Below are 72,089 nucleotides of genomic sequence, written 5' to 3'. Positions count from 1 at the left end.
AGAGTTGGACTCAGGTTTCAAGGGCAGCTTCCATACAATGACAATGCACGGATACAGGGCTATCGCCAAGGCCTTCGAGGAGCGTACACATAAGGTCCATGAGGTGAAGCAACTGCAAAACAAGTACGCGTCACTGAAAAAGGATTGGCAGTCGTGGTCACGCTTGATGGACAGCAGGCATGGGCCAACCGGCATAAGTTACAATGAAGCAACTGGTTTGATACAAGCATCCGACGACTGGTGGGCCCATTATGAAAAGGTAATAATTCCATCATCTTCTTTGTAATATCCAACGTGCAAAATTAAATATATGTTACAATATATTTATCAAAATTCTGCAAACATATTTTAATGTGACCAAAAACAAGAACTAAACTTGGTTAAACTTTTCACCCCAACAACCGTTGTTATACTTGCCAAGTGGCCTATCAGTCTCTCTATCTCCCTTCCTATGTATGACTGTTTTGTGAAATTTGTTTAACTGCTTTGTGAGTTTCTGTGGCCAACTACTTGACTGACTTCACCTCATTAGCTAATGTCAGTACTTCACTAGCTAATGGATTCATTCGTACGTAAGCATGGGCAAACAATCTTAACATTCAATTTGTATTTCCCTTATTGGTGCCACCTCTACTTTTCCAAAATTGTGTACATGTCTTCTTTTCTATAAGGCTCTTTGCTGCGTTTAATTGATAGGAAATGAAAGAAATACGAATATGAAAACTATTTTCCTTTTCTGCATATGAAAACGTGGGTTCCACCATTGTCATTTTGTTGAAGAAAGTATTTTTTGCTTAAATCATTTCCTATACATAAAAATTGAGATTATGCAGCTGTGGAAGAGTTATAAAAATTCCTGACTGTCAGGAAAAGTAATCTGTCCCGCTGACTGTCATAAAACAAGCCGGAGTTAATTTCTTATCATATATTACATTATCTAAAATGGCTCTGAAATAGCTTTGAAATTCAAGGGCTTATCAGTAAACATACATTTTGGGGTTTCTCTGAAGCTGAGAACTTGTTTTTATTCTCTTTTAACATTCCTGAATTGGATGTACCTAACATCCATGGTCGTGCTATATCTGCTTTCAAGGCCACTGGATAGAAGTAATGTTGGTTTTTATATTTTTTGTTTTTTAGAAGTTCTGTTTCTGATTCACAGCAAACTGCTTCATACCAATAAATTGCAAAGTTTCATTATTGATTGGGGGTTATTTATTTCAAGCTTCATTCTATGATATACTTTTCGAAAATATGTCTTACCTTGCATTTCCCCCTTTTTTTTTTTTGCTTCAGATCCACTGCAGAATTTCAATTCATGACTATTGAAGAATTTTTAGTGACTTCATCTCTGACTTCTACAATTTGATCTTATCTTGCACTGCTTTCACAATTGGGTTCTTCATTTAGCAATCAACTATACTTTATAATCCATACTTATAAACAATGAACATAATCTGGCAATCAGTCTGTAAACATCACTGCAAGAATTCATGCAATCTGGTAACAACTTCTTTTTTACTAAACCTGTAACATAAACAGAATCTTCCATGGCTGTTGTTGTGTTTATCCTCCTTCCTTGATTCACTTCATTATGTTTACGTGTTTGGGTTTTCCCCAGATTGACAAGAATGCACTGAAGTTCAAAACGAAAACGTTGGAGCATATGGAGCTAATGCGAAGGGTGTACGAAGGTGCAACTGTAACCGGGAAATTCGCATGGACACCAGGGGCAGCGTTCGAACCTGTGGCCACGGAGGACAATCCGTTGCTGGTAGACGAAGAAGACTGCGAAGACAGCAGTGGTTTGCCCCCTTTCCAGCCATCCGTGCAGCATGGACAAACTGTCCACCACAGTTCTGCGCAAGAGGAGGACATCCCGGTCAGTGTACATGCTGCGGCATCGCCAAATCACGCTGATGACACACCTACGAGTGGCCACAGCAAACGCAAATTCAGTCACACAACACACTCGCAGCGGAAAAAAGGGCAGAGTGTCGGCGCATCGCTCTTGGTGAGTAGCATGGAAAACCTTACGTCTTCAGTTAAATTACAACAACGAGAAGTCCGCGTGCATCATGAATATGGAGATTCGGCCTCGGACTGCATTCGTAATTGTATGGCAAGGTTGTACTCCCTACAAGGCTTGGACCGGCAAGACCCACTAATCCTTTACGGTATGTCGCTAATGGACAATCCGGCAAATCAGGCAATACTGTTGCAGCTTCCGACGGACGCAGACGTCATTACTTGGCTGCGAATCAAGAAGTCCCACAGTATGGCTGGCCCATCAGCGCCAACTCACGGCCCCTGGTTTTGACGGCCTCAGTCACCGGAAATGGCTCATGTTTCATTAATACCCTGCATTTGTTCTTTTAATTGTTGCTACCTCCTATGTTTGTTTTATGTTTATTATTTCCCCTATGTTTGAGAGTGGCTGTCGGATTTTTTTAAAATTATGGAATCGGTGTGTGATGTGTTGGATGTTTAATTCGGACTTTGTATGCAGCAGGCATGTTATTTATAAATGTGTTGGATGTTTTCTTTTCTTTTTACCCACCTTTTATAAATGTGTTTCGATTCTTACGTTTTAAGGGATGCTAACAAAGCAGCTTACTGAATAGTGATGACCCACCTTTTATGAGTGTGTTGTATATCTGTGGTCTATGGCTATTCAGACCATTCATAGTGATGACCCACCTTTTATTAATAGTGATGACCCACCATTCATGAGCATAGCAGCTGAACGAAATGGCTATTCAGAGCTGTAAATGAGGATTCTAACTTCATGTTTACGAGATGTCATTTGCCCCAACTCGTCAAGACTAGTGGTCTTACAAAACTTTACAGATTGACAACACAGAGCATTGGGGAAATTTTCCGGTGGTGCTCTCAGAAGGAAAAAGTGTTAAATTAATTGAAACATTTCAATTCAACTTAAAGGCAGATGTGTTAATTCGAACTGTTAATGGATAGAGGTTGAATGGAATTAAATCCTTTGTAGTCTGTAAAAAATTAAATGACAATCAGAAATGAAAGAAATATTTGTAAAAACGTGATTTTTAAAAAATTAAAATATTCACACACAACAAAGAAAAATGTACTAGTCATTTTGGTTTTTTTTTTTTTTTTTTGTATTAGTATTAGTTAATTTTTTCTAGCAAAATTGACAAATATTATATTTTCAAAGTGTATATTAGCTGTGTTCACAAATAATTAAAAAAATTGTAACAAAGATGATAATAATGGATGTAAAGTTTTTAAAATATACATACATTTTCGGACAATAATGGAACTGACAGAGGGAGCCGTAGGCAGATGGACTGGTGCTATGGTTTGTACCTAAATATTTGCCCAAAGATTGTTGTGAACTTCCTTCAATATTGTCCATTTGTGAGTCTTGATAGATGCTACAATTGTAGACCATAGGTTTTGCATGGCAGGTTGTCTTTTGTGAGTCTTGATAGATGCTACAATTGTAGACCATAGGTTTTTCATGGCAGGTTGTCTTTTTTTTTTTGGGTAATGGATGTCACGTGAACACTGTTGCGCTCATGGGAATCTTGACGTATAAAAATTACATTTTCAGTCAATATGTGCGTACCCTGTATGTGATGGATAGCTTTTGTTATTTTACATTATGAAAATGTCCAGTTTATTATCATGGCAGAAATTAATATGAAAACTACGTTTTTTTTTTTAATTTTATTAGACAAGTAGTCTAATAAATTAGCATGGCTGCACAAAATATTATTTTGTGGACATTATTAAAATGTTTTATGGTTCTCACAAAAAAGTAAATCAAACGTGATGGCACCCTTGACAACAATATCATGGACCTACATACAAAAGCTACGCATTTGTGTAAACATGGCCCCCACAACCTTGGCCATTATATTCTTCCCCTCTTGTCTATTTTATTTTTTCAAGAGTTCACAGTGTGGTTTTCTCTCTGTCCCTCTCTCACCATCAACTTGAATTATTTTATTTGCTTGGAAGTGTTTGAAGTTGTTCACATTTTTCGCCAAACTCAAAGAACAAATGGCAAATGACGCAGGTCCGAGTCACCGCGTTGCACTTTCCATTCCCGCCCGGGAAGCTATCGATGAAATTGCGAGGGAAATGGTGGTTGAAACTGATCACAACTTGGTAGAAGCCTATAATAGTGTGGCAAGATATTATTACAACAATTATTACAGAGTCCCTCGAAATACGTCAATACTTTCGGGACGTTTATGGATGTTTGAGTTGTTTAACGGCCACCAGGGCCGGTTTGAAGATAATGTCAGTATGTCACAACCAGTGTTCTTGTTGTTATGCGATGCGCTTCACAGTTTCGGATTGACGTTGCCGGAGCGCGAGCATGGCGTTTCGCTGGAAGAGAAGGTAGCCATTTTTATTTGTGCGTTGCAGGGTCTATCTTGGAAACATTTGCAAGAACGGTTCCAACACTCAAAGGAGACATTGTCACGCAATTTTCATGAGGTAATTCAAGTTATGATACCGTTTACATCGGTTCATAGTAGGAGTCTTACGCCTGAACAAGTACAACAAGGGGGCCATCCACATTTACGGTCACAGCAGCGGTACTGGCCATTCAAGGTGACAATTTCCATAAACGTGCAAAATTTTTTAACGCTTACAAAAAAACCAGGATGAGGCCAAAATAAAATAGGCTATCAATCACCATCAGCCCAATGGGTGGTATGTGTGTCAAACAAAATTAAAAAACAAGTACTAAAATTGTAACATGAATAAAGTATAAACAGTAGCAAAATAATTTATTCAAAAAGAATTGAAGTCAGCCTGTATAGTTGATTTTAAGATAAATTATATTCACATCTGTAAAATAATGAACAAAAATGACCGTTAAACGTGTCAATTCTAAATATATTTTTTTTTCTTCACAGTAGTTGTAATTTTGATGATATTAATAGATGATGAAATTATTATATTATGGTTACATATTTTACATTTCAAAGTTTGTTTAACAATAGTTATAAATTAGGTAAATTGTAAATATACCTGATGGAATCTTCTTAAAAAACAAATTGTTTGCTGTGATTTGAAAAATCAGAACTACTCCTTCATTTAAAAAATTTATTTTTAACAGAATTAACTTCTCACAATAAAATTTATAATTGCTCTCCTATACATTCTATAAAATAACCTAAATTTATGAAACAAATTTTTAACATTATTAAAACTGTTAATTATAAATGATGATTTATTAATAAACTGTTTGACTAACAGATGTGCAATGGTATTATCAACTAACTAACTTTTTTATTTTAAAAACAGAACATTATAATTTTATAAAGTTGAAAGATTAATAATTGTAATTTTTGTTATTGTTTTTCCTTTTTCTCAAGTCAAAAACCAAGTACAGAATAATGTTGGGCTTCTATGGACTAATCATAAACAACTTACATTGATTGTGCAAACTATTTGATATATAGCGCTTGTTGAGTACTTATGTTAATATGTTAATTGATTGGTGCGTTGCGTAGGACTGCATCGGTGCATTGGACGGGACGCACGTGATGGCTCGTGTCTCACAGGAGTACGCCACATCATACTATGGCCGGAAAGGCGTGCCAACACAGAATATAATTGCTGTATGTGACTTTAATTTGTGCTTCACATTTGTCTCTGCCGGTTGGGATGGGAGCATGCACGACAGCCGGGTTTTGCACTACGTGACAACCGAAGAGAAACATCGCTTCCCGCACCCCGCAGCAGGTAGAAAATATTAAACCGAAATATGAATACGTAGAAACTATAAATATTAAAAATTTCCCAAAATGTAGTTTATTTCCCAAAATTAAAAATTTTGGAAAACAACTTAAAAAACATGAAACAAATGAAAATGAAAATTTTTCAAAAACAATGAAGTGGTATATAAGAATGTGAAAATGAAAATGAGATGTTATAATTTATTGTTTACAATTTTTTGCAAAAGTACTCTTTTATAGAAATGTTGTTAATGAATTAGAAAGTAATTAGAAAAATGTTTGCGTAATTAGAATTATAATTGTTCACAACAAAAGAACTTCACAATGAAATTATAATTGAAAACAAAATTGGGACAAGAACAATTTTTATTAATGAAAATGTAATTGTCCAAAAAAAACAAATTATTATAATTCACAAACAATGCTGTAATTGGGAATATAATTTTTGAGAACAAAAGGAATTGGGAAAAGGAGTAATTGAACACAAAATTGAGAAAAAATTAATTTAGAAATGGAGAAATTATTGAACAAAAGAATTAATTATTAAAAAAAAAAAACATTACGAACCAATGCAAGTTAATTGAAGAATAATTTAAGTGGTACAGAATACAGTCAAATCGAAAATGAAATGAAACAAATTTTGTAGGAAAATACTATTTGGTGGATAGCGGTTACAGCAACAAGACAGGGTACCTAGCCCCCTACAAGGGGTATAGGTATCACCAAAATGCCCATCGCAATCGAACACCGCAGAATCAGTTCGAAATGTTCAACAAGGCACATTCGTCACTACGTAGTTGTATTGAGCGGACATTCGGTGCCTGGAAGTCTAGGTGGGGGGCATTGCGGAATATGCAGAAGTTAAGTTTTTCTAATCAAGTTACGTTTGTATATGCATCGATGGCGTTACATAACTTCATACGCCGACATAGCGAACTTGATGAGGTCATGATGGGTATCCCAGACCGTGACGATTACGTGGCCCCCCAAATGCCCGACCACGACGAATACACACGGGTTGCTGATGTGATGGAGGAAGAGGACTTGGACCCTGCAATGGCCGCTGTAAGGGTGAACATTACTAACGCACTGGTACGGCAAGCACACCGGTAGAGGCGAATTGGAAATACAAGAATATTGGTTGAATTTCTTTTGCAGTATCTTTTATAATAATTTGTTCTCAACCTGCCTATGCCAAAAAAAAATTTCTAGCCATTTCTCAGAAAAAAAACAAAACATAAAAAAAAGAAAAGGAAATTTGCATGACTGGGCATGTACGTGGTTTATCTTTTTTTATTCACATGTTATGATATGAATTCCCGAAAATACAGAGCAGACCTGTTCCACTCGTTTCCAATTTTCGGACAATAATGGAACAATTGCAACCTCTGCTTGAATAAAAAAATTTAATAATGAATACAAAGAGGAAAACAACGAAAAAAGAAAAATTTCACAACAAATGAAAAGAATATCAAAAAATGACAAAAAAAGGAAAACAATAAACCAAAATGTTGAAAGGAAAATAAAAAAAGGAAAAGAATAATGCTAAAAGAGTAAAAATTAAAATGAAAATGTTGAAAGGAAAATAAAAAAAGGAAAAGAATAAAAAAAATTATTGACTAAAAAAGGAAAATAAAAAAACCAAAATTAAAATGAACAGAATGAAAAAAAAAATGAATAAAACAACGAAAAGAAAAAAAAATTAATAATGTTCAAAGGAAAAGAATTAAAATTTTAATAATGTTAAAAGGAAAAGAATAAAAAAATAATAATGTTAAAATGAGAAGAATACTGACAGAAATCCAAAAAAAATTATGTTAAAAGGAAAAGAATGGAAACAAAAAAAAAATAATACAAAAAATAATAAAAATCTTTAAAAAAGGAAAACATATTTGTTTTCGTGCTTGTGAAAACAAATAATAATGGTATTAAAAAAATAAATTCTTTCAAAAAGAAAAATAAAAAAAACAAAAATGTTACAAGGAAAAAAAAATGACTATAAAAGAAAAAAAAAATTAAAAGGAAAAGAATGAACAAAAGAAAACAAGGCATGCAAACCGTTGCACAGTACTTGTTTTTGCTGAATAAAAAAATTTGAATTGAAAGTACCATTGCACTTTGGTTGACAGCCACGAATACGCTTCCACGTGTTTCTGTTTATGTGTCAGTTGGGAAGGGTAAAAGAGTCATTTTACCATGTGTAATAATATTATATTGCACATATTTTCATGAAAAGTCAAAAAGTTAACCCAAACCTCCATATTTTTTTTCTCACTTTTTTAGTCTAAAAAGACAAAAAGTGCACTTTTTTAGGACACCCCAAACCAGCCCTTAAAGTATTTCACTTGTGATTTGGTTTTGTGAGAATTTTGAGTGTTTGATTTGGTGCTCAAAAAATTAGATTTTTTTATTCCATCTGTTTTTATTTTTTATTTTCATTTCCTTTTGGTAAATGCTTCGAAACATAAGTAGATCTTTTGAAACAAAAACAAAATATCATGGTCGCACATCAAAGGGGTCAATTTTTTGGCATGTATAATCTTATTTAATCCACCATTTGGGTAGGTAGAAAATAACTTTTGACGAAAAATATTATTTTTTAAAATTAATGTATTAATAAAAATGTGGAGAAGTGGTTTGGAAATACTCTTCTGATCCTAGGGGACGCTCGTGATCCGCTGATAGTCATTTAAAAAGGAATAAACACTCCGGTCAGGGGTGCTGGAATTAGCACTCCGACGGACAAGTCAGTCTCAGCACTCAAGATTACTTATATTCTAAATTAAGCACAACAATTCTCACGTACCTTTCTTAGTCTGTTGTTCCTTTATTTATACTCGTTTCCTGGGCCTCGGGGCCAGGTCCACTTTTTACTCATTATCCTTTTACTTACTCGGCTCCATAGTTCGGTATCTACTCGGCTTATCTATTTTATTCGGCTTCCTGATTGTGCAGGAAAAAGTCGAGTAATATCTGTCTTTTAGAGTACGCTTCTGATTCTTCTAATTATCCGGCCCCCACAATTGCCCGCCAAACACCCCTACTAGCACCAGTTAGTCGGCGTGTTTGGTTTCTAGTCTGGGAAGTGAAAAATTCGGTGGTTAATCCTCTCCCCGACGCGTGTCAAAATGCGTACATGCCTTTTGGTCATTGTAACGCTTTCCCGCCTCATTCGTGTTTCTCTCGCATTTATCACAATTTGAAACGTCAGTCCCTTCGAATGCACGCTTTTTGAATATTTGAGCTTCCTGGATTGCCAGTCGGTATCTCTTCTCTGACTCGCGTTTTCTGCAACTCCTCTCCATCTCTTCTTGTCTCCTTTGCTTTTCGTAAGTTTTCTTCTCTTTTCTTTGTAATCCTATTTTCCGTATTTATTTTTAATTTAGAATATCCTTGGGTCCTTACGAGAATGGCTAAACATTTGAAAGACCTCCTTTCCAAGGGTCGAATTTCTGGGTTCCGATGACATTTCTCTATCCCTGACGATGTCCATTTATCTCTAGTAACGGACAATACCCTTGATATGGAGAGAGAAGACCAAAATACCATCATTTTTCCTCTCCTTTCCATTGCGGAGGGTGGGGTTCGTTTTCCCCTTCTCCATTTCTTAGGGCCATTCTCCGCCATTGGGGTATGATTCCTTCCCAACCTAATGTGAACTTCTTTCGAATCATAATGGGAATCGTAGCGTTGAACCGGCGCCTAAGGATCAACCTTGGCATTTTAGCGATTCGGCACTATTACGCCTTAGCCAAATCCTTCAGTCGGCTCGGGCGCTATTTTCTCAGGGCCAAGGACACCGACCATCACTTGGTTACCATGCTTGCCAGCTCTAGCAAACGAGTTGACGATGTAATGGTCAATGTCCATGGCAACTGGGAATTTGGCGAGGGCGAAGATCGCCTAGACCCTATTCCCAAGTTGCCGTGTAACCCCTTGTGTCTGTTGATCTTTCTTTTATTCGGCTTTTTCTTCAAGTCTAATTCTTTGTTTTTGCAGGCAGTAAGTTGAAGAGGATTTTGACCCCGGCTGACGATGCAGTCCTTGCGGAAATTAGGACTGCACTAAAGTATTTTGGCCGTCCAAGTGTACAGAATCAAGGGAGATTCGCCCATATACTCTTGCGGTACGAGCCTACTTATACTACGTTCTCGGCTGCGGACAACATTCCGATCCCGACCGACGAACATCACCTTACGGCTCTAATCTTCCCCAGCTTCAAGACCCTTAGGCAAATTGGTCTCGAAGCTTCCGATTCGGAACAAGATGTAACACCAGTAGTCGAGGTAGTTGCCGTACCAATGAGAGAGTTTGCTACAGAGGCCGAAGAGGTCGACGAAGCTCTAAACTCAGCGTTCGATGTAGCCGATCTTAACCAACCTAACTCACCGTCCACTTCGGGTCGGGCAGAATTTTCCTTCGGAGATATTTTATAAATTTGGAAGACCTACCCGGTTCTTTTTCTGAAGGTATGGCTGGAGAAAATCTTACGTAGATGGCACGAAAGAGAAATGCCGAACGAATGGCAGCCCGAAAGAAAGCCGAGGTCGCCCGTTCTGAACCTGCCTCGATTAAGTCTTCGCAAACCGTTATTGGAGGAGAGACGGCTCAAGTTATTGTGGTCGAGACAGAGAAGGAAGTCGACCAGCAGTTTACAAAAGAACGGCTGATTCTAGAAAGGCGGGGTGAAAAACGTACCGCCGAGGAAGAAGTCAGCTCGGAGGATAGCCCTACTGGCAAACGGCCTCGAGTAAAGGAAGTGGACGTGGTTCCTTTCGTTGTTCAGCCAAAGATCAAAAACACGCCGATCTCCTCTGACGCATCCTCCATGAAGGATCCAGCCGTAGCATTGAGCTTGGTCGCCTCAGTTTCGTTGCCAGTTGACAAGGCCACCTTTCGAGATGAGCCAGATTTGGTAGCTATAGCGTTAGTTACCCAGTCGGCCCTGCTGGTATGTGTCTTTTTCTTGTTTGTTTGGTTTTCGTACGATATTTCTTGGTATGTGCTGATCCCAACTCCTTGTTTTGCAGACGGTTGGAAGGATAGCCAAACTAGGCCGCCGGCATCATGATGCCATTGAAAGAATTGGCAGCTTGAAGTCTGAAGTTGAAGGTGAGAGGAGTAGGGCCGAGTTCGGGGTGATGAGGGCCGCAATGGAAAGGGCTCGAATTGCTAACCAACTCAGATCCGAAGCCGAAGGTAGAGCGAACGCGAGTGAGGAATCGCTTAAGTTAGTCAAGGAGGCCAAGGAAAGAGCTGACTCTGAGGCTTCTGCAGCGTTCGAGGCTGGAAAGAGCGCCACCTTTAAAGATTATGTAGAAGAAGTTCCCAAATTCGAGAATCAGGGATTCAAACATGGGTGGCTCAAGGCTCTTGCTATTGGTGGAGTTACATTGGCCTTGCCAATTCCATATGAACAAGTGGATGTTGAGCCACTTGAGTCTGATCCCAAGGATTGATCTGGGAGATACTCTAGTTTTATTAATTATTTTCAATTTCAATGTATGTTTTTGTTTAGTGGATTTCTGTTAGTACAAGGTAATTTTCATGTATAAATTAGTTATTTCTGCGCTCAATTTATTAATGAAAATTTCCTTTCCATTTCACTATTACTTGTACGCAGTTTTTGATATTAATGAAGAGCTTTGCCTTTCACTACTGTGGCGCCGAATAAGATTAGTTCATGGGCATTCTATTAGTAAATTGACTCATGGGACGGCTGGGGAACTCAAGCCGAATAGATTAATGAATCTGTCCTTGCCCCAGCTGGTTCATGAACAGTAAACGCCGAATAACACGAGCTTATGAATATTGAGTCGCTTCATGAGGTGGCTGGGGCACTCAAGCCGAATAGATTGATGAATCTGCCCTTGCCCCCGTCAGACGGCGAACTTAAAAACCAATTTCAATTTATGGATCTGATCTACTTAAAATGAATTCATGAGGTGCCGAATATTGTATTGATGAATCGATTCGTGGAACGGCTGGGGCACTCAAGCCGAATAGATTAATGAATCTGTCCTTGCCCCAGTTGGTTCATGAACATCAAACGCCGATTAACATGAGCTTATGAATATTGAGATGCGTCATGAGGCGGCTGGGGCACTCAGGCCGAATAGATTGATGAATTTGCCCTTGCAGACGTTAAGACTGCCGAATAACAATGTTTGATGGGGGCACATGGCTCGGTTGGTGCCAGGTTGTTGAGGTTTTCAATACTAATGAGATCGCCTTGGAGGTGCTGTCCTCGTGGGGAATAAATGAATGGACGTCCTATTTATGTGCTCAGTGAACAACTTAGTCCATCTCTTTAAGGAAAATTAAACAAGTGCGAATGTCGAATAAAGTCTTTTTTAACAGCAAAGGGGAAGCGAGAAAACTAGCTGAGCTGGGAGGAGATATGGATCGAAGCGGCGAACCTTCGCACGCGGGAGGTAGGATTTCGAGGGATCGGGAGAGAAGTCAATCTCCTCGTCGTCGAAGTAGGTCGCCTAGGAGGGACAAGGAGCCACATGGCAAATCCCCGCAACCTCGTTCTAGAAGGGAGCCCAACGCAAAACCACGCCTATTGAGTTTTGCAGTCTTTGTGGGGAATAGACCCATGACAGAGGCAGAATCGATCATTCGAGATCCAAATGTGGCAGTCGAGTTTGCTCGACAGATTTTTCCACCTGAGGTCCAGCAATCGATGGTAGGTCGGCAGGACTTCGAAATGTTTCGTGAAGGCATTCACGGTGTGATGAAGGGGCTCTACACCGCCTACAAAATCGGCATGCGTCTCTGTGCTGCCCGCCGAGAAATAGAGAAGAAGGATGAACGCATTTGAAGCTTGGAGTCTCGCGCGGAAGCGGCCGAGCGTGAGCTAAGGAAGGTCAAGGCCGTTCAAACATAACCCACCGGACAGGCTAACCAAATCGTGGACGAAAGGGTTACCCAGCGGCTCATTAGTACCGCGTTTGCCGACCGCGATACGGTGAGCATGTTCGCAATTGAGTCCGCGAAGGGGAGGGCCTATGAAAAAGGCTTTCATGAAGGCCGGAAAGTAGGGATACAGAAAACCAAGGAAAAGCTTACCAAGGAAGTTTGCCGATGTGAAAATCGTGGATTTAAGCACGGTTGGATCAAGGCGCTTCAGGCCGAGGAAGCTCTCCGAGCAACGGGCGTCGATTCGGCATTGCCACTCTACCAACGTAACCATTTTCCATTTTTCGCCTTTGAAGTCGAGCAGAGTAAGAATGAGGGCGGCGTTGTATAAAAACACATTGTTCGAACGTAGAGCGCGTTCAAAACTGTGTAATTATTGCCTGATTGAATAAAATGTTTTATTGTAATTTTCATTCAGCACTCCCATGTTTGTTTGTTTTGTGTTTCATTGCATAAATTTTTGAATAAATGTATAAACATTGAATATTTATTCGGCATACACGTATTTTGTGTTTCATTGTATAAGCATTTCATTTGCCGGCTTGTCATGAGTTTTTTCATCAAATATGGTTCCAAATTCGGGGCATTTTATCAATTCAAAGTCGTAATGCGTCGACGAGGATCCGTATAGGGAGACCTTATCAAAAAATCGTGATATCCACAAAGGGCGCTCCGAATCCGGATGCTTAATCGGCCAATCGTGATATCCATGAAGGGCGCTCCGAATCTAGAGGCTTAATCGGCCAATCGTGATATCCACGAAGGGCGCTCCGAATCCGGAGGCTTTGTCGGCCCAAAGACATCGTGCGCCAATGGGGCTCCGAATTCGGAGACTTGCATCGGCTAATCGTGATATCCACGAAGGCTGCTCCGAATCCGGAGGCTTAATCGGCCAATCGTGATATCCACGAAGGGCACTTCGAATTCGGAGGCTTTGTCGGCCCAAAGACGTCGTACGCCAATGGGGCTCCGAATCTGGAGACTTGCGTCGGCCAATCGTGATATCCACGAAGGGCGCTTTGAATCTGAAGGCTTTATTGGCCAATCGTGATATCCACGAAGGGCGCTCTGAATTCGGAGACTTGCATTGGCCAATCGTGATATCCATGAAGGGCGCTCCAAATCCGGAGGCTTAATCGGCCAATCGTGATATCCACGAAGGGTGCTCCGAATCCGGAGGCTTAATCGGCCAATCATGATATCCACGAAGGGCGCTCCGAATTCGGAGGCTTTATCGACCTGAAAAGCTCGTGAACTGAATCGCGTGATTAAGAAATAAGAAATTTCGCATTGCAGAAGTAAAATTTGTACAAATATCAAATCCCACAAGTCAGGTCAATGATAGAATTTACGTAAATACATTGAATTCCAGGGACGTAGGAGATTCCTTCCTGACATATCTTTCAGCTAGTACGCCCCCGCTCCCGCAATAGAATCAATCTAGTAAAGGCCATCCCAGTTTGGACCCAGTTTTCCATCGGCCGATTTCCTGTCGGCTGGAAGCACCTTCTTCAGGACCAACTCTCCTGGCATGTAGCGGCGCAGTTGAATGCGTTGATTATACGACTTTGCCAACTGCTGCTGGTACCGTGCTATGGACGCAAGGGCTTGGTCTCTTCGTTCTTCGATTAGATTCAAATCCAAAGCCAACATCATGTCGTTTCGGCCCGTATCAAAAACTTGCAACTTGAGGGTTGGGTGGCCGATCTCCAGGGGTAAGATCATCTGGGTTCCAAAGCATAGGCCAAACGGCGTTTCTCCGATTGATCTTCTCGGCGTAGTTCGATGGGCCCACAATACACTCGGCAATTCTTCGACCCATTTGCCTTTGGCTTTCTCCAGCCTCTTCTTGATGCCATCCAAGATGGATTTGTTAGAGGCTTCAGCTTGACCATTGCTTTGGGGGTAAGTCGGCGTAGAAAAGTAAGGCCGGATACCATACTTGCTGCACAGCTCTCGGTACACGCCACAATCAAACTGGGTGCCGTTGTCTGAGATAAGAGCTCTTGGAATGCCGAATTGTGTTATGATGTTCCTCCACACAAAGCGCTTAACATCAGCATCCCGAATGTGTGTTAATGCCTCCGCTTCGACCCATTTCATGAAGTAATCTGTTGCGACGATCAGGTATCGCTTGTTCCCTGGGGCCCTCGGCAATGGTCCTACGATATCAAGCCCCCACTGGGCCAACGGCCAAGGACTGGTGATAGAGTTCAACTCTTCAGCAGGCAAATGGTTTAACGGGTTGAACTTCTAGCACTGTTCACACTTTTTTGCGTAACATTCGGCGTCCGCTCTCATTGTCGGCTAATAATACCCCTGCGTTATAGCTCGATGGGCCAAAGAGCGTTCGCCAGAATGGGCACCACAACTGCCTTCGTGTATCTCAGTCAGAAGCTCCTCGACTTTGTCCGGGTGCACACATTCCAAATATGGGCCAGAGAGGGATTTTTTATAAAGCTTTCCTTGCAGATCGAAGTAGTATCGCATGGCTTTGTTTTACAACTTGTACGCTTCTTTCTTGTCCTCTGGGAGTTGTTCAGAAGATAGGAATGCAACAATGGGATCCATCTAACTTGGTGTAGATTCTATAACATTGATCTGGACTTCCTCCGAAGGGCCTACGCTTGGCTCCGAGATGAAACCTACTTCGATGGTCTGTTTAATCTCTGAGTTAATTGCGGAGGCTAGGCAAGCCAAGGCATCTGCATGGGTGTTCTGATCACGTGTTATTTGGTTCAACTCATGATGGTTAAATTTTGCCAACAAGGAATTGGCCGTTTTCATGTAGGCCGCCATATGGTCGTTTCTTGCCGTGTACTCCCCCTTTAGCTAATTGATCACCAGTTTTGAGTTGCAAAACACAATCAAACGCCGAGCACCCAAGATATGCGCATTCCGCAAACCGGCTAGAAGGGCTTCGTATTCGGCTTCGTTATTTGATGCTTCAAAGTTGAGCTTGACGACCTGCTCAATTATTGCACCGTCAGGGGCCATGATTACAACTCCGGCTCCATTGCCCCGTTGGTTGGACGATCCATCATAATACAACTGCCAAATGTCCCTAACATAAATCCTTCAGTTCGGCTTCGGTCGAATTTCATCAGACTTGAAGTCGGCAAGGCCTCCAGTGAATTCGATGACAAAGTCGGCAAGCATCTGTCCCTTGATTGAGGTTCTGGGTAGAAACTAAATATCGTACTGGCCAAGTTCCAGAGCCCACTTTGAAACACGTCCAGATGCTTCCGCACTGCGTAGTACTGATCGAAAGGGATAATCTGTTAGCACCCCAATGCTATGCCCCTGGAAGTAATGCATCAGCTTCCTTGCCACCATAACTAGGGCTAAGATGAGCTTTTCTAGGGGAAGGTAGCGTGTTTCGGCATCAACCATTGCCTTGCTCACATAATACACTGCCCGCTGCTCCCCCAGCTCTTCCTTTATCAGTACGGCGCTGGTGGCTCGGTCAGAAACTGCCAGATACAAAATGAGCAGGTCGTCGGCAGAGGGTGTTGTCAGGAGTGGTACTGAGCGGAGGTAGGTCTTCAGGCCGTTGAAAGTGGCTTCACATTCGGCAGACCATTCAAAAGCCTTGCCCTGCCGTAGTGTATGAAAGAATTACCGGCAGCGATCTGTGGATCGGCTGATGAACCTGTTGAGTGCGGCGGCCATCCCCATCAACTTTTGAACCTCTTTTACTGAACAAGGGGAGCCGAGCTCCAGGATTGCTGTGATTTGCCTTGGGTTGGCTTCGATTCCTCTATGGTTGACAATGTAACCCAAGAATTTGCCAGAGCCGATACCAAACGCATATTTGGAAGCGTTCAACTTCATTCCATATTTGTGTAGGATGCCGAATGTGTCTTCCAGATCGGCTATATGATTTTGCTCTTCCTTGGACTTGACCACCATATCGTCAATGTACACTTCCATAGTGTTGCCGAGTTGCTCTTTGAACATGGCGGTAACCAGTCTCTGGTAGGTTGCCCCTACATTCTTCATCCCAAAAGGCATAACCTTATAGCAATAGCTACCTCTTGGGGTGAGGAATGCAGTTTTCTCTTGGTCCTTCGGATGCATAACAATTTGATGATAACCTCTGTAGGCATCAAGGAAGCTCATACGGTGATGACGCGTCGTAGCATCTACAAGTTGGTCTATTCTGGGAAGAGGAAAACAGTCTTTGGGGCAGGCTTTGTTTAGATCCCTAAAATCGACGCAGACTCACCAAGTCTCATTCTTCTTCTTCACAACCACAGTATTAGAGAGCCATGTGGGGTAAGTCACTTCCCTGATTGCTCTGGCATCAAGCAACCGGTCTACCTCTTCAACGACGGCGGTAGTGTGCTCTGCGGCTGATCGTCGGCTTTTCTGAATGATCGGCTTGTACTTAGGGTCAACATTCAAACGATGCTCTGAAACAGATAGGCCTATGCCCGGCATTTCATATGGAGTCCACGCGAATACATCAAGATTGCCGAGCAGGAAGGATACTAGCTGCTGTCGGTCGGCTTGACTCAGGGAGGTACCGACCATGAAGAACCTCTCTAGATTGCCATCAATCTTAACTCTTTCTAGGTCTTCCGTGGCTTTCTCATTTGGGAGTCACCCGACATCGTCGAGGCTGTCTCGATCCGGCACCTCAATGGAATTAACTTGTAACTCCTTTGGCGTCTTTCCAAAAAGGAGATAACATGCCTGTGCCAATTACTGGGAACCAAGGATTTGCTCAATGTCGTGTTTTGTAGGGAAGCGCAGCAGTTGATGATAGGTGCTTGGAACGGCACACATTGTATGCAACCAAGTTCGCTTCATGATGAGATTATACAGTGAAGGAAGCTTGACGACCAAGAATTCCACACCCACTGTTCGGGAGCTCGCTCGAACGGGTGGTGTGATTTTCCCCAACAGATACTCTGGGTTTACGTTGAAGCCGAATAGTGGATAAGGAGCCGGGGACAGGTCTGATTTGTTGAAGTCGAGTTTGATGAAGATCTTGTAGTACATAACCTCCGAAGTACTCCCCTGGTCTATGAGAACGCGCTCAACGGTAAATCAGTTTACGCGTAGTTCAATGACCAGTGGATGTGGGGACTGTTATGTCGATAAGATCAGAATCGTTGAAGGTAATACTCGGAGCTTCACGTGGCCTTTTTGCTGGCGTTAGTTGCTTTTGGAGTACTGGGTGTGACTGAATTACATGCACGGTTGGAGGCATTGGCAAGCTGTATATCATATGAATGACGCCGGGTGTGGGCGAATCCTACCGTAGTGCAACTGTTTTGGTTGCACTCTTTCAGACATGTTGCTGGAGCCGACCATCTTGCATCAACTTCTCAAGATGGTCTTTCAAAGCATAGCAACTGTCGGTGTCTTGACCGTGATCTTTTTGATATTCACACCGCTTATCCTGTCTTCCCATATTGGGAGGTCCCACCACTTTGGATGGCCATTTGAAGGACGGAAGGTGTTGAACTTTGGACATGACTGAGCTGATTGGTTCGCCCCTCTTTCTAGGCTCCGGGGATAATGAGTCAGAGTCGCTATCAGCGTCTTGTTGCCGGGCTCGAGGTCATCGACCACCTGCTTTCAGAGGTCGTTCTGGATCTTGGCATACGGCTTGTTTGGACTTTGCCACTTCCAAGGCCAAATCCTGACGGAGACGCTCGTTCCCAGTGATTATGTTCTCCAACCTTTGCTCGTTTTGCTTTGCCTGTTCCATGATCGCTTGCATTGCCTCATGCTCTGGAGTCGAAGGTGAGGCGAAGTGCAAAGCGTGTCTTGCTGTGATAATTTCTGGTCCATGCATGTTTTTTGGAGTGAAATCGTCTATCTGCGTGGTTTCATCAATGACTATTGGAAGGTTCTCCGTCACGCCCGCCATGGATATGCTTGAGTATTCCCACAGACGGCGCCAATTGTGGAGAAGTGGTTTGGAAATACTCTTCTGATCCTAGGAGACGCTCGTGATCCACTGATAGTAACCTGAAAAGAAATAAACACTCTGGTCGGGGGTGTCGGAATTAGCACTCCGACGGACAAGTCAGTCTCAGCACTCAAGATTACTTATGTTCTAAATTAAGTACAACAATTCGCACATACCTTTCTTAGTCTGTTATTCCTTTATTTATACTTGTTTCCTGGGCCTCGGGGCCAGGTCCACTTTTCACTCATTATCCTTTTACTTACTCGGCTCCATAGTTCGGTATCTACTCGGCTTATCTGTTTTATTCGGCTTCCTGATCGTGTAAGAAAAAGCCAAGTAATATCTGTCTTCTAGAGTACGCTTCTGATTCTTCAATTATCCGGCCCCCATGAAAAATAATAAAAATATGGTAACATTCATGTGAAAAAAATATTTTCTATCTTAATAAATTGTTAGAATCTGATTATTACTGGGAAAAATAGTCTAAAGTTCCTCTCCCATTTTTAGTAATGAGAGAGATCCACAATATGATTTTGTGATGGTTAAGGTCCCTCACCTATCACATATGTCTCACATATTCTTATTCTCTCTCTCACTCTCTCTCTCTCTCTCTTATCTCTGTTGCTGTCTCTCTTTCTTTTTCTCCTCTGTCTTTCATCTCTGCATTCTTATCTTCGTCGCTACTTTTCTCTCATTTTCTCTTCCCTTCCTCATCGCTACCGATACTTTTTTCGCCATTGCCACCTCTCTATTACCGCCTCCGACGAACCTCTTTTTTGAAAGATCGTATCGATGAACCTCTTGTTTGAGCTCAGTGACTTGGAGCTCATCGTGTTCGTTTATGAACCGGAGTTTTCTCTTTCTCTCTCTACTCTTCCTCTCTCTCTATCGATTTGTCTTGCTGACATCCAGCTCTCACCTGTGATGGGCTTGACAGGCGTGGAAGGTCGGTGTTCGATCATGAGGCAAGAATGGACGAAGCACAGCGTATGAATGGATAAAGCACAATGTATGAAGGAAGAAAAGTTACCCAGTCGCATCAGATCTATGAGAGATAGGTTGTCTATGTACTCTATTTTCCATCAACCAAATAGTGCTGTGGTTTCTTCTAATTGGGTATTCATTTGTTGTTGGTTATGTTTATATATATATATATATATATATATATATATATATATATATCAACTCGATTGTTTTTCAGATTTGTATATTCCATCTTGTCAAATAAATTAACAATGAGATTTGTATATTTCCAATCTGTTTGATTATGCACTGAAGGTGTTTGTTGTTATGCTTGTGAGAAGTGGTCAGTAAAATTTCTTTGGTCATATTTGCAGAGAAATTTTGTAAACACATAAAATTTGGTCAAAACACAAAGAAAATTTGAAAACCCAAAGAAATTTCAATTCTCTGTGAACAAAGCCAGAGAAAATTTCAATTTTCTCTAAATTTCTTTGGTTTGAACCTAGAGAAATTCTTCTTTCAGTCAGTCTCTCTCTCTCTTTCTCTCTCTCTCTCTCTATACATATATATATATATATATATATTGGTTGTTCTTGTTGTTTATTTAGGTGATCAATTTTGTGTATTGCACATCGTGACTGAGAAGACAGAAATTTTTTTTGATTTAAACGCAGAGAAATTCTTGCAAAAACTAGAGAAAATCCCTAGACTGGAATTTAGAGAAATTCTCTAGCCTTCTCAGAATTTGTCCAGAGAGAAATTCTCTAGGAAAAAGTTTTCTAGGAAGTCCAGAGAAATTTTTTAGATCGAATTTTCTCTGAATCAATGTTGAGGGACTTTAGACATTATAAAAATATTAGATGCCCTTTATGTTATAAAATCTTAATATCAGTGCCCTAAAAACACCCCCCGATTATTACTATAAAAAAAAAGGATTATTTTTTGCAAGATCTTTTTAAAATGTTCTCTACAAAAAAGAGTTATCAACATGGATTTTGTCAGCCAGTTGGGCTCCTTATTAGGGTTTTGGCCTATGAAATTGATATCTGATTGATTTAATTTTTTATAAAATAAATCTTTTGGGTATGTTCAAAATAAATTGTTTGGATCTTTTTCATAAGCTCGAAGTGAATCCTTGTACAAAACTCACCCTTATGAATGACAAGGGGTAGGATATAGGTTAGGGCCCCCTACTCCACTCCTATTTTTGCCGCTTGCCTCTATTCCTGATCTTACCCTTATAATACTCTCCTTCACCCTACCCAAATCCGCAAATGTAACCCAACCTGATCCTACCCGATCCATAACACAATAAAAAATTTAACAATAATATTAAAACTCAATAATTAAAACTAAAAAATAATATTTATAATTAAAAATATATATAATATATTGTACATTTATTAAAATTATATTATAACATAATAGAAACTCAATAATTCATTATATAGATATTATATATATTCTATAAAATCAACAATATATTGTACACATATCACATATATATGTAATATTATTATTTATTTATTTATCATTATATTTGTAGGCCGGGTAGTATTTGGATTAAAAAAAAAATACTCTCCCTTTACCCTTAATTCAATTGAATTTTTCAAAAATTTCTCTAAATTCGACCCTACTTTATTTAACTTCTTCCGAATCTATCCTATTAAGATTGAGAGGAGTCAAGACTCGAGGAATAGAGTATTTTGCCATCCCTACTCACTCAGCCCAAACCCTATCAAAATTGGGTTAGCTAAGTGACCTAACAAACCAAGTAGGCTTAGAGAATGATTTTATTTTATTTTTATTTTTTTTCTTTGTTTGTTCAAAAAAAAAAGGAAAAAACCCTAGCTGTGCATTAAATACCGTTAGAGCATCTTCATCAAACTCGATAAAATCATTTTTTAGCTCATAAATATCAAAAAATCAAGTTCATCAAACTCGTTTGCAGCTCGCCAAAATATATGTTTGCTACAGTATCTCGCTACAACAAGCGAGGTACTATTCATCGCTAGATTAGTGTTACCGGGACGTCCAGCTGGTCAACCGGTCAATGGAAATTTTTTTATTTTTTATTTATTTTTGCATTTTTTAAGAATTATTTAGCTGATAACTTATCAATTTAATAAAAAAAGAAAGATTAACAAACATAATAAGAAAATAATATGTTAATAAGATTAAGTTAGAATAGAGTGTTTGATGCAGTAGGTACTAAGAGGTGACTAACTAAAATAGTAAAATAGCTTTAATTTGACTAAAAATTTAAGGAGGTTGGTGTAGATGCTTTTAGAATGTGGAAAAGGCCCAAAGTATTAAAGAATTTGTGGTAAAAATATGAAAAAATAAAATAAGTTATTTTAAGGGGTTTTTTTTTTAAGGTCTCTGGTATTATGATTTTATAGCATAAAGGACACCAAATATTTTCATAATGTCTAAGGTCTCTCAACAATATTTTCATAATGTCTAAGGTCCCTCAACCTTGATCCAGAGAAATTTCAGTCCAAAGAAATTTCAGTGTAGAGAAAATTGGTCAGAGAAATTCTGGCCCAGAGAAATTTCTCTGGACCAAATTTCTCTGGATGAGTTTCTCTACTTTTCTTCTCATTCACATCCAAATCATTGTGATTCATTAGGTAAGCAACATTGTTCAACTGAATTCAACAGGAAAAATTCCACATTGTAATATGTAAGCAACATTAGAATGGGATAACAATGGCAACTTACCAGAACCAGAGAAATTCTGGAAAAATCTGAGTATTTCTCTGGTTTGTTATTGAAATATCAATTGAGAATTTGTTTGGTTTATTAAAAATAACAATTAAGAATTTCTCTGGTTTGTAATATCTGGAAAAATTTCTACAACTTACCCAAATCTGTTCTTCGCTTTTTTCCAGTTGAATTTTTCAATCGAAAGTGTTTCTCTGTTGAACAATGTTCAACTGAATTCAACTGGAAAAATTCCACATTGTAATATGTAGGCAACATTAGAAGGGATAACAATGGCAACTTACCAGAACCAGAGAAATTCTGGAAAAATCTGAGAATTTCTCTGGTTTGTTATTGAAATATCAATTGAGAATTTCTCTGGTTTATTAAAAATAACAATTGAGAATTTTTCTGGTTTATTAAAAATAACAATTGAGAATTTCTCTGGTTTGTAATATCTGAAAAAATTTCTGCAACTTACCCAAATCTATTCTTCGCTTTTTTCTAATTGAATTTTTCAATCGAAAGTGTTTCTCTGTTGAACAATGTTCAACTGAATTCAACTGAAAAAATTCCACATTGTAATATGTAAGCAACATTAGAAGGGATAACAATGGCAACTTACCAGAACCAGAGAAATTCTGGAAAAATCTGAGAATTTCTCTGGCTTGTTATTGAAATATCAATTGAGAATTTCTCTGGTTTATTAAAAATAACAATTGAGAATTTCTCTGGTTTGAGAATTCACCAGGTTGGTTCCTTTCATTTACAAAAACATTCTGTGAAGACCAATCAAACATTAGCCAAAAAACATTAGCCAAAAAATTCTATTTTCTGTCACCATTCGAATCCGACCACTTAGCTTACTTGATCTTCTCAAGCTGAACTTGAGTATCCTTGGACAGCTGCATTCTCTCAACATTCAAATGTCAACCACGGCAGCTTCATTTTTTGAGCTTTACATTGCACACACATAGCTTCAACCCATGCACATACACAACCTATGCACACAGTTACACACATACACGGCACACACACACACCACAACACACAGATAACTAGCTATATCAACATTACCTCTCCAGAGAAATTTTGGATCAATCCAGAGAAATTTTAGCGGCTTGGTTCTTCTCTGATCTATCACTTATATACTCTATTACCTCCAGCTGCTGATCCATCTGAACAGCATTCTAGGTGAATCTGATTTTGCTTTGGAATTAGGTTTTGTTGGGAAAGATTTCAACAGGAGCCCAAAACGACGTGGAGAAGGTGACCAAGATGACCTATGCTCAAGTGGCGATCTATGATTTCAACAATAAAGTAGGTCTTCTCTCATTTCCTCAAAGAGAGGACACATTTGAGATGACGAAGTCGTACAGCAGCAAGATCGCTGCAATCATCGACAACGAAGTAAGAGAATGGGTGGCAAAGGCATACGATCGCACGTTACAGTTGATAGAGCAGCACAAAGAGCACGTAGCTCAAATCGCAGAGTCGATCGATGTGTCCCTGGCAGAGGAGCTGAGTGCAGGAATGAGAGCAACTGATCAAGGGTTGGGGATTTGGAGCCGGCGGTGATCACAGGACAACGTGGATGGAGAGGGGATGGGGTGAGGGACTTTAGACTACAAAAGAACAGATTGTGGACCTAATCCATTACTAAAAGTTGGATAGGGATCTTAGACCGATTTTCCCTTATTTTAACTTGATTAGTAACTAAATACTAAAATTTTGTTTGAAATTAATTTTAAATATATTTAAAAAAATATCCACACGCACAAAAAAAAATTTAAAAATTTATCAATATTAACTTAGCTCGAACTTTAATCAATAAGTTTATATATACTACTAAATGATTGTATAAAAAGTCAAATTATTATTGATTTCATTGAAATTCATTTGAGGTAACTTTTAAAAATAAATAAAGGATAAATTAAACGATATGTCCTTCTAGTTTAAATAAAATTTCACTTTGATCCACACCTTTCAATTTTGTTCAATATCTTTGGTTAAATTTTATTCAATTTTTAAATTTCTGTCAAAATTGAAACCACATTAAAAAAATTTATTATCCAACTTCTAAAATATCTTGGACTAAACTAAGTTTACTCCGATTGATCAATTGGATCCTAAATTTTACCAAACCTAAAGAGAGGTCGTGGAATTTACCCGATTTAATTTGATTTTTTAGTAAAATCATGCTGAGAGAGGTCTAAAAACTCTTCATAATAGAAAAAAAAAAAAGAGAAAAAGAAAAAGAAAAAAAAAAGATATGAAATATTTGCGGTGGTAAGGCGGTGGAAGCATGAGAACCAAGTTTAGGGATTGTTTGGGATGTACTGTATTAATATATTTTTTGAATTTTTTTATAAAAAATTTAAAATATAAATTAAATTTAAAGTGATATAATTTAAATAAAATAATTATACCTTAAATAAAATAATATATTAGAATAACATGACCTATTTTAGCACAAGTGCGGTTTCGTTACGATAAAAAAAACAAATTAAAAAAAAAAAACTAATCTGGGTGGGTTTGTGCTGTTGTTGTGCCTTTTCCAAGGGTCAGGGAGATGTATACAAGAGGTCTTGAATCATCCAGAAACACACACACAAAAACAAAACAAAAAAAAAAACCCGGTGATTCCGCACCTACGACGACGAAGAACATGCTATTCACGCATCGATTCATCTCCGATCCTTCCTCGCTTTAAGGTTCTCGCTCTTCATCTTCCTTCACATCCTCAGGTAATCTATTCTTCACAAATATTCATATATATGCTTTGGCTGCCCTGTTGTTTTCTGTGTGTGTGCGTGCGTGCGTGTTATATGAATTGTTGATTTATGCAAAAGTTTTTTTTTTTCTTAGGTGTTTTCGTTGAATTTTTAGCTGTTCGATTGATAATTGAGGTTCGAATTGGGTATAGGAGGTTTTTGGATTTCTCTGTTTTGTGTTTTGGCGTAGGAGCTGATTAGGATCTTTGTATAGGTGCCGAGGGTTTCGAATTTGGATCCAGTCTTGTTTTTTCGGATTTGAATTTGGGTTTCAAATTTCAATAGCTTCAGTTCCACGCCTTTATTTGTTTCTTTTTGAATTTGATTCATGTGCTTTGATTTTGATATTTGTTTGCTTTTTTTATGAGAAGGGTGTGGAACGGAAAAGGACATGGAACTCTGAAGTACATGGTTTTGGTTGTTTTTGATTCGCATCAGACTAGGCTTTGTGGGTCTCAGTTACCCAAAATTCAATCATTGAAATAATTTATTTATGTATTTATTTATTTATTATTTTTTCCTATAACTTTTCACTGCTGCTAATTAGTTATGCATGGCATGGTTTTGTGTATGATTAAGATGGAAATTCTTTAAAATTAGTTGAATTTTTTTTATGATGCAGAGTTATGCCGACGTTTACAGCAATAGCTTTGGATAGGTTGATTGAACCAGGTGCTTCGAAATCCATGACAACTGCGAAGAATATTCCTGATTCGAAATTGGAGAGGAGAAACGATATTCCTAATGTGAAGATAGAGAGCGGAATGAATACTCCTAACTCTAGGCTCGATAGGAGAAATAGTGCGTCAATGACGATGATAGATAAGAAGAATCATTGGACTCAGATAACTCCAGCTCTTTATGCCACCCCCGTGTCAAAACCACTTCCTGATTCTCCGTCTTCATTCCCTCCATCACCCTATATCATCAATCACAAGAGGCGTGGGCCACGTCTTCTCAAGAGTTACTCTGAGGATGATGTTGCTGCTCGCAAGCAAGCTCTAGATGCAGAGAAGATAGATGAAAACACAAAAAATGCAGAAAAGAAGGCTACTGATTTGTCCAGGGATGTTACTTTTACTGTTAATGTTTCTAGCCCTATTGAAGAGGAGCATGTGAATGGCATTTGTGATGGGGAACTTGGTACGAGTGATTTGGGAGACAGTTTGGCGACACAAAATGGTTCAGCTGTGAAACATGGTTCAACGAAGACAATTGCGCTCAATTTGGAAGAAGGTGGTGAGCTTGACGATTTCCTTGATCCACAGGACTCGGTGAGTGTTACAAGCAACACTGAAGGAGAGTACAATAGTGGGGTGGAACGGTCTTTGCATCTCGCTACACCAATGGCTGAGTTTTATGATGCTTGGGAAGGTACTTGTTCTTTACTTCCAATATAATATGTATTTTGTTCTCTCTTTGCTGCTTCTGGTATTATTAATATTTTTACATATCTTTGTGTGCCATCTTCTCTTTTCTTTTTTTTTTTCTTTTTTTTTTTCTTTTTTCCGGGTTGCCTGTCAGTAGAGGTATAAAACTATAATTGAAGACACAATATTCACCAAAGATATGCATAGGTTCAAATTATGTATTGCCATATTTGAAATGTCTTTAGTTTACTGTCCAATCCCCCACTGTCCCTTCAAATATTACTTTCATGACTTGGATAATTTAAGCATTGGTATTATCATTTTTTTTTTTTTTGATAAATAAAACCAATCTTATTAAGAACGCATCAAGCTGATGCAAACAAATACAGAAATGCCATCCCCAATTAGGGGAAACTAACCGTAAACAAAGCTAACCAATCACATCTTCTAGAAAATCCAAAAAAACAAATGTGCCCGGATCAACCTTCCTCTCCAACCAACTATACATAACCACTAAAAGATGATTTTGTAACCAAGCAACCCATGAGCAACGTCTAAGAAAGTACGCCGATTTCGCTCCAACCAAACAAGCCACATCAAACAAAACGGCGCCAACACCCAAACCCGTTGCCGGCGATGCCCAAACCTAACACCCCTCCACGCCCAAAGCATATCCAACACCCCCTTCGGTTGAACCCAAGCAATCCCAAAAAGAGAACAAATGAAACCCCACAATTGGGAAGCCACCAAACAATGAAGAAACAAATGATCCACCGATTCAGTAGCACGACAACACACGCAACACCGATTCACTAAAACATGACCACGCCGCATTAAGTTGTCCAAAGTAAGATTTCGTCCTAAAGCGGCCGTCCACATAAAGAAGACCACTTTAGACGGAACATCCAGTATCCAAACACTATTCCAAGGAAAAGCAAACCCATCATCCCCTACCAAACCCTTATAGAAAGATGCAATTGAAAACTGCCTCTTTGCCCCCACCCCAATCCACTCCATAACATCTTGTCCCTCCCCTCCCCCTCCCCCTCCGCCTCCCCCCAGTAATTCCCAACCCATATAAAACACCCCACAACTCCACCAACTGAGCAACCTCTCAATCATGCACCGCACGCCGCAACTGAATATCCCACACCACCATATCTCCACCCCCTAAATAAGATGCCACTGTTGCCTCCCGATCAACAACAATATGAAAAATCAACGGAAAATGGACTTCTAGAGACTTCCCCCCCCCCCCCACACCACCTCTCCTTCCAAAACTGCACCTACAATCCATTGCCCACCCTAAACCTTACCCACCCCCAAAACTCCTCCCGACCCAATCAAATCTCTTTCCAAAGCCCACAGCCATGCATAGTGAGCTCATCCCCCAAAATCCAATTCCCTCTCCCCACCCCATATTTAGAAGCCACCACCCTTCGCTAGAACCTGTCCGCCTCCAAGGCAAACCGCTACAACCATTTCCCTAACAAAGTTTTATTAAAAGTCACCAACTGCCTCACTCCCAACCCCCTTGTTTGCTTAGGTTGACAAATCCTCCCCCACTCAACCAGATGATACCTAATTTCATCAGCACTACTACCCCACAGAAAATCCCTCTGAAGCTTCTCCAACCGATGCGTCACTGATATGGGAATAACATGGACTGACATAAAGTAGGTTGGAATACTGCTCAACACACTCTTAATCAACGTCTGTTAAAATCCACCTACTCTCCACCTACTTCACCCACTTAAACCTACTCCACTAAACCTAACCCACTACACCACTACCACCTCACCTACTCCACTAAACCTAACCCACTACACCACTACCACCTCCACTTCACCTACTCCTTACCTACTACACACTCACCCTCTTCTATATATAGGAATCATGAATCATTGTAATACAACATATCAATATAAATCAATCAATAATACAATTCTTTATTTCTCTTTATACATTAAATTTCTACATGGTATCAGAGTAAGGTTAAGCACTTAGTATTTTTCGTTTCACCGGCGGGCGACAACCTCGCCTTGGCCGCCCGCCGGACCTCAACCTACTCCGCTTATTTTCTACACATACCTTCCCATCACTGCCTAAATCCTCTCTCTTGAGGCCAATGTGAATTCCTCTTCTTCATAATCTGCACTAATTGTGGCATCTTTTCCTGGGGCAAACTCTGCAACCCAACACTCAATCTATGCTTCTCCTCCATGCTCATTTGCCTCTTGTTAGGATCCTTCGCTTTCGGCTTTGGTTTGGGCTTCGCCACAGCCTTGAGCTTCACTGCAGCTTTCAGCTTCACGGCAGCCTTCGGTTTCACAACAGCTTTTGGCTTCGCAGCTGGCTTGGCCTTTGCCGCTGGCTTGGGCTTCACAGCGGCTTTAGCTTTTGGCGCAACAGCTTTTGTCTTAGCCGGAGCCTTCTTTTCCTTTTTCGCTTTTACAGCCTTCGGCTTTGCAGCAGCCTTCGGCTTTGCTTCCCTCTGGTGGCTCCCCAGGTTCCACCTGAGCTGCATGATTCATTTATAGCTGCAATTGATAAGGGAAGTATTAGAACAATGCCCAATAGAAGTATGCCAGCTGCTCCTTACCCTACTCCTGGAGCACTATTAATAGGTGATGCTTTCAACATGCGTCATCCTTTAACTGGTGGAGGAATGACTGGAGCCCTGTATAAGGTGTTTTGTGCATCTCCTGATCAAGCAAGGAAGGAAATGCGTGAAGCATGTTTTGATTATTTGAGCCTTGGAGGTGTGTGTTCAACAGGACCAGTGGCTTTACTCTCTGGTCTAAATCCTAGCCCATTGAGCTTGATACTCCATTTCTTTGCTATAGCCATATATGGTGTTGGCCGTCTCTTGCTACCATTTCCTTCCCCTAAGCGCCTGTGGATAGCAGCTAGATTATTTTTGGGTGCATCGGCTATCATTTTTCCCCTCTTTCTCTCACATGGGCTTGTCCCCTCTCTCTCCTCCGTTTGATTTCAAAATCCATTATTTTTATTTATTTTCTCTAAACCACTTTCCTTATTTCCCCCATCTTTCATTTTGATTTCAAATATATTTTTATTATTTCTTTCTTTATTTTTCTTTCACATTATTTTTTAATCTTTTTCAAATTCCATTCATACCATATAGCTTTGCACACCAAACCATCTTTTATTCATCTCAGGGATCAACCCCGATCACAATTTTAACAAAAAAAAAAAAAAAAAAAAAAAAAAACAACCACAACAACACAAACCACAACACCACAAGATTTGTTTTCTTTTCTGCAGACGGCCACCCACCGACCTCACTTTTTCGCCTATTCCGCCGGTCTTTTTGTCTTGCCTCCGTCCTGGGCGGCCCTTGACGGTGTTGCCTCAGTGTTTCCCACTCCACTGGGCACGATCACTCCACCCTGCTCCTCCACTACAGCATATGGCGGACCTCCAAATCGGAACATAACGGTGGCCTTCCGCTTCAGCTCCTTATTTTCCGCCTTTAGCACACTTATCTCTGCTCGCGCATCCTTATACATGCGTTGGAGCAGAGCCAGTTGGGCGTTTAACTGCTGCACCTCATTTGTCCTACTCTGCAGCCGGTGCGACAAGTTTGTGACCGCAGTCATAGTTTCAACACAGGACTTCAATGTATACTGATTAGCTTCAATATCCGTTTGCACTGCCATTTTTTGCTCCACCGACCGCATCGGAAAGTTCAACGGAGCAAAACCAGAGGTGTTTGGTTGAGGTTCACAGGCCACCGCACCAGTTATCTCTCTTGTTGACTCGTTGAGGTCGGGAAAGAGAGTGAGCAGACCACGGGAAGAAGAGGCCATATTCTGGGTAGCTGAACGGGAAGACGAGGCCATGTTATGGGTTGCTGAGTGTTTCAGAGAAGGGTTGGTTACAGAATGTTACAGAGAACGAAGAGGTTTCAACTGGTTTGTTATGCTTCCAAGCCTCAGACTTCGCTTTGGTTTATAAAGACAGAGACGACGAGGCCGACACGCGCTCTGTCAATCACGTGCATCGCCGCGTGTCAGGCGCCCCTTTTGATGGCTCGACGCTTTCTGTCGGGCACGTCTTTTGATGAAGTGGGCGCGCCTTTTGATGGCATGCCTTTTTATGGATTGGGCACGCCTTTTGATGGCACGCCTTTTGAAAGATTGGGCACACCTTTTGAGAGTGCGACTTTTTAAGGGTCCGACAAGACTCTGTAAACTGTCCCGACATTGATTCCGGTTAGCTCCTTCATGGGTCCGACAAGACTCTGTAAACTGTCCCGACATTGATTCCGATTAGCTCCTTCATGGGTCCGACAAGACTCTGTAAACTGTCCCGACATTGATTCCGGTTAGTTTCTACAAGGGTCCAGCAAGACTCTGTAAACTGTCACCACAACTGTCACAACATTGTCTGCTACAACGGTCTGACATGACCCCATAAACTGTCTTCTACATCGGTCTGACACCGCCATCCAGTGTCCTCTACACCGGTCTGACACGACCATACAGTGTCTCTTATCCTCTTTTATTTTTATGTATTTTCTTGTTTTGTTACTCTCTCCAAACTCAAGTTGGTTAGTTCCTATCCCCCTTGAGTTTGCGGGGGGCTGTTAAAATCCACCTACTCTCCACCTACTTCACCCACTTAAACCTACTCCACTAAACCTAACCCACTACACCACTACCACCTCACCTACTCCACTAAACCTAACCCACTACACCACTACCACCTCCACTTCACCTACTCCTTACCTACTACACACTCACCCTCTTCTATATATAGGAATCATGAATCATTGTAATACAACATATCAATATAAATCAATCAATAATACAATTCTTTATTTCTCTTTATACATTAAATTTCTACAACGTCAAACATAACAAAACACACTACAAATGACCCACCTGCTCCACATCAGCCCCGTAGAAAATCAGAGTGTCATCCGCATATAATAAATGAGATACAACAAGAGACGCCCCAGACAACGATCCCACAACAAAGCCCCCCAGGAGACCCCCACGCACAGCTCTATCCAACAATCTACTCAACGCCTCCATCACTAAAATAAATAACAGAGGTGACAACGGATCCCCCTGCCGAAGGCCCTGATACATCGGAAAAACCCTTGCTAGAGATCCATTAATCAAGACAGACATCCGCACAGTCGAAACACAGAACTTAATCCAACGGCACCAAGTACAAGAGGAAATCCCAATTAACGTTGTCATATGCCTTCTCAATATCCGATTTGCAAATCAAACCGGGTCGTTGTTGTCGAATCCGAGAATCCACACTCATTGGCAACCAACACAGCGTCCAAAATCTGCCTGCCTCCTACAAACGCATTATGAGACTCAGACACCACAGCCTTTAAAACCCCTCTAAGTCTATTAGCTAGAACTTTAGCTAATATTTTAGACACACTGCCTAACAAGTTAATAGGCCAAAAGTCACGAACATTCTCAGCCCCCCCCCCCTTTCTTTGGGATCAAAGCCAAAAAAGTTGCATTAAAACTTTTTTCAAATTGGCCAGATCGGTAGAAAGCTTTAAAGTTGCCATCACATCCCCCTTCATCACACTCCAACAATGCTAGAAAAAAGCCAATGAGAAGTTATCTGGACCTGGAGTTTTGTCACCACTCATGGCTAGCAAAATCCCAAACACCTCATCCTCCGTAAAAACACACACCAAACGCTCCTTATCCTCCCCCGAAATTATATCAAACTGAACCCCTTCCAAGCTTGGTCGCCACTCCCCCTCTTGTTGTCAAAACAAATTTTGATAAAAACCTACAATTCTTTCCCGAATCTCTGGATCCGCACAAAGCTCTCAACCATCCACCCACATCCTAGTAATTTGATTAACCCGCTGATGTGCATTCGCCATCTGATGAAAAAATTTCGTATTTCGATCCCCATCCTTCAATCACAAACATCTAGATTTTTGTCTAAAGGACACCTCCTCCATGCGAAAAATACGAACAAAGTCCTGTCTGGCAGCTTCCTTCCGAATACTATCAGTAGTGGACAAACCCCCTTGCGCCTCTAACTCATCAAAGGCCCGGAGTGAAGACACCACCTCCGCTTTTTGACCCTCTAATCGGCCAAACACTTCTTTATTCCAAATCTTCAAATCTCCCTTGAGCCATTTCTAGAAGAACCAGAAATGACATAACTATTCCACCAACCACGCGCCACATCCAAAAAACTCTCTGTTTGCAGCCACATATTCTCAAACCGAAATGGCGTAGAACCACAACGAATCCCCCCACTATTAAGCACAATAGGCCAATGATCAGACACTGGGCGAGGAAGACGTAATTGGATAGCCTCCGAAAAATGCTCCTCCCATCCCCCAGTCACCAAAAAACGATCAATACGAGACATCCTTTGCCCATTTGACCATGTGAAGCTACCTCCCTGAATAGGTAAGTCAAACCAACTGCAAAGTATCAATCAAAGAACAAAAAGACCTCATGGACCCCGAGACCCAATTGGTCCCCGACCTCTCCGATTGCCATCTAATAACATTAAAATCTCCCCTGACACACCACGGAACATCCCATCGAAACGCCATAGTCTCCAATTCCTCCAGAAACCCTCCCTGCTCCGAATGCTGCATCAGACCATACACCACAGTGAAGGTCCACCGAAAACCATCCTCCACGCATCGAAACAAACAGGACATCGAAAAACTCCCCACCTCCTCCTCATCTCTCACCACTACCCTCTTATCCCAGCAAAGAAGAAGCCCCCTTGCCGTCCCAATAGACGTTAAAAATGGCCATTCCACAAACCGGCTCCCCCCCATACCTCCTGAATCAACTCCAGTCTCAACTTCTCCATCTTTGTTTCTTGTAGACACACTACATCCACCTTGGCTTCACGCAACACAACCTTCACTGCCACCCTTTTATCCTTATCATGCAAACCCCGCACATTCCAAGATAAAATTTTTAGCTTCATTCCAACAACAGTGGTCCCCTACGCTCTCTTCTAGCTCCCCGTCCGACATTCTGCCTCCCATTATCATAATTAACAATACACTCCAAGTTCTTGAGCTCCCGGTGCCTTTTACTGGGGGAAACAAACGGTGTACCCACTCCCGAACTAGGAGCCCCTTGCCGCCAAGATGCTTCTACTGTTGCAAATAATCACATAGCCTCCTCTTCATGGCCCTCAAACGACAAACCCAGACAACGACTGACTTCCCCAATGCGCTCCAACACCCAATTCGACATTGCCTCAGAAGATGGAACCTCCGGCCCATCCAACCCACCGCCGTTCTGGATCATGTTTTGATGTTGTCCTAGCAAATCTTCTGACCACAAGGGGTTGGAGTACCAAAGCCAGCCCATCAGTACTGGGAAGCTCACTCTGTTCAACACAATTTGCCCAAGAAACACCCTTTAGCGCCGCCATAGCTGGATCGACCTCACCATCTTTAGCTTCCGAGCTCGCCGTCTGAGAACCAAGTCCACCCTCCTCCGCCAACCGCCGTGACCCTAGATCGTCACCGACGGATTCGCGATAGACCACCAACTCCGTACCCAACTGCGTGTTAGACGAACGACGCTGTGTATCGACAACGATCATCTCCGCCCAACCCGACTCTCCTGGATTCGCCGCAGCCATATCAACGCATCCATTTCTTGTGACAACCCGACCCACTCCAGCAATAGGGGAATTGACTTGGGGTAACCCAATTGTGCCCAAATCAGGCCCCTTTGGGCTTAAGTGACGAGCTGAAGAACTCGCCCCATTAGTCTCACAGGCCCAACCCGGCACTCCTTTATTCTTTGCCACAGCCCAAGCTTTGCGGCCCACAGTTGTACGCACAGCGACTTGGGCCTGCACCAAGCCCAACTGACCCCTTTGAGGCCCCCGTGATTGACCCACACCATGACCCACTAGATTCGAATGACCACGCTCCACCCTAAATCTATTCAGATACTCCTCCTTCCCCGAAATCCCTTGAACTTTGCGACCTAACTGCGACAAATCCGCCCTTACCTTATGTGACCCAAATCCCCCTGTAATTTTGGCCACCGGCGACCGCAGCTCTACGAGCAAGTTTTCCTCCACCCATACCGGCAACGAGAACTGCCACATCCCCCGACAAACGGAAACTCGCGACGGAATATGGTCAGACTGCTGCACCCGCAGTCGAATACCACCCAGATCCACTGAGGATTCATCCGGGTCCACAAAACCACCGCACCGATCACCAATAGCACGATACACCTCTTTCCCACGGAGATGAATAGGAAGCCCCACCACCCAAATCCAGATGTTTTCCCCCGGCAGCGACAACTTCCCCAAAGTACTCATAGCCAATGGTGACCACCATTCCAACAAAAGATCAAGGCCACCCATTGTCCACCGTTGACATGCCGTCGCCTCCGCCTCACTCCTATTTGGGAAGACAAACAAGAAAGCCTTCTCCCCTAGCAGTCTAACCTCCACCGGCCCCACTTGGCTCCACCACCAACCTACCCAATCCGATATAGCTGCAAAGCTCATGCCCTTACCACTTCGCCCCCCCACCCTACCCACCAAAGCTGTGTCCAACAACCAAAACCAATCAACCTCCACCTGAGTGTGAACCACCGCTGCAATCTGACGATTAGCCAATGACGAAGTAGCAGAAGTGGATGACAAGTGATTCGGAGCTCCAGGATGTACTACCGTCCCCTTAATCATTCCAAAGCCTTCAATGACCAATGCCACCCCCACCTAGCCATCCCCAAAGACAGACACAGGAATAAAGATCTGGTTCCGCCGCTGACCGATCGTCACCACTATTTGAAATGACAACCCAGCACCTTTCTCACCACGAACCCATATGGCTACAGAGCGATTACCCCCACTGAGGCGGCCTAGGAATTTCAGAATATCTGGTGCACTAGGACTATCATCACAATCATAATTTTGTTACTTCTCTGCAATATTGTGACTCACCTGCTTTTCTTGCTTGCTTTAGAATTATCCTGCGTGGAACGCATTACTTGAGCATTGTCATTAGCATCAACCATTGCATTGTTTATGCACTATGAGTAACATCACATTCACAATTTGTTACTGTTTTAATATTGTCGCTCACCTGCTTTTCTTGCTTGCTTTAGAATTATCCACTGAGAGTGGGCCACAGCCTTCTCCACATGATGTTCAAGCTGAATTGCGTGAAATAAGGTTGAGTTTATTGATGGAGATAGAGAAGCGGAAGCAAGCAGAAGAAGCCCGAGATAATTTGCAAACCCAATGGATGAGGATTCAGCAACAGTTGTCTCTTGTAGGGTTGACACTCCCTGCAAATCCCATTGCTGCAGCCGAGGATGAACAACTGGGTGTTGATCATGCAGAAGAGCTTTGTCGTCAGGTATATCTTGCTCGGTTTGTGTCGCATTCCATTGGGAGGGGTACTGCAAAGGCTGAGGCTGAGATGGAGATGGAAGACCAGTTAGAGTCAAAGAACTTCGAGATAGCTAGGTTATGTGACAGATTGCATTACTACGAGTCTGTGAATCGGGAGATGTCCCAGAGGAACCAGGAAGCTATAGGTGAGGTTTCTTCTTCTTCTTCTTCTTCTTCTTCTTAATCCCTCCTGTTTTATTTTTGGGGGTGGGGAGATATTTAGATTCTTCACTTATTTATGAATTTTATGGAGGGTTATTTTTTTTACTGTCTTAGAAGTTTACTTCTAGTGATATTCCTAAATGTTCTCTGTTTTTTTTTATTTTTTTATTTATTATTATTATTTGCATATCTTCCTTTTTGAATTTTCATTTCTTTTTTCTGAGTTGTAGTCCGGCTTATAAATAGTATGGGTGCTAGCAACATAGGTGGAGCTACATGACGATGAGAAAAATTCCCCTCACATCATAGTGTGCTCAAATGCCCCTCTCATCAGAGTAGTGTACTCTAATGAATGGTTGGTTCTGTGACAGTCTTGGAGAAAAATCCCAGCATGCCTGCCTTGTCATGGTGTGAGAATAGTTCAATGAATTTGCTTTTTGTGTGTGAGGGAAAAATTTCCAGTAGGCTGAACCTTAGTGCAGTCAAGGATATGGGACATTTTTCCCTTGCCTTGCCCTGATGTGTGTAATGTCTGCAAGCAGTGAGTGGCCTTGTTTGTCTGGCTTGTTAGGCCTTATGGATTTCGGCATATAGTTGGGCAATTGTTACCATTCTGCAAATATTGATTTCCACCCCTTCCTTTTTCATCCATTCTTGGTTTCCCTTTTCTAGAAATACATTTTTGTAAGAAATTGAGAAGAAAATAAGTGAGATACGATTAGATACGAAGTCTGCACCAAATTAATTTTATATACATTAAGCAGGTGGAAGTGTATATTTTTATTGTTTTTTGTTAAAACTTTTGTTAATGTAAGAAACCTTACTTTTAAGTAGATAAAGAGAAGTTATTATCTCTGAAGGTTTGACTTTTAGATTTTCGGTCATTTTTATCATATGTTTTTTTAGTTTTAACCATAGTTTAGGCATGTCAAAATATTTAGGTAAGGGTTTGCACCACTTTGGCTTGCATGCATGCATGCAGGCAACACAGCTCTAATTTTCCCCTGTTTTTTTTACCTTGTGTAGAGACAGCACGGCGTCTTAGGCAAAGGAGGAAGAGAAGGCAGAGGTGGGTTTGGGGTTCAATTGCTGCTGCAATTACACTTGGCACCGGTGCCTTAGCATGGTCTTACCTTTCAACTGGAAAAGGATCGGCATCTTCCACCAGCAAATCCATTGCTCCAGAGCATGACCCTGCAGCAGCCAAGTGATGAGCTCCTGATCAAATAAGCAGTTGAATACAATGTCATAGAAGAAAAAAAAAAAATAAGTGAGCAAGAGGTTTAATATGCCATCTTGTGAATACGAATACATTACTTTTTTTTGTTGGTTGCATAGTTTCCTACTTCCAAGGATGTATAGTTGCATCGTAATAATTATTCAAGGTTGTACCTTATGCTGTCAATCTGGAATGAGGTGATGAATCCATCATATATTGGATCGTTGATTTAATCAGGTTTTCTTGTGCTCTTCTACTGTGCCATCGAGGTCCCATGCAATTAAAATTAGCACAAGAATGAACGGAATCAGATCAGCTGGGGTGGTCTCTGAGTCCCACCAAAACTGTGTATCAGGTTTACTAACAAGAGAATGCATTTTTATCTTATATTATATGTTGTTTATTTTGCATCATGGTTCATAATTCAGGTTTGTTGGACTTTCTTGACCTTAGATTTTTGATGTTGTGTTTCTCTGTGTGCCACAGGTCTGTGGTGTCCGTGTCACTGACCTGGAAGCAATGACCACCTGATAGTGCTTACGGGCATGGTAAAGCTGAAGTTTTGGATTGTAATAAAGCATGAAGGAGTAAAAATTTGTTCATTTCGGGAAAGTAATGAAATATGATTTTGTCGTTCAGCTTGCAGGATAGCGCTATCAGGTCTCTAATGTATTTATTCCCTTTCCAACGCTCTTCAATCTTCACTTCTATTATTTTGATTCTTTTTGGTACAAAATCTTCACCTCTACTGCCTCACAGTTGCTTCCAGTGATAGTGTGGTTATAGAGCAGACAAGTCTGATTCATTAATCCAAATTTGATCAGGTTTTTTGATCGAAGAGCATGATTCTAACTTGAATGTTTCTAAGAATATGCCTGAGTGAGTGTTGTGGTTGGATTGTAGTCTAGAAACTTTGTTTATCATCTGCTGATGTTTGAAGTATGCAAGTAACACGTTACGATCTGCTCAAAAAAAAAAAAAAAAAAAAAAAAAAAAAAAAAAAAAAAAACACATCATGATAATCACGGAGTATCACTCAATTTCTTTTATCAATTCAGTTTTGAGGATTCATTTCCCTTTTTTGTTTTTCCCATTAAAATTGTGAGCAATGGCGGAGGGATTTGTTGAAAGTAAAAAAGAAAAAGTGAACAATTGCTTTTTTTCTTCTCCACAAATTTTTCTTCAAATTCTTTATCTAAACATAGTCTTCAATTTATTATTAGATACGGATAGTGTATTATTAGCTACGTGTACAACTGGGGTGGATTCGGTTAGGTTGGGAGGTTGTCTAAACATAGCCCAAGTTGTGTTGAGATTTGCTCAGGCCTGTCCAAACCCGAATTGTAACGTGAGATTACATGTCCAAGCCCGACCTGAGCTAAATCCGAATTGTATTTATTTTATTTTATTTTTTGTGGTTACATTATTAAATTATTAAAATTTAACTCTATTTACATTTTATATATATATAGAAAATTATTAATACCATCAAAACAAATAATTTATATAATGTAACTATAATAGTCTTTACAATTTATGAGTGAAAAAAAAAAGAGTAAAATTTTATGTTATTTGTATATATAATATACGTTCAATATGATTTAATAATCTAAATTATTTTAATATCGTGTAATGGTAAATAATTTATATATATATATATATATATTTAATATCTTTATATATCTTAGTACTGCAAAATACATATATTATTAGTAGAAAGGTTTTGCAAAAGCTAAGTTCTTTAGCAAGCAAAATTTTATAATTCACACTTGAAAACGTAAATATATATATTTAATTATATTCAAATAGATATTTGATTGTGTCTTTTAATTATAATAATCTATCGTGATAAATCTCAAAGGGTGTGTATTGTAAAACAAAAGTATTACACAAATTCAGCCGATAAATGTAACAGGGTTGTTATTTCTGTGTTAAATGAATAAATTTGACTAGGGTCCGTTTGGAAAGAATTAAAATGGATTTTTTTATTATTTTAACCATTAAAAATAAAATAAGTTATTTTAGTTACAAAAAACAAAACATCATATTCAACTCATAATCATTACACCCTTCTCTCATAAAAAAAATCAAAAAAGTCAAAAAAAAAAAATCTCTTCCCAAATCAAATTTTTAATCCAAATTAAAATAGATAAAAAAATTAAAAAGTCAAAAATCAACCTACTTTCCAAACGGATTCGAGATTTTAATAAAAGCGGTACAAAGTTATGCGAAGATCTGAAATCAGCTAAAATTGCCTTGGTAATAGCGTCAATGAATTGTTATCTAGCACCAATCAATCAATAATTGAAACAAAAATTGGAAACTAGGATAGACTAGAGGGAGCAGAGTAGTAGTGAGTGAAACTGCAAAAAAGCAGCAGTGGAGTGGAAGAAGAGCAAGAAGGAAGAATGGAGGTTGGCATCCATCTCCACCTTCATCACTATAACCATCAGCATCTTCCAAGGTCTATCCATGGCTGTTCTTACTCTCATTTCAACACAGTCGTCCTCGACAATTCTCTTCTCCTCCGCCGCCAATTCCCCTTCCGCGACACACAGTTCCATGTCAAGGCCACTTCGACTTCCAGTAGCAGCACTAGTAATTCTAGTCGTATTAGACCTGAGAATCGGCATACGAACAGAAAGCCCTTTTTGGACAATAATCACCGAAGACCCCAACTATCTGCACAAGAAGAAGAAGGAGATGATGAAGATGAGGAGGAGGAAGAGTATGATTTTGACCTAGCTGAATCTGTAGCTGCAGCGACGAGGGGGAGGAAGAGGAGCTCTTCATCGTTGATTGAAGAAGAGGATGAGGACGAGGCTTCGTACTCGGGATTCTTGTCATTGAGCGAGAAGCCGGACAGGAACATGGCCTTGCTCGACGATTACGAGATGGAGGAACTCGATTCTCTCCCCGACCCTAACCATCGGAGCGGTTCGTTTTCTCACTTCTCTTTCCCTCGCGTATTTCTCTCTGATTCTTACAACATCGCTACTAGATAAATGTTATTTTTGTTGTTGTTTTTGCTGCTTCGATTTTCAAACTTACAAGTTTTTTGGAGAATAAAACGTGCCTGGAAAAAATTAATGAGTGAAATGAGATACCAAATGAAGCAATCAAAATTAACAAATACTACAGCACTTTTTCCAAGCTTGTATAGTATAGAGCATCTCCAAATACTTCAATTCTTTCATCAAATTTAAATTTGAAAGATAAAGAACTAAAAGTGAGCTCCAATCATTTCATCAAACTTGTATTTTATCAAATCAAGGGAGAGACAAATTCTTCACCAAATTCCCAACGTTCATACTTTTACTCAAATTTGATGAAATTTTAAAAATAAAATGGTTAAAACATGTGTTTAGGATAAGTTTTTTTTTTTTTTTTTTTTTTAAATTCAAAAAAGATTTCATGAAAAAAATACTAGGATTGGAGTGTTCCAACCAGATTAAACTCTTAACCAAATTTTCTCTCAAATTTGATGGAAAAAAGATTAGTAAGGATTGGAGATGCTCTTATCCATGATTCTTTTGTTAACTTTTCTGTGTTAGCTTAGCTAACTGTCATGTTTTGTGGCGGAAAATGCAGGATATGTGGCTGTACTCGGAAAGCCAAATGTTGGAAAGAGTACACTTTCAAACCAAATGATAGGACAAAAGCTCTCAATTGTTACGGACAAACCTCAAACTACAAGACACCGAGTGCTTGGTATATGTTCTGGTCCAGAGTATCAGGTTTGATATTTTCTATGTAAAATGTGCTCGTGAGTTGTGGCTAATTTTAATGTGGCTGTTAATATTCTTGGTTTGCTTTCAAGTTTCACCAAACAACTAAGCAATAACATTTAAGAAAAATTGGGACCCCCTCCTTCATTCATCGTCACTCATTCTAAAAAGCTTCCACCGTTGGGTTTTAGTGTTTGGAAGACTAGAAATTGGCTTGGCACCCCCTCCTTCAATCATCGTCACTCATTCTAAAAAGCTTCCACCGTTAGGTTTTGGTGTTTAGAAGACTAGAAATTGGCAATGATAGTTTGGAAACAATACTAGCCTCTATTTTGCTGTTAAAATAACTATTGAGCGAAGCAGATAGAATTGTGACTTGCTTACTAGACGATTCTTGTATCAAAGAGCATTCCAGTTATACATCTAACCTAAAAGAAGACCTTCACATTTGGTATAACTAGGACAAACAGAATTACTATTAGTTGTCTTTTACATATAGTAATTATTGTATTTACTAGTGTTCTGAACAATTTATTATAAGACTTCCTTTCACAAATGTCTGGAAATCTTGACTAGGATCTGACTACCAGCCTAGTTTTAATACACTGATAGCTTATCCTGCAAAATAACAGAAATGAAGAACAAAATCAGAATGTCCAAGGTGTAGTGCAGGATGAATTGGCTTAAGTATGGAATTACCAATATGGTTAAGTAACTTCTGTACTTAAAAAAGAATTTGGAAGAACTTTTAAGCTTGCACTTGCTTTTGCTATTGTGTTTGGGCTTCCTATGAGAAACATTGCTTGGGCCTTCCTCGGGGAAACTGGATTAAGCTGAATGTTTATGGAGGTCTAAATTCAAGCTTGGGTCTGCTAGAGCTCAAGGCCTTATAGAGGTGAAGATGGGTGGTTTTTCTTATTGGGATGTAAGGCATTATGCTTCTGTAGATCTATTGGATTTACTTCAAGGTTTGTAGTTGGAGGGGTTGGGCAGTGCGGCCTATCCTTTTTGAAGCCCCAAATACTTCGAGAAGGATAAATGCATAGCATTAACTTTGGTAAACTTGTACTTGGAGTCTAGGATCGATGGGCCTTCACATAGGTTGTAATGACATCAAAGTAGATGAGAATGACTTGACCTTCAGGGATCAACCCTCAGTCAGGAGGGTTACTCTCCGTACCTTGATTATCCCAGCGAGTCACGAGGAGTTCCTTGTAGCTCAGTGCAGGATCATGGTGTGGCTCTTAGATTGTGTCATGATCCTAGCTGCGATGTGGGCATAATGTGGCTTGGTGGGTAAGTACAAGGGCTTGTTGAGGTGGAGACAATGCCCTTGCCTCAACTTGCTCGGGGTATCAATAGCATCTCTGCTTTAACCTAGCAGTTCGGAGAGGGAATCTTAGCATGTGGTCCTCTAGGGAAGTGGTGTCTCCTCAACAATTACTTGGCTTCCAATTTTACAACTTTAAATAACTAATGTATCTCTTTCAGCAAGTACACACATTACTATGCCTACTAAATTGGTGCATCACCATCTTGATGCCTAGCTGCCACCCCTTCCTCTTCCACCTCTGACAACCTTTGTAATTCACTCACAGTGGCTTTCACCTTCCGCTGCTCATTCACAATATCTACCTCTCTAGCCTGAGCTTCTACAGGCTTGAGTGCATGTTTAGTAGGGAACTTTGCTTCTGACTTGCTATTATAGTTTATCTTACCCATTAGGTTTAGTTGTGCATGGAAGGTTCCTTGTAGGGATTTCAGGGGTTCTGAGAGATGATGCCTTGATGTGGCTAGGTCCATTGGATATACATTTGTGGCTAATTGTGATTCCTTGTGGCACTGAATTGCTGTTTGTTTCTTAACCTTATATAATTTGATTTTGATGTTCACAAAGAGGTATATCGCCTTGTGCTCCGTGTGTGTAGAAAGATCTTACTATGCCATTTAAGATGATTCACCTAATCAAGGGGCTTTGTTGACAGATGATACTTTATGATACACCTGGTGTGATTGAGAAGAAAATGCATAAGTTGGATTCTATGATGATGAAAAATGTCCGGCGTGCTGCCATCAATGCAGACTGCGTAGTGGTTGTTGTTGATGCATGTAAAGCACCACAAAAGGTTTGCTTATTCCTTTGGGGAAATTGATTTTGGAAATTTGTTTCCGTTTTCTATTTTTTTTTATTTATTATTTGTTTGTTGGTTTGTTTCTAGATAGACAAGATCTTGGAAGAGTGTGTGGGGAACCTCAAAGACAAACCACCTACTTTGCTGGTTTTGAACAAGAGGGACCTGATCAAACCTGGTGAAATTGTGAAGAAGCTAGAGGTTGGGACTTGTTAACACCTTTTACTACGTGGCATGAATGAGCATACTCATATTGTAGGCTGATTGCGATATCATTGGTAAATAGTAATTAAAACAAATATAATATGGTTTTTCCTGTAATATTTTTTCATATGATTTGTAATTTTCAGAGTTCTTAGCTTCAGTGTGACTGTACTTCTGTTTTTGCTTATACAAGGGCCAATGGAATCTATGAATAGTAATTTGTGAATTCTGTGATTTAACAACAGCAGTATGTTTGTGACTCTGCATAATGTCTCAGGCTAGAACCTGTTGAAAAGACTTTGCTAAATTTTGAAGTAGTTAGATATCTTACTTGATGACTTGGAAGGGCACAAAATTGTTGTGAAGATAATAATACAGTAATTGTGATCAATTAGGATTGAATTGGAATTCTTTTTTGGTGTGCCTTTTTAGTGCATAGAACAGTTTCATCATATGAGTTGGTCTCATGCCCTGTATTGTGGACATTGACTGACCTTTCCTGATGTTCTCAAGGGTGGCATTTACATGCTACTTCCCTATCATCATGTATCCTAAATCAATGCCATATTCCTTACAGTGGTATGAAAAATTCACTGATGTTGATGAGGTCATACCAGTGAGTGCCAAATATGGTCATGGGGTGGATGATGTCAAGGATTGGATACTATCAAAACTTCCAGTTGGGCCTGCTTATTACCCTAAGGTATGCAACTGGTTAACTTTTTGTTCTTTTGTTGTCTTCCTTAACCCTTCAAAATGAATCATAATCTTCCATGGCACTTTTGCCTCATTATGATTATCATTCCATACCAACCTAACCATATATCAATTGTTGGATGTAAGCTGGAGCAAAATGGTTATCAGAGCACATTCTCTCTCTCTCTCTCTCTCTCTCTCTCTCTCTCCTCTTTTTATGTCAGCTAGTTCTCTTGTTGGGAGTTCATGCAAGAAAGTTACTTTTTGAAAACATGAAAGTAAGAACCTACTGTTCATTTATTTTGGTTTCAGGACATTGCTAGTGAGCACCCAGAAAGATTTTTTGTTTCTGAAATAGTCAGAGAAAAGATCTTTATGCAATACCGTAATGAAGTTCCGTATGCATGCCAGGTACATTTATATCCTTAGAAAGCTTGAGGTTCTTTTGACTTGTGAGACACAGTTATACAAATATAAATTATATGTAGAGCTTTTGATTCTGTTGGATACTTAATCTAGTGAAGAAATTTTAATTTATCAATATTTGATTCTGACAGGTCAATGTAGTAGCCTACAAGTCTAGACCAACCGCAAAAGATTTTATTCAAGTTGAGATTGTTGTCGAGAAAAACTCACAAAAGATCATCCTCATTGGAAAGGTAAGTTCAAGCTTTACTCATTGGTATTAACTGTGAATCATTTCAGAGACAAACCTGTCTCATCAGGGCTCCCTGGGCCTGTTCCAACCTAGTCAGGTGTCTAGCGTCAAATTACTGCACTTTTTGTTATTATGCCTTTGAGCTGGGCTTGATGATGCAATGCTTTTGCATCTTGCTTGAGGCGTTGACAAAGAACATATATAAAGTTGTTGGTCCACGTGGTGCAAGAGGCCATCTGCAATTCTTTGCCGTGTTAGAGAATTCAGAAAGAATGCTTCATTTGTAACAAAATGAATCCACTCAAGGGTAAATGCAAAAAAATACAATTGGGTCTGAAAGCACATCTGCATGTGTGTATGTTTGCGATTTCAGTTATTCTGAACTACTGCAGGAAGGGAAAGCTTTGAAACTACTAGCAACAGCTGCTCGGCTTGACATTGAAGATTTCTTGCAAAAGAAAGTTTTTTTGGAGGTACCAACTTATTTAACCATCCCAACTAATCGATGCAAACACTCATGGCCAGCTGTAGTAACCAATAATTAGGCTGCTGATGTATCCTGAAAATTCAATAAAGCAGATATAGCATAGTAATTTTATGTAGGAAAATAAGATCCTATACACAATTCACTGACTGAACAGGTTGAAGTAAAGATCAAAGAGAATTGGCGGCAAGATGAAGGGCTTCTGAAGAATTATGGCTATGGGGGGCAAATCCAAGTGTTGTAATGTAAATCTGATTGCAACTGTGTTACAGTACATAGCAGTTATGGGCGATGCGAAAGCATGCCATCAATTTCCTCTGCTGCTGGAATCAGGTATTTTAATCACTAAGTGGAATATTTTTTGGAAGTAATTATTGTTTGTCATCTCTCTCTCTCTCTCTCTCTCTCTCTCTCTCTATTTTTTGGAGGAACTGTAGTCAAGACTAATAACTTCTTTATGGGATGATTATAGCTGTTTTGGTTGCCACTGTTGTCTTCAAAAGCGGTTCATTGCCAATAGCCAAAATTTGAGAGGTGATAACATCACTAGTGGTGTGTTAAACCACCAAAAATTTGTAAAATCATCTGAAGTGGCGTGTCGTTGCTCTTGCCAAATTATGGCATTTACAAAAGTGTCTCCTCTCATTATGAGACTCACAAATAGCTTTTTTATTTGACATTTTGTGAGGGAAAAAAAAAATGGCACTTATCCTATTATAGCAGAATTGTCAAATTATAGCATATGGGCTCCCATGGCAAAGCCAAATTGGTTTTGACTTTAGCACACCATTTGATATGCTTTAATCTTATTCATTTAGCTCCAAATTTAGCAATAGCAAGTGATGTAGCTCATTAGATTGTTCAGTATCTATCTTACTATTAATATATGATGGCTCCTGATGGTGTTGCATCTTAGATTAAGAGGAGGATGTGACTCGAAACCAAGATCACAGGTTTGATAAATAAGATACGTACCACTTGAGCGACATATACTATGTGTGTATTTTTGTTTGTCAATATTCTTGTAATATTACATATATTTTTTTCTAGAATTGTGTGCAGACCACTGGTTGGGAGATATATTCAACCCTTCATTATATCCTTTGTTGTTATCTTCTTTTTATTTATTTGTTTATTTATTTATTTATTTTTGCTCTTCTTCCTTTTTAGATAATCTAAACAATGAAACTTGCATAATATGATAATTGACAACAATATCCTCAAGAGAATATAGGTTTTATATTTAATTTTTTTATTGAAAGAGAATATAGTCAAGGTGCAGAAATTATATGAGAAAATGGAGCCCGTAGTTATATCCTCTCCGAAATTGAGGCTCTAGTGGACCTGAATACTCGTGGGCGTGGGTTCAATACTTCTTTGTTGTGAGTCCTGATTTAAATGAAGTTTGTCTTGGAAGGTCGAGATGAGTTTTCAAGTTATAGTCTCTTAACTCAGAACGGACAACAGGACACCCTAGTGATTTCTGCAAGAGGTGTTGCCGTGTATTGCGGGTAAATGGGAGGATTTTTCTGTAACAAAATATATATATATATATATATATATATATACATGTATTTTGATTGATGATCTGATGATGCCCACAAGCTTCTGTAATAGTAGTCATTTTAGGCTATGTCTGGCATAAATTTTTTTAGTTAAAATAGTTATAAAAGACAAAATAGATTAAAAAGTCAATAAGATAAAATGTTACATTCAACCTATAATTATTTTATTTTTTTTCTTACAAAAGTTAAATAAGTCAAAAAATTTATCTCAAACGCGACTTTTTAGTCTTAGGTTAAATAGTCAAAAAAATCAAAAAGTTAATTCATATCCCAAACAAAAGCTTAGTGTATTTTTAAGAGAAAAATACCAAATATGATTTATTTTTTAATAAATTTTTTATTTAGTCTTATTAACATTAGTTGATTTATGATTTAATAGAAATTTTTACAGTGAGTCTATGGTGTCTAAAGAAATCAACTAGAAAGTTGTAAATTAGTGGAATAATCTTAAAATAATTGTACTATATATAGAATTTTTTTATTTTTTATTTTTTATACTAGTGTTAACACAAAAAATTTGCATTAATCACAGAATTTTTTTAAGAAAAATGACTTAGACCCCCAGTGGGCGTGTTGGGGGGTCTTCCCTGATTGGCCAAAATTTTTTTTTTTTTTTTTTTTTTTTGTTTCAGCCAGTGGCAGGCTGTCACGTGGCACTGGGAGGTCACTGGGGTCACTCTCACTGGAGTCCCCAGCATTGTTGTTTTTTTAAATCAAACTTAGGCTTGTTTTGGCATAACTTAAAAAAGTCAAAAAGTCACTCTTCTATTTAAGTCACATCATCTTATTTAAGTCACATTATCTCTCTAACACATCACTTCAAATCCAATTAATACTCAACTCATTTCATAAAAAGTTAAAAAGTGTACTTATTTAGTTTATCCCAAACAATTCCAACCATCATAAAAATAAACAACTTGTTTGGTTTCGTTTTTCTGAAAATAGTTTTCAGAAAATTTTACTTTCTAGTTTTTCGTATTTTTTTATTTTTACTATAATTTTTAAATATTTTAAGTAATTTTTTTAATTTTTAGACACACTTAATATAAATACACATAAAAAGTATAATTTTTGTGCAAAAAATCTCTTAAAAATTCAATAAATACAAAAAATATAAAAAAAAATACAAGAATTTAGTATATTTTTATATATTTGTTAATTTTTTTTTGATGAATTTTTTTATTTTTTACATACATCTAAGTAAAATGCATATAAAAAAGTTAAAAAAAATGTTTAGAATTTTAAAAATATTTGCTAAAAATAAAAAAATACGAAAAATAAAAAATTCAGTTTTCAAAAAATTTAATCCTGAAAATTTAAAGTAAATACACTGAAAAGTATTCACTATGCTTGGTTAGAGTTTTTCAAAAACTCTTTTCAGAAAATTCTACTTTTTTATTTTTCGTATTTTTTTATTTTTACTGAATTTTTTTTAATATTTTAAGTAATTTTTTTAAACTTTTTAGACATACCTAACATAAATATACCTAAAAATTTAAAAATTTGTGAAAGAAATCTTTTAAAAATTCACTAAATACCAAAAATATAAAAAGAAATACAAGAATTCAGTACAATTTTTATATTTTTATGTATTTATTAATTTTTTAAAATATTTTTTTACAATGTTTTTACTTTTTAGGTATATGTATGTTAGGTATGTCTAAAAAGTAAAAAAAATTACTTAAAATTTTAAAAATATTCCACTAAAAACAAAAAAAAATAAGAAAATCAAAAAACTTAATTTAAAAAATTTAATTCAAAAAATTCAAACTAAACACACTGATTCTTTTTACCGAAAATGTATAATTTCTGGATATTTAAAAAGGAAAATGATTGGTGGCCCTAAAAAAGTTGCCCCTAATACCCCTAATTTCCATTTTTAGAAACTGTTTTTTTTTTTACTTTCTTTTTCCTTTTTTTTTTTTTTTTTTTTTTACCTTAAATGGAAATACGGAGCATTCGAGCCCCCTGTTTTCGGGCCCTGAAGCACGGCCGATTTAAAAATCTGCCGTAAACATAGTTTCATGAATGAGAGAGAGAGAGAGAGAGAGAGAGAGAGAGAGAGAGAGAGAGAGAGAGAGAGAGAGAGACTGCGCAAGTCAAAAAAGTAAAGATTAGAGATTGCTCTTCAGTGTACTGTACTGAACAGATTTTGTAGTCCTATTACAAGAAGAGGGAAGGGCAAGTGGAGTGGAGACAGTGACATTCCAGAATAGAGTTGATGGCGGAGATAGCACAGGGTGGCCACGTGTACGGCACAGATGTGAGGAAGAGGGGTTTTGAGTCACTGGCATTCGGAGAGTAAAGAAAAATGTTTCAAATTCTCTTTTCCTTTCATTGGTCAATTTTTTTTTTTTTTCTTTCTCTGCGATCTCTATCCGTCATGTGTGTGTGGAGGATGGTGGGGTTGATAATTAAAGAGAGTCTCTATCAATACTGGAGGAGTAAAAGACTGGGAGGGAGGGAGAGTGGCGACGTACATCAAGCATCCTATCCTACTGTGAACAGAGCGTTGTTCATATTGGAAAGTATGTCACTGCGACATTATATATATGGTAATATAGCATTCGTTTGGTATTGGGGTTAGTTTTTTGATTTTTGATTTTTATTTATTTTTAGTTTGGAATTAAAATTTTTCATTTAAAATGAATTTTTTAATTTTTGTGATAGAAAAAAAAATTATAATTTAGATATGATATTTTATCTTATTAATTTTTTAATTTATTTTATTTTTTTATAACTAAAATAACTAAAAAAAATTCATGACAAATATAGTCATATAAAATAGATCTAATTTATTCATTTGATAATGTATTTTTTTTTAAACATAAGATAAAAGATAAAAAAATAAAGAGAAGTTGTATAGTAATTGTTTTTAAAAAATAACATAACTAGACAAAACAGTGACAAGACCACGTATTTGTAATTTGATGTAATGTAAGAGAGGGGGCTGGCGTAGCGTGAGTTTCAGGGCCACGAGACAAACGCAGACACAGCACGCCAAATAATACTACTACTGCTGCCGAGCAGAAGAGCCTACTAACGGGTACGGACTCTACGGACTCCAATTCCACACCAGACAATGGGCTTTTTGTACTTAGGTCAAGTTTGGCTAAACTAAAAAAGTGCACTTATTTCATCTTTTTATCTTTTTTAGGTCACATCAACCAACATCTCCTCTCTACTTTTTTTACACATAATACAAAAAAAATCAAAAAGTACACTTATTTAATCTTCTCAAACTTAGCCTTACAATTTTGGTCTTATTTTTCAAGTCCATTCCCCCACCTCCACATGCATCTCTTTCTCTCTCTCTCAAATCTTTTTATGTGGCTCACATTGGAATCACACCCGCACGTGTATCCCTGTTATTTTAAAACGTAGTGCAATGGCACTCTCTCAGTTTGAATATATTACCACCTATTTTGAGAAGGTGATAAAAAAACGGCTTTTTTTTTTTTTTTTTTTTTTTTTTTGCTTTTAATGAAGTTTTTTGATTTTTTTATAAAATAACTTGAGAAGTTAGTAAAAAATTATTTTTTTACTTTTTGAGATAATAATTTTTTAACTTGTCATGTCATGGTGTATAACTATAAAATTATCAAAATGTCCTATTGCAATATGTAATCCTAAACAACAAGGTGGGTAGTATCATAATTTCATGGAGTTGATTATAATCACAATCTCAAATCAAATTTTGTCAAAAAACACATGCGTCTCGCGTCTAGTGTTCTCAGCCAGCCGTTGCGTTTCTCTCTCTTGCCAAAATAGCACTACATTAATTTTTTTAAAGGTTGATTTGCAATGTTTTAAATAAATATATTTTTTAATTTTTTATAAAAAGATATATAAAAAAAATAGAGAAGAGATATTGATTGATGTGATCTAAATAAGTGTACTTATACAAAAAGTACACTTATATAATTTAACCCAAAAAATATGGATTAAATTGTGAAATATGGGTTGGGTTTGAAGTGATGTGGTAGAGAGGTGATATGATCCAAATAAGATGATTGTGACCTAAATAGCGTGTGTTATTTTAGCACATGCCAAATAAACACTTAATTTTAATTGAAAAAATGCACATGAAATATCTATAAACAATATTAGACTTCGTTTGATAACTACATGTTTTAGTCAAAAAGTCACTATAAGTTGTCATATCGCTCTCTCTACTTTTCTGTACATCTTTTCGTAAAAAATTTAAAAATTACTAAAATAGTTTATCCCTAAACATTGAGCTTCAGTTAGAGCCGTAGTTAAAAAGATCGTCAGATTAGTAGAAGTAAGAGTATACAGAGATGATCCATTTCCTACAAACAAACTCACTTGATGTGAAGGAGAGGAAATAACTAACCAAACCAAACTACTGACAAATTCAAAACCCCTACCCCGTAACCTAAAAAAAAGTAAACAAAAAAAAAAAGAAGAAGAAAGAAGATAGAAATTTAGTTAAAATTTCTTTATTTAACCCTTATTTGATGAAAATGACAATCTAATTTATTTTGTTTCATAAATCCTTTATGCTGTGTTTGATTGGGGGATTTGAGGAGGGATTTGGAAAGGAAAATGGAAATGGCAGGTGAAATGTGAATAAATCATGTCTATATTTCACATAGTTTCACACACCTTTTCCATTTCTCTTTCCAAATCTCTCCCCAAATCCCCCAACCAAACACAGCATTAAGGAAGAGGTGCATAATTGAGTAAGGACATAGTAATTTTTTTTTCTTGATCAATATTGCCTATACATATATATATATATATATCTCACAAAACGAGGTACAATTTTATTTTATTTTATACGAGTTTAAAAATGTTGCGTATGTGTATTTTTGGTTAGTTTATCTAGTATACACTTTATTTTTTGTAATAGTAAAATGTTACTGTGAATCATAATAAAATGTTATTATTTACATCAATTTTGACAGTATTTATTTATTTATTATTTTTTAAGAATCTCATAGTCAATTTGAATCTTATTTTATAGATTTTGATGAGAAAATTTTAAAAATTTTATTAAAAATCTACATATAGATAAAAAATTATATTATTTGAAAATTTAAAATATTAAATTACTCACTAATATTTTGATAATAGTGGTATGTGTTAGACTTTTTACGAATTTTTTTTTTTATACTTATCCTTAATGTATTAAAATTTTATTACGAGAGAATTTTGATCAAATCTTCTAAAAAAAGTAGGGTATTGTTGAATTTTTGTTTGTTATAAAAATATATATATATATATATATATATGAAACATGAAACATGAAACATGTTTATGTTTATACAAATCAAAACAGAAAAATAAAAGAAAAAACATTTTTAATATACATATATGTTGTTTAGAATAATTTAAATAAGTGTATTTTTTAATTTTTTATAAAATATATATATATATATTAAAGAGATAATATAATTTAAAAATATAAAAATATATACTAGTATAAGAGATGTCAAACAAACCCATATTTTGGCCTATTTTGAGAAGATTGTAAAAAGTGACTTTTTGACTTTTAATCAAATTTTTTATTTTTTAGACAAATGATTTGAGAACTTGATAAAAAGTTACTTTTGACTTTTTTAATTAATATTTGTTTATGATGTCAAATCACAATGAAATGACTAAACTACCCTTATTCAATTTAAAATATTTATAACTTCATCCATGTAGTACATTCTGACCCATGAGAGGTAGAATTGTAATTTCACCAGTGACTAATAACCAACTTTTCAAATAAAAAAAAATACAAAAAAATTAACTTTTAACTTTTACTGCAAACTTAAAAAAGTGACTAAAAATCAAATTCTCAAACATCCCTTTGCAAACAAGTTGGGGTGTTGTCTGAGATGTGATTTTTAGATATTTTGCAAACAAGTTGGGGGTGCTGTCAAGATGTGATTTTTAGATGAGCAATGTTATAGATCACTAATTTGTCATCACTAATCTCACCACTAGTGAGGTGGCAATTGAAAAAAAAAAAAAAACTAATGCACAAACACACTGTGGCACACATCAGTAGAACCATCACTAATTAATGGTCTAAAGCATTTCTCTTTTTAGATATATTAGTCTCCGTTTGGGAAGTGGGTTGGCTTTTTGACTTTTTGGCTTTTTTAGCTATTTTAGTCTGGGCTAAAAAGTTTGGTTTGGAAAGGGCTCTTTGACTTTTTGACTTTTTTGACTTTTTTTTGTAAAAAAAGAGTGTAATGATTATGAATTTGATGTGATATTTTGTTTGTTATGACAACCTATTTTATTTTTTATGACTATTTTAATCCCAAAATCACTTGCCATACACCACCATAGTCGTTGATGGTTAGGCTAGACAAGTATTTGTCAGAGGTGATTGGGGGCAACTAGAGGTATAGGTGCTAGGGAGACTTGTCAAGGGTAACTTGTCGGCAGCAATTGTTGGAGAAAGTGATTGGAAATGGTAGTCGGAGATAATGGACGCTAGAGACGGTGCAGTGCAGTGCAGAGGGAATGAAATTTTATTTATGAAACAAGAAAAAATATATATATATTATTTTTTGTATTTTAAAATTAAAATTTTGTTTGAAAATATGTTATTTTAATAATTTTTAAATTTTTATAAAAAAATATAATAAAAATTAAAAAAATAATATTTACAACTTATGATAATTTTTTAATTTTTTTGATTAAAATATTTAAGGATTGTTTGAGATGTCCTAAATAAGTACATTTTTTGACTTTTTAGACTAAAAAGTTGAGGAAAAATATATGATTGTTTGGGATAATTTTTTAACTTTTTATGAAAAAATGTGTATTAAAAAATTGTATAAATTTGTGTATAAAAGAAGATTGTGATGGAATAGGCTATACGATCGAAAGGCGTAAGGGGCAGGGTGTGCGGAGTGTAGGGTAGGAGATGATTCTCTCTTTTTCGGGTATTGAATTGGACGGTACTGTTCGGCCCGTGGGGGCTCACCACAGGTCCCGTTTTACTAATCGGAGCCGTTCAATGTGTATTACTCGTCGAGTATTATATGCTTACAAAATAATCACGTTGATCGGATATCAATAGCTATCTGATCGGATTTTTTTTTTTTCAACCGTTAACTATATCACCATCCATTTTTTTATACAAAACTGATTTGATCATATAATTAGCGATATTCGACTATCGTGATTTTCTATACGCATATAATACTCGACGAGTTCTATACATTGAACAGTTCAGATTATCAAAACGAGACCCGTGATGGTCCCTACAGGCCGAATAGCACCGTCCTTAAGCTTGCCTCCGCCTATGTAATTTCTCCTCACCAAAGTCAGGCAAAGACAACTCATGCCAGAGTGAGTTGTCTCATAATTTGTATAAAAATAATTTTTTTAGAATTTTTTTTGTGAATAGTGATAACTTTTTAAATTTTTTTAGTATTTTTTTGACTTTTTATCTTATTTTACAGATGTCAAACCAGGCCTTAGTCTTAAACGAAACCTAAGTTGTTTAACCAAGTCATTTTTCATGATTTGACATAATATAAATAAAATAATAATTGCATATCATATGTCATTTTAGGAAATGAATATGGTAAACTTTTAGGCCATGTTTGTTTACCTGCGAGAGAGGGGATTGGAGTGCTATGGCCCACAGCTTGTTTGGTGGTGTTTTGGGAGGGGAGTAATGAATAATGCTATATATATTAATTAATGTACTAACTAGAATACTAACAGATAATGTAACATAATTTTAGAGGTTTTAGGTATTTGTAATTTATATAATAGGTGAGGTTAATAATAATGGCATAACACTAGTTCGTACATTAGTGTGTACATTAATTAGTGCATATAACACTACTGGAGAGTAATAGTCCGACGGGCTTAGTAATCCTTCTTAGTAAGGAGATTAACTTGGCTAAATTTTGGATAGAATTAGAAAAATAGTGAGCATATTGAATCTATTTTATATAAAAAAATTATTTTTTACCAAGTGTACCTGTTTATTTTAATATTTGTTTTAAGGGGGATGCACCAATAAATCCCAAATTAATAACTTGTACACTGTTTAGTCCTAAAAGTTTTCTTATAGACTGAAAGGTCCCATTACAATGTTTCAAACATCAGATTAATGTTTCGAACATTAAATTTTGAACATCAGATTAATGTTTCGAACATTAGATTTCGAACATCAAATTAATGTTTCAAACATTAGATTGATGTGCAAATGGGACTAAATGGAGCATAAGAAAACTTTTAGGACTAAATGGTTCAACTTTCAGAAACTAGGACTTATGGGTAAATTTTCCTTGTTTTAATTTTCTTTTAATATAGAAATAATTTTTTATTTATTTTATATAAAAATAATTTAACAATCTCATTACTAATCATTTCTCACACTATCATCCTAAAGGCATCTCCAACAATTTACCAAATATTTCATCAAATTTTGAGTTAAAAAAAAGTACGAATTCCTCTATTTGATATTAGTAACTCAAACGGTGAATTTGTAACTATCACCAAAACACAGGTCGACCGGCAAGAGTAAATAAAAAAAAATAAAAAATTTTGCAACAAAGGTAGTGTACTCCCAAATGAGATGCTCCAACTCATTAGATTAAGTTGACAAAACTTAACATTTTTTAATTCAGAGAATAAAATGATATGAATGATAGCTTGAGAAAATAAGGTATGTTTTTTGATTTGTTTCTGCTAGATTTAGGCAACTTTATTAAGTTGCAAGGAAAATTTACAAGAAAAATTTCTTGAGAAAAATGAGTTAAAAGGAAATGTAAAGAAAATAAAATATAATGATGAAAAATGTTTCCAACCCTGCTACTCGGATAACAATGGCAGAGATTAAAGCAGCCGAATAGTTCAAATAAGACTACATTCCTGCTAATCCTCTTGATGATGAAGAAAATGTACACAAAAAGGATGAAGCCTTGAGAATGCATGCAGACGCAGACGTGGTACGAATGAACTTGAGAGTGATATACCCTTTCCTTTTGTTTTTCAATCCTTGTTTGGCTATTTTTATTTAGTGATTTTGTGCCAAACTCTTATGGTGTAAAGCAGCCATCTGAAGCAAAGAAAAATCCAGATTCATCCACCCTTATCAACACTTTTCAGTTGATTGGAATGTCCTCATACCTTGATCTCTCTAGCTTCTTCGAGAAAGAGGTGCCAACCTCAATAACACAACTTGTTAGCTTTGTAACTCATTATCAATATCCTCGTACCAGCAAATTTTATTCCAAAATCTAAACAAAAAATTTGTTTTTGACTTATTTTAGGATGTTTCGGAAGAAAGATTAGGTTTATATCCAACCGTTCCCCAAAAGAATTGCTTGAGAGGATTGAGGATACAGTAACTAAGATGGGATTTGGGGTCCAGAGAGAGAGATGGTCAACTGGAAGGTCAACCAGGGCGGTCGACCAGTTAATGTAAATTTTTCACAAATTATGCCTTGAGATGGTCATTCAGGAGGACGTCCGGTGGGTCCACACTCAACGACTATGCACAGTAAATTGCTGAAAGATGCAAGACATCCTCAAATTAGTGAAAGATTTGAGATGCTCTCAATTTGTTACAGGTTTAATGACACCATTGGAGACAAAAAATGTATTATTTTTTACCAAATTCAAATTTAGTGATGATTCTAATGAACCTTAGAGATGGCCTAACAAATACACTTTTACTTAATCATCTCATTAACAATCTCTTCACTAATTATTTTCTCACTAACAATCACATCCAACCTAATCCGTTAAACAAACGTGACCTTAAAATTATATTGTCAAAATATGACTTAATATATTGGTCATGTTTGGGAACTTGACTATTTTAATTAAATTTTTTGATTAATGATTATGATTTAAATGTGATATTTTGTCTTATTAATTATTTTAACAAACAAAAGCCACAAACTCAAGTTCCCAAATAGCCCCATTGTGTTTTGAAAATAATGATTTCAATTTAAAGTTGCATTTTAAAATTATAAATTCACAAAATAACATGGAGCAATTACAACAACGTAACTTTACAAAAATAATTATATATACATGAAAAAAATTATTAATATTTATAAAATTTATTATTAATTTATAATTATTTTTAAACAATATCATTAATTTGATATTTCTCCAAACAACATAGACTTCAAAAAATAAGTTCAAAGATCCGAACAATAACAAGAGTTGGGAAGCATAACCCAAGACTGAACCCGTGACCAAGGACCGGGTCAGCCCACCAGCCTCTTTATCAAGACATGTCCTATTTTAAGAAGCAGATTAAAAATTAATTTTTAATTTTTTTAAAAAAATATATAAAAAGATCAAAAGATCAAAAAATTAAAAATAAAAATAAAAATTGACTTTTAATCTAATTGATGAATTCGAATTTAGGCCTTGTTTCGCAATATGTTATTTTAGTAATTTTTTTATTTTTTATAAAAAGATGTGTAAAAAAAAATAAAGAGAGTACTGTAACAACTTATAATAGGCTTCGTTTGTTAATTATATATTTTAGTTAAAAAATTAAAAAATTATTATAAATTATTAAATTACTCTTTTTATTTTTTTACATATCTTTTTATAAAAAAATTAAAAAATTGTTAAAATAGCTTGTTTCAAATGAGGCCTTAGTTTACTCAAAACTTAAATTATTAGCTTATCAAAAATTGAAATAATTATGATAACCCATCGTCCCACCACTTTATAAACAGCTGACTCTCTGAGTTCAGTTCTCTCCCATCACTCCCAACTCCACTTTAACTGCTCTCTTTCCCCAATTTGTCTCTTTGTTTTTTTCTATCTCGAAAATTTTCCCTCAACATTCCAGGAAAATCGAACTGCGACTTCGCTTTAGATTGCTCTCTCTGTTCGCAAATGGACGCTTTGCACTTCGATAATGTGAAGGCGGAGAAGGCAAAAGCTATGTTAAGGTACAATCGCCTCCGAACCATAGCTAAATTGTTTCGCCTCCTCGAGATATTCCTCGCTCTTTTGTTTCTCTCCTGGATTTCGGCTCGATTTCCTTTCGCAGTCAAAATCTCCGGCGAGTATTTCCGACGACTGATCGCAATCGTCGTTAGTCCTCTCTTCATCTTCATAATCAGCAACGTCATCGTCATCACTCTCCTAGCCAAGTCCGGTCAGTTATCAGGCAAAACTCCGGCGATCAACAATGCCGAAACCGATCTCTACGATGAACTCATCAAGAACATCGGGAACGAAATCAACTACGGGCCGGAATATTGTCCTCCGGTGCCGGAATTGAAGGAGATCGTCTACGAGGAGAAACAGATCGTCTCTGAATTGATCGCTGAAACGGTCTCGTATGCGAAAGTTCTTCGGAGGAGTCAGTCTGAAATGCTGAAGAGAGAGAATTCGAAGAAGAATTGCGGAAAGCTCCGGCGGTCGGAGACCGAGAAATGCAGGAGAGTTGAGGATTCCGGCGAGGTTCCGCCGGAGACGGTGAATTTACCGGAGGAATTGAGTAATGAGGAATTCAATCGCACCGTAGAAGAGTTCATTGCCAAGCAAGTCAAGTTTCATCAAGAGGAGAAGCTCGCTATTGTCACCTGTTAGAAAAAAATTTAAAATAAAAATAAAAATAAAAATAAAAAGGAGAAGAGAGAAGTAAAGACCTGATTTTCATTATTGTAAATTACTTCTTATATGAAGGTAATTTCTCTGATGTTAATGCCATGTACATATGGTTCATTAGAAATATCACGAAAATAGTTTATTAGCATCATTATTTATTACCATGATCATTTTTGAATATCATTCCAAAATGTTAGCAATGCATTCATATCATTTTATTTCATATTTTTTTACACGATGTATTGTCAAAGGGATTGGTTTGACTCAAATTTGATATATAAATTTAGTTTAATCCCAAGTTGATTGAACCGGTTAATTATGGGTTATATTTAGATCACGTTAGGATTTTAACTTATTTTGAGTCATATTATTTCTTTATTTTTTTATATATTTTTTAAAATAAAATTTAAAAAAAAGTTAAAAAGATAACTTTTAACCAACTTTTCAAAATAATCTTGGGAAAAAATATATTAAATTTTTTACTTTTCAATTACGCATCTAATGAGTGATTCATAAAAAAAGAAATAAATAAAAATAGATATATTAAATTTTCATCACTCGATTCTATTCTCTTATGCTTTGTTACTAATGGTTAGCTCAAACAAAAAGCATATGATATCAATTTGAAGATTACTTATGTGTTTGGTTATCTCGGACTTGGGTTCACAGATGTCGTGATATCTCAAAACATTATTTTTTTATTCAAAAATAAATAAATAAATAAAAATAATAAAATTAAAGTAAGAATAATCAAATGAGCTATATATAGGGTACTGTCAATTTTTAGAGCTTCTTTGATCAATAAAACCTTATCATTTACTTTGATTACGAGTCCAGATCATCTGCTACCCTTTCCTGCAGTACTCTCCAACACGACGTTGTTTTGTTTAGTGTTTTTTTTTTCCCCTTCAAAATTTGAGTTTCCCCTACTTTTCACTTTCATCTGTTTCTCTATCATCTGTTTAGCCCTAACAGAAGAGAAAGAGAGACACGAGAGAGAGAGAGAGAGAGAGAGAGTACGGAAGTGAAGAGACGAACTGAGAGAGACAGAGAGGCGAACACAATGAAGAGAGATGGTGGAGGGACATGACAGCGAAAGACAGAGGATGGGTGGCAATGCTGAGTCCGGCAGTGACGCAATGGCGGCAATGCGAGATTACAGCCATAACAACGTCCATTTCATCATCAATGTCATTTCTTGCTGTTATATACATATATACGTATATATGATTGTTAGGTTAGAGTTCAGCTGTTGATTTTCGATGAAATGGGTTTGATGAAAAATGGAAGAATATGTATATATATATATTTCCCTTCTTTCCGTTTTCCCCTCTTTTCCCTTTCTCTTTCATCGATATGAACCCTAACCATTAAAGAAGAACATGAACAGAGGAGAGGAGAGAGACGAAGCGAAAGGAGTAGAGTTAGAGGACGACGACGGCAGGCGATTGCTTTCAATTTGAAGTTCCAAAATGCTTTTTGTGAATAAAATTCTCTATTTTATCATTGATAAATGGACAAAATTGAAGACAACATTGAAACGAAGCAAAAATCTGATTTTAGATTTGTTGTTGATTTCTTGGGTTAGATTTGTTGTTGATTTAAGTGATTTGATTTATTGGGTACTATTGGTTTATATAAAATTGAAGTTTTGAAGCAAAATCTGTTTTGATTTGTAATAGAAAAAGCAAAAAAGAAGATAGAGAGTTTTCAAATGATCAAAACTTTCGAAAACCCTAGATGGAATCGTGGTGCATGTAAAATGTTGGTTGTTTTGCATCATGTTATAAACCTGTTTCCATAAAAATAAATAAATAAATAAATCTATTTTGCGCTCAAAAAAAAAATTTGTTTTCCATCAATGAGCATTCATGTGATTTTGCAATTAGCTTTTATTTTCTGTCCTTAATCTTGTGTATTTTTTTATTTTTTTAAATTTTTAGTTCAATGCTCAATATATAACAAAGTGTGGTAATTGAGGATTGTGTTTCAATAGCTACGTCCATGGTAGTGAATTTAATCTGGACACTAAATTTTTTATGTCTACTTACAGGTTAAACTTTGTGGTCATGAAGCCTTGGCAGCTTCACACTTTCTATTCACTTCTGGTTTGGTAAATGCCAAGAAAATCAAGTTTCCAACACTTTTTGGAGTTTTGACTGCTAAAAGAGAGTTCCAGAATCACAAAATTGCTTTTTAATTGAGTTGGATTTGCCAATCTTTGCTTTTATGAACAAATTTGAAATAAAAGGCTGTTAATGTTTGGAAGATTCGCTTCAATTTTGATTGACGCTTTTGCCGTCAAAGTTAATTTTACTCCTTATAAGTTTTTGTACTAGACATCTTCTGTAAAATTACATTTGGCCCTATTTGACATAATTTGTATCGCTATTATCTGTAATGGAAATTATCTATCGTGTTACCTCTGACTAATATAACAAAACCTGTTAATATTTTCTTCAATTCACTCTTCATAAAATTGACATGGAATAGGAAATATTCAATGAGATATAATCTTAATTTGAAATAGCAGTCAAGTTGATCCAAGAGGGGGCTAAATGTAAACTCTACTTGAAGACTCAAGATTTAATTCCATATCTCATACTCAGTGGCGGAGCCACAGCTAGATCAGGCGGGTCAGGTGCCCCTGGATTTTGGAATAAATTTTTTTTTTTGTGTAAATATAAAGAAAATATTTTAAACAAAAAAAATTATAAAATATTATTTAGAGTGAAATATTAATGATATTTTTAAAATCATGAGAATAATAATGATTGTTTTTTTATTGAAAATAAAGATATTACGATAAGCCATATTATTATCTATGAAAATTTCAATACAATCGTGATATCTATCATTATTGACATACAATTATAATTAATCTCAATAAAAATTTGAAATTTATTGAATTGTTAGATACATTTGACATGTGGGGCTTATCCTCTATGTGTTTCTTTACTATTGGTTGCTGATATTATATGTCAATGATGACATGATATTACAATTATATTGAATTTTTATTGAAATTTTGTATAAAAAATTATTTTATCATTATATAATTTATTTTAAACTTACATCCATTACTTTTTTTTATATATATTGTCCATGATATACTAATTACAAATAATATATATATATATATATCTTTCTTGAAGCCAATCGTAAAAATTTATATGAAATATTTTGTAAAAATTTTCAATGTTATAATTAATAAGTGCCCTATTTGATTTAATTTCTTCACTCCGCCACTGCTCATATTCACAGAGCAGAAAATCAGTATGTATATACCATGACCAACACTGGAACCAACTAAAAATATTATTATACACTACTTCTTCTTCCACTATTAGAGTTAATTACATCTCCATTGGTAGCAGCATCATCACCACCACCTTCATTGCAACAGTCAAGACCAAAACAAAACAAAAAAATTCCACTAGTATATGAAGAAAATTAATAAGAGATGGTGAGAAACTTCTTAACCAAAGTGAAACAACTATATTCAATCTATTAAAATTATTTATTTTAATGATTTATTTAATTATATTTTTAATTTATTTAAAAGAGAAAAATAGAATCAAAATTTATTTTGATAATTTATTTGAAAGAGAAAAATAGAATCAACATTTATTTTGATGATTTTATATTTTAATTTATTTGAAAGAGAAAAATAGAATCAAAATTTATTTTGTTCCATTATTTCTCACCTAAACCTTTATCCTAAATGTTGTTAGAATATATTTAATATTTGATTAAATCAGGAGTTCAAACAGTCCAAAAACAGAGGTTCAAACAGCCCAGCACAGCAACAGTTCAAAAGGTTCAAGTGGAAGATATTCAAATTTGTAATGATGGAGTACAACAGCTATAAATTCAAATGAATACAAACGGCTATAAACGGTCATAAACGCCTATAAGTTTCATTATATATACTAAAGTCTCTAACGTAAACAAGTTACAAAATATCAGAAAATATTCTTTGATCTATAATCACTCACATCTATTCTCTGAAAAATTCTCCAAGGAGTGTTATTCAATTTTTGTTTACATCCTCTTTCAGAAATTATACACTAAGACGTATAACTTTAAACTCATCTTTTCTGTGTGAGGTTTACAAAAAAATGTTTCATTTTTATATCTATCTTTGAGAGATAATTCTTGTAACTTTCTGTGAAAACAAAAACACTTTTTTTTTCAACCTTGTAAGAGTGTAGTACACTCAGTGTTCTTGACTTAGAAAGTCTGTGTAAAATCCGTGGAGGATTGCTCCATTTGTAAAGAGGTTGCTAGCACCCCCGTGAAGCTAGAACATAGTTGAAAATCTCAAGTGAAGCTTGAGGAGTAGACGTAGGCCGAGTTGAAACCAAACCACTATAAATTTGTTTGCCTCTCTCTCCCTTATCTCTTTATTTTATTTAAATTGCTGTAACTATATTTCACATTTTCACTGTACTAAAATCATTAACTAACATAGTTGTTAGAACACTTGTTTTAATTATTTTCATTTGATTAACTATATTTATCTATTGTGCTAGTCATAATTTTTATTAGAGTATTATTAATTTTTAATTGTAAAAACTTAATTCACCCCCTCTTAGGTTGTCTTTTGGATAGTACAATCAAACATTTTTACAAGCACTTGTAGTGCATCTTAAAAATTCATATTTCCAACCAAATACATCATACCACCCAGATTTCAAAACAAGCAATTAATTGCAATGATTTGCAAATTCCAGTCTCAAAATTGCAAACCCCCTCCATCGATTCTTTGTCTTTCCTTTCCATACAATCTTCTATGGTGTCATGTCTAGATGTGTTGCTAAAGATTGCAAATTGCAGCCTCACGATGCTCTTTACAGGCCAACTACTTGCTTACCTGCAAGGAAGCTTCAAATCCATTTGTGTATGTGTTAATTTTTTGTTTGTGCCACTCGTTGACTTGTGGGTATTGTTTAAGCTTCAAATCCAAAAGTGTCGGAACCATGTGGTCCATTTTTCTGTAGTGTATTCCCTCAGCCAAACTAAATTCAAACACCTTCATATTACTTTCCTTGGAAACCAGTCCAGATAATATGGAACAATAAAATGTAAAAACTAATAACATAAAAGAGAAGAAAACTATTCGTTATAATGAAGACCAAAGGGAGAGAATATATCATTAACAAAAATTATAATGAAGACCAAAGGGAGAGAAACGGATCTCGTCGCTGCCTCGCCACCATCGTCCTCTGTGTTTGTCTCTCGTTGCCTTCCCTCGCCTTACCGTCACCTCCTCTCGCCTCCGTCGCCTCGCTGGGAAACCACATCGCCCCCGCAGTTCTCTCCATTCGTCGCATCTCTGTTCGTCTTTCTGTGGGGCTAAGATTCAAAAATGAAAAGGGGCTGAAAAGCAAAATAAGAAGGAGAAAAAAAAATTGAAAACGACATTTTGAAACGTCGCAGGAAGCACCGCAGGAAAGGGCAACAGACGATTTGGTTAGTTCAAATAAAAAGCATATGATATCGATTTGAAGATTACTTATGTGTTTGGTTACCTCGGACTTGGGTTCACAGATGTCATAATATCTCGAAGCATTATTTTTTTATTCAAAACTAAATAAATAAATAAATAAAATAAAATAAAATTGAAGTAAAGAATAATCAAATAAGCTATATATGGGGTACTGTCAATTTTTAGAGCTTCTTTGACCAATAAAGCCTCTTTGATCAATAAAGCCTTATCATTTACTTTGATTACTGGGTTAAAAACAATGGAAAATTACCTATAACTACTAAAAAATTTACAAATTTAATTATTTTTGTGTATAAAATTTATCACTAATCTTTAATTTTTTGTAAAAAAATTTACATTAAATTGAAATTCTCCTTAAAAATAACAACCAAAAAAAAGTGTGTGCGCTTGAAAAGATTAATCATGAAGCTTCTAAAGTAAGAATCGGTTGTTTAACTAGCCTTTTTGGATTAATTAATTAATTTTTTTAAAATTTTTAATTTTACTGCTGTGCTTTTTTGTTTTTCTTTTCACATTAATAATGAAACTTGATTCTTGTTATGAAGATTCATTCATCATCATTAAGGAAGGTATCACAGTAATTTTCATGATGAAATGATTGATAGGATGGTGCCAATAAAGCTAGGATTGTCCCTACCACCAGAAGAAGATATGCATATTTAGGATTCTTCCTAAACATTAGTTGTAAGTTGTACAGATAAATGAAGTGATGCTATAACATAATTTATATGTAAGATCACATATTTAATTTTTATGGGAGAGAATTTGATTTTTTTTGTAGTGATTTATTTCTTCTTTATTATGAGGGCTTGGGTTTAAGCTAATTGGTAGATTTATGTAAATATTTTTTTATATTTGGAATTACTTTTATATCTATTGACATTTAAAGTTTGATATATATATATATATATATTTTAAGAAAAAAATAGTAAGATAGTTGATGAGTTTGAAAATTTTTTTAAAAATTAGTCATTGCAAATGAGTAATAATACTTTTTTTTTATTTGAATTTATTTTTTAAATAGCCAAAAAGTGATTATCTAAGTCATTAATTTTTTTGACTTCTTGGGATCTTATTGTCAATTATAATTGATATATAGTTTACGAATGATTACAAATGTTTAAAATTTATGAAAAGATTTTCAATCAATAAAAAAATAAAGAAAATAAAAAATATAAAGTAGCCGAGTTTTCCGGTTGATAGTAGCACTAACGATAAATTATGTGGTAATAATGTTTACTTTCACTATCTCCCTAATCTCTTGTTTAACAAAAGTTGCTTTTACTTTTCGACGAAGAGATTAGATTCTTATAAATTGATCTACATTTCTTGCCTCCTAACTTCTTTTTTCCTCCTCTTCCCTCTTTTTATTTTTTTATTTTTGAGCAATCATTACTAATTCCACCATGAATGACAATTGTGAATTTTGAAGTAATTTAGGTGTCTCATGGGATGCTAAAAGGGCTATCAATAATGTCCTCCAAAACGTACATGCCAAACACTTTGCTCTATCTTTTCTTCTTTTTGATTTCTTTTTTGTTTCTCTTTTTTTGTGTTTGTGTGTTTTTCAAATGGTGAAGGAGTAGAATGGTTAAGTGTCTCTAGTGGACTGTTTAGTGGTGGGTGCCAAAGACAATATGCCTTTTGTCAAGGCTCAAGACAGGCACATAGGGTCCTTTTTGATCTTATCCATTGGTTAGAGTTTTTTTCTTCCCTCAAAAGTTTCTTTTAAAAAAAATAAATTAATTAAAAATTAAAAACTAATTTAATTAGTTTTGATTTTTCAAAAGTTATGTCCACCCAAAGAAGAGAAACCATATGAAAGCCACTCATTCACCAATTTGCTTTTGTGACATATTCCTTTATCTATTAATTGAAATGTTAATCTTATTTTTTTTCAATTTTGTCTTTCCTTATGCCTCATGTTACAATTTATTATTATTACTATTATTATTGTTGTTGTTGTTGTTGTAAATAGAAAAACAATAATTATAGACATTATCAAATGCTTACCATACTCAAGGATGCATTTGTTTTTCCATACAAAATTTGAAAAGACTTTTGGAAGGGACAACCTTAAAATGACTTACTTTAATTTTTTTTTAAAAAATTATATAGTAGTCTTAAGACTTACATGTAGAATAAAATTCCTGAAATAATTGAGCTCTATAACTTGATAATTATTCATATGAATTTTTTAGAAGACATGATAATTAGAAATTAGAGAGGGGAAGGGGCTTCAATCCCTAACTTGAGCTTTATAAGATCTTAAAAATTGAGCTATATGACTTGTTCAAAATTATTATTAAAAAAATTTAAATAAAATATTTAGGCAAACTCTATAAAATAGTAGGTCATGATTTCTAAGAAAAAATAAATAAAGTTGAGCTATATTAGTATACACTTTGAATTTTGCATGCTATGCTCAATTATAGGAAGAAAGTGCAAGACATCGAGGGAGATATGACTCCATGGGCCAATAAATTTGTTTGTGGGGGGCCAAAAACTCCATAGAAAAGTCATTCACAGCTCCATCAAATCAAATAACAACTTGTTTACATAGCTTTTGAAACACAAAATCATTTACATGAGACACATAGGTGGCTCCACTATTTGTTTCATCAACTCAAAAACAAGACATGAACACCTAGAAAGAGAAAATTGAACACTAGGTACAATTCCAAGTGTCTCAATAAAGAGAACAAAGACTGATAATTGTTCATGAGATTGGACCCACAAGAGTAGAATTGGTGAGAAATGCAGACAAAAAGAAGAAAGAAAAAAGAGCTCTTGATGTAGCAAATTATATGTATCTATAGACCATCATAGGCTTTGAAATCATTATGTAGATATATGTGAACAATGGGTTCTTATCCACTTTGTTCAATAGGTGTGTTTTCATGGATTGAGTTGGCACTACAACTTTTCAAATGCTAGAATTAAGTGATCAACTTTTCTCAATAGGAAGACAAGAATGTTGTTAGAGTTTGTGTTTCTTTGTTCTCTCAAAGCTCATTCTTTTCAAAGCTCTAAAATAGATCAAACCATCATTTTTCTTGGTTGGCTTCTTTGATGAAAAAACATTCTTATTAGTGGGAAATATTGCATATCATTCCCATTCCTTAATATATTAAAACGATTTATTTTGTATGTTTGCACAAAAAAGGTACACTCACAGTCAAAAAAGAAAAGAAAAGAAAAGAAAAGAAAAGAAAAGAAAAGAAAATTCAAAATTTACTTAAACTTAGTTCAATGTTGTTCCACACATTTTAAATTTTGAATTGTTAATATTTATGTTTTCAAACACAAATTTTGAAAATCATGTATGATGTAGTGTAGGAATACAAGTAGAATTAACTTAAGTATTTGTTTGCAACCTATCATTTTGGAGACTAATAGAAGTCTATTTTTTGTCTATAGTTTGGTCAAGAATCATTAGTCTCAAATTTTTAGAATTACGAAAAATAATTATAATAAAGGTCTTTTTTTAATTGTAATTTTCAATCCTATAATAGTGTATGATTTACGATCGTTTCAAATTCAAGGAATTCATAAAATAACACATTAAACCTCATACAATTGCCTGATCCAGAAGTTATTTATTTATTTTTTTATTTTTTTTAATAGCCTTTTGAAATATGTGTAATGGGCTGGGTAGTGCGAATTTTGAATTGGATGGCCCATTTACAAAATAATCAACTAATGAAAATAGAGCTGATTTAGTTGGGCCTGTTGTTAATATCAACTGTGGATGATTCTATTTGTACCAAAATAATAACGTAGTATGTTTAATTAAAATTTTGAAATTTTAATTCTTATTATGTCTTAATGTAAATTTATTAATAAGGATAATAGATATCAAACCAAACTCTGTTTTTTTTTTTTTTTTTTTTTTTTGCTACATCCTAATCACTTATACATATTCTTCATATTTAAATCTCTTTATCTTCTTTCTCACTCCAAAACTCCAATCCACCCCACCAAACTCACTATTATTATCAATATCATTGTTTCTTACTGTATTGTTTACTTACAAATAGAAGAAAGTTTAAATAAAATCAAACAATAAATAAGAATAATAATCTAAAATATTTTTCGAAGCAATCTTCGGATTATTATGAGAACTTTCTAGATGATCTCTCCGATTCAGAGAGTTGGTCTGAAGATGAGGTAGGTATGTTCTTTTGGTTACAGTTATTATGTAGTTGATTTTTGTATATAATGCTTTGATACTTCAATCACCTAAACTAAAATCTGCCAATATCTAACAACCAGGAAAAATTAGTTCTTTGTACCAGATTACTTGCAAAATAATAATAAATAATGTGTAAGTAGGCCAATAACATATAATTAATAATCAAGAATGGCTAAGAAGAAGAAGAAAAGAGAGCGAATTTTTTGAATTAATTTTATATTAAGGTTATTATTTGGATGTACCATAAAATTAAAATATTATATTATTTAAGTGTAATTTATGAAAAAAATATAGGATGTATTGATTATATATTTAAATAATTTAATAATAAGAAGTACTGAGAAATTAGTCGTACTAGTTGATTTTTTAAGTGTAAATAGAATTCCCCTATCAACAATAGTTGCTTGGTCCATGATGGTCAGGCCCACTGGACTAACTTTAGTCCATGCGAATCATTTGATTCCCAAGTGGCAGTGCATCAAGGGCGGCCCAATAGTCTTGGGCTTTAGGCGAAATCTGAAATCAAATCTGTTTTATTATTATTTTTTATAAATAAATATTAATTAAAATAATACTTATTCATTTTTATCTTTTGATTTTTATTGAAAAAAATTTCCTTACATATTTTATTCTTGTTATTAATAAAATTATTATATCGCTTTTATTAAAAAGTATTTACTTTTAATTTGAAGTAATGTCAAAATTAGTTAAATGGTTTAGTTGGTTAAGATTTAACCTATAATTCATATTTAATATAAAAAATAAGATATAAATTAAAATTAAATATCATAATATTAATTTTAAAATCTTACTAACACTACTAAAAAAAACACTTTTTGCGACCGCTATAAACCGTCGCAAATAATAAAAAACAGTCGCAAAAGGCTTTTTGCGACGGCCCATGCGACGGCAAATGGGAGTCGCGAATATGGGGGTGGCAAATACTTTTTGCGACGGCAAAGCAACGGTCGCAAATTATTTGCGACCACCTAAACTACTTATGGCGACCGCTATTTTGCCGTCGCAAAAAATAAAGAAAAACACAAACATGATTTTTGGCGACCACCTTGTTACCGTCGCAAAAAATAAATAAATAAAAAAGCATAAAAGTGTAGCGTTAAGTACTCTAGGAATAGCAATGACAAGAATTTAGACAATATAGCATTATAGTTTAATTGAACATTCCATTTGAGTCTCAAAATTTGAGCCATATGTGAAAGTTATTACAACTAAAAATGTGAAAAAAGTTCTTTTATGAAAAAAATACAATCTAGAATTGGCTAATCTTCTCATCAATTTTCTTACTCGGGTGTTTCTCCACTCTATCAATGAACTGGCCAATCTTCTCATCAATTTCCTTTTCAAGTTCCACATCACCACATTGCACCTATGCAACAAAAATTTCAGGCATTAATGACAAAATTATATACTGCCAAAATAAAAATTATCAATTTTAATCACTCCCATGGGATTCGAACTTTAAGAGGATATGGATGAGATATTATCAGTGGGTTTCTTATAAATAGGTTTTAGGTCACATGACTACCATTTCCTAGATATGGATGAGAGGTCAGTAAGAACAAAGATCTATGACATTTCGAAAAATTAGTCAACAAAAGCTTACTGGCATTGGAACGAGGCGCTCATTATGTAGAACTTGAACAAATTACTTGCTTGAAGACTTGTCCGGACAACTATAAAGTGCCAGCATATTATTCCCAGCAAAAGCCGCCACCGTACTGCCTCTCCAATTTCTTCTATGTGGAGGCTTTGGAGGGAGTTGCAAAGGCTGTTCCTTCTGTATTTTTTCAAACTCTGAAATATTCAACAAATAATGCCTAGTGAGGACACAACACGAGCACAAGTCATATGGAAGAAATAGAAACACATTGGGGATTATCAAGATTTCCTCCAGATCTCCACCCCTCCCCAAAAACAAAAAACCTTCAAACCCCATAAAATGAAAAAAAGAAAAGAAACGCATACATGTAACCATCATATAATAGATAGAGATTCAAATATGAGAATGAAAGTATTCACCAGATCCTTCAAGAAAGAGCCCAAGAAGACATGATAATGGAACCAGAGTCTCTGCATGAGCGAATCGCAGTCTTGCCTTTTCGTAACTGCCAGGAGCATGTTCTTCTACAGTAACAGAAGGCGTAGATTATGAACAAGTAACATATCATTTGCATCACTTTTTTATTATGTGAAACATTCATTTGCTTTCCTTTTCCTTTTGTTCCCAGCATTAGCCATGAAGACTTCCAATTAAACGAGACATTTAATTTTTCAGATGAGTCTTGAAACAGACGCCAGTGTCCTAGTTTTGAAATAGATGCAATAGCATTAATAGCAAACAACCACAATGACGGTGAAAAATCATTAACAAGATTAAAGAATTAATGAACTAATGAGACCCACTTATACGACCAGGGGCTGAATTTCCTAGAACTGACATCACATAGTTTCCAGTAAGATTATGTTATTGGAGCTGAGTTCAGTATCAGCCAACTAATCAATTGTAGTCATTCCTGTCCATAATAAAGAGGAAAGAATGAAATCTAAATAAAATCATTCCATTAAGTCATTCCTGTCCATATTATTCTATTAGACATCTCTGACCTCCAGCCAAAAACGTTCAGCCATTGTGTGCTGTGAGAAAAGGACACAGCACAAGGGTGTAAGACAACAAAACTGCAAAAGCAGAATTAATTTGGTTTACTAACCGTCCTTGGCTTTAATAGCTTGTTCAATGGACTGAACAACATCTTCAAGCAATGGCACTCCCATCCTATAGTTTAACGCATTACCATGACCCTTTAATATGAACAGTCCCAAATCATCAGTCCACTCCAGCAAAGCAACCTAAAAATGTATATATTGGGCAAGTTAGTGTATACTGTGCAAGAAACAAACCATGGTACTGGCAACAACAAAATTTGCACAAATTAGTGGATAGCCTACACAGAAACAGAGGGGACAATAGATTCCACAACAGGTAAATAAACAGCAAAGCTACGTACCTCAGATGGAGTGAACGAAGCACAAGCTCGGTCAGTTATATTCAATAAAGATGCTTCCTGACAAATTTAAAATTCAAATGAACAGTTACCAACGACGAAATCATATAGATTAGAATTATTTGTTTAGAATTTTGCAGAGAAAGACAAAAAGAAAGGAAAAGGCATGACAAATAATAATTACCTCTTTGCACAAAAACCAGAGAGAAGACGTATCTTGTCTAGTAAAATTCAGCTCGTAACGCCTCACTAATGCATGGGTAATTTCATCCAAGATAGGTTCCTTAAGCTTTTGAACAGCAGGCTCCTGACTTTTCCTAAAGTCCTGCATTTTTAGAGATCTAAGCAATAAAAAATAAAGAAGAATCCTGTGTTTTAAAATTCAGCTCATAATGCCTCATTAATGCAAAAGTAATTTCATCCAAGATAGGTTACTGATGAATGCCCAAAATTGCATAATTATGTTGATTAATATAGGAGATGTTGCATTCTTTTGATATTAATTCCTTCCAATTATATTAATTGTGTGCTAATGCTTGTATTTACGTTGTAGGAAATCTTTTGGTAATTATATTATGCTAATTGTGTGCTAATGCTTGTATTTACTTCTAAAATATTCCCAGCTCAAAGTGATAATTGATAAGCACTTCTAATTACAACGAAATAGACACCATGTGTATTTACTGAATGACTTCCCTTCTATTAAATGTATCATCATCAGGGATGTAACTTCCCTTCTATTGAATGTATGGGCACTTTTTCTTATTTTTCCATTTAAGGTGGATGAGATTAATGCGCTTCCTATCTTCTACATTTGACAGTTGCTTTACTCTACAGTAGAGAGAATAAGACTTCAATATCCATTATAGAAATCAATATATATATGTATATATTGTAGAAATTAACATATAGAAGATAAGAAACCCTATCACTACCTAGAGCACATAAACCTATCGGACACCGTACAAAAGCTAAATAAATTTGTATTTAATCACTACCTAGAGCTGTTCATATCATAATGCAACCTTATGTCATATATATGGGGAGTTCAAGAAATGGTAATGGAGGAGGGAAGTCTTGTATGTGGCAAGACTTAAATCCTTTTTTTTTTTGTTT

The 72,089-nt window shown here is 36.4% G+C and overlaps 5 protein-coding genes across 7 annotated transcripts in view; 4 read left to right on the top strand and 1 right to left on the bottom strand.

Moving 5' to 3' along the window:
• Window positions 1–2,528, top strand: part of LOC145790535 (uncharacterized) — a 3,026-nt gene extending 498 nt beyond the window's left edge. Inside the window, exons 1-2 of the mRNA XM_082868531.1 lie at window positions 1–259; window positions 1,622–2,528. The exon at window positions 1–259 is cut by the window's left edge and continues 498 nt beyond it. Coding sequence (XP_082724657.1) covers window positions 1–259; window positions 1,622–2,320 — 958 coding nt within the window. The 3' untranslated portion in view covers window positions 2,321–2,528. The remainder of the gene's footprint in view (window positions 260–1,621) is intronic.
• Window positions 2,529–24,561: 22,033 nt separating this feature from the next.
• LOC114314948 (bacteriophage N4 adsorption B protein) lies at window positions 24,562–37,436 on the top strand. Its single transcript, XM_028261499.2, has 4 exons — window positions 24,562–25,001; window positions 25,651–26,402; window positions 35,530–35,964; window positions 37,007–37,436. Exons 2-4 carry the CDS (start codon window positions 25,655–25,657, stop codon window positions 37,189–37,191), a joined length of 1,368 nt encoding a protein of 455 aa, XP_028117300.2. The 5' UTR covers window positions 24,562–25,001; window positions 25,651–25,654; the 3' UTR covers window positions 37,192–37,436.
• Window positions 37,437–39,228: 1,792 nt separating this feature from the next.
• On the top strand, window positions 39,229–46,206 carry LOC114314939 (GTP-binding protein Era-like protein). Of its 3 annotated transcripts, none has more exons than XR_014343377.1 (10): window positions 39,229–40,136; window positions 40,791–40,936; window positions 42,913–43,053; window positions 43,147–43,260; window positions 43,841–43,966; window positions 44,272–44,370; window positions 44,517–44,618; window positions 45,010–45,090; window positions 45,259–45,434; window positions 46,018–46,206. XR_014343377.1 is itself a non-coding variant. In XM_028261475.2 (9 exons), exons 1-9 carry the CDS (start codon window positions 39,608–39,610, stop codon window positions 45,343–45,345), a joined length of 1,425 nt encoding a protein of 474 aa, XP_028117276.2. In that variant the 5' UTR covers window positions 39,229–39,607; the 3' UTR covers window positions 45,346–45,590. The 3 variants fall into 3 exon arrangements, 1 of the variants encoding a protein (XP_028117276.2); XR_003647612.2 differs by having other exon boundaries at window positions 45,574–46,206; XM_028261475.2 differs by lacking the exon at window positions 46,018–46,206 and having other exon boundaries at window positions 45,259–45,590.
• Window positions 46,207–57,323: 11,117 nt separating this feature from the next.
• On the top strand, window positions 57,324–58,435 carry LOC114314684 (tRNA-methyltransferase non-catalytic subunit trm6MTase subunit). The gene has a single exon (XM_028261152.2). It carries the CDS (start codon window positions 57,524–57,526, stop codon window positions 58,223–58,225), a length of 702 nt encoding a protein of 233 aa, XP_028116953.2. The 5' UTR covers window positions 57,324–57,523; the 3' UTR covers window positions 58,226–58,435.
• A 10,678-nt stretch (window positions 58,436–69,113) lies between these two features.
• LOC145801702 (uncharacterized) overlaps window positions 69,114–72,089 on the bottom strand; it is a 4,416-nt gene continuing 1,440 nt past the window's right edge. The window contains exons 2-7 of the mRNA XM_082893432.1: window positions 71,158–71,314; window positions 70,977–71,033; window positions 70,680–70,818; window positions 69,991–70,095; window positions 69,575–69,765; window positions 69,114–69,337 (exon numbers count right to left, since the gene is read on the bottom strand). Of these exons, the coding sequence (XP_082749558.1) occupies window positions 69,617–69,765; window positions 69,991–70,095; window positions 70,680–70,818; window positions 70,977–71,033; window positions 71,158–71,314 (607 nt within the window). The 3' untranslated portion in view covers window positions 69,114–69,337; window positions 69,575–69,616. The remainder of the gene's footprint in view (window positions 69,338–69,574; window positions 69,766–69,990; window positions 70,096–70,679; window positions 70,819–70,976; window positions 71,034–71,157; window positions 71,315–72,089) is intronic.

The sequence above is a fragment of the Camellia sinensis genome, chromosome 1, assembly GCF_055761805.1.
Source record: "Camellia sinensis isolate YWXY chromosome 1, ASM5576180v1, whole genome shotgun sequence".
Taxonomy (NCBI): Eukaryota; Viridiplantae; Streptophyta; class Magnoliopsida; order Ericales; family Theaceae; genus Camellia; species Camellia sinensis.
The sequence above is the reverse complement of the archived record's forward strand: the minus strand, read 5'-3'. Positions and strand labels throughout refer to the sequence as shown.

Coding starts and splice junctions, on each gene's coding strand:
- LOC114314948 (XM_028261499.2), top strand. CDS start 25,655: ATGCCGACGTTTACAGCAATAGCTTTGGATAGGTTGATTGAACCAGGT. Junction 26,403..35,529: donor GTTTTATGATGCTTGGGAAG/GTACTTGTTCTT, acceptor TGCTTGCTTTAG/AATTATCCACTGAGAGTGGG. Junction 35,965..37,006: donor GAGGAACCAGGAAGCTATAG/GTGAGGTTTCTT, acceptor TACCTTGTGTAG/AGACAGCACGGCGTCTTAGG.
- LOC114314939 (XM_028261475.2), top strand. CDS start 39,608: ATGGAGGTTGGCATCCATCTCCACCTTCATCACTATAACCATCAGCAT. Junction 43,261..43,840: donor AAATTGTGAAGAAGCTAGAG/GTTGGGACTTGT, acceptor TATTCCTTACAG/TGGTATGAAAAATTCACTGA. Junction 43,967..44,271: donor GGCCTGCTTATTACCCTAAG/GTATGCAACTGG, acceptor TTTTGGTTTCAG/GACATTGCTAGTGAGCACCC.
- LOC114314684 (XM_028261152.2), top strand. CDS start 57,524: ATGGACGCTTTGCACTTCGATAATGTGAAGGCGGAGAAGGCAAAAGCT.